The 68,597-nt window shown below is 60.6% G+C and overlaps 3 protein-coding genes and 1 non-coding gene across 7 annotated transcripts in view; all 4 read right to left on the bottom strand.

Moving 5' to 3' along the window:
• The window catches only part of DGKD (diacylglycerol kinase delta), a 65,591-nt gene extending 63,465 nt beyond the window's left edge, over nt 1-2,126 (bottom strand). Inside the window, exon 1 of the mRNA XM_056121869.1 lies at nt 1,935-2,126. Within this exon, the coding sequence (XP_055977844.1) occupies nt 1,935-2,090 (156 nt within the window). The 5' untranslated portion in view covers nt 2,091-2,126. The remainder of the gene's footprint in view (nt 1-1,934) is intronic.
• Nucleotides 2,127-8,943: 6,817 nt separating this feature from the next.
• SAG (S-antigen visual arrestin) lies at nt 8,944-34,357 on the bottom strand. The gene is made up of 15 exons (XM_056121934.1): nt 34,283-34,357; nt 30,758-30,818; nt 27,753-27,797; nt 25,980-26,173; nt 24,668-24,727; nt 23,027-23,103; nt 21,637-21,772; nt 20,178-20,262; nt 18,344-18,416; nt 16,753-16,890; nt 15,259-15,336; nt 14,125-14,148; nt 11,728-11,783; nt 9,605-9,614; nt 8,944-9,049 (listed from the first exon to the last, which is right to left on the bottom strand). Exons 1-15 carry the CDS (start codon nt 34,355-34,357, stop codon nt 8,944-8,946), a joined length of 1,218 nt encoding a protein of 405 aa, XP_055977909.1.
• A 5,702-nt stretch (nt 34,358-40,059) lies between these two features.
• Nucleotides 40,060-68,341, bottom strand: ATG16L1 (autophagy related 16 like 1). 4 transcript variants are annotated; one of them, XM_056121887.1, is made up of 20 exons: nt 68,199-68,341; nt 64,632-64,725; nt 59,764-59,869; nt 59,133-59,206; nt 58,218-58,469; nt 56,890-56,955; nt 52,684-52,770; nt 51,940-51,996; nt 51,679-51,729; nt 51,552-51,581; nt 51,085-51,187; nt 48,612-48,717; nt 45,168-45,238; nt 43,613-43,684; nt 42,156-42,276; nt 41,878-41,983; nt 41,061-41,210; nt 40,887-40,934; nt 40,463-40,564; nt 40,060-40,367 (listed from the first exon to the last, which is right to left on the bottom strand). In XM_056121887.1, the coding sequence occupies exons 1-20, from the start codon at nt 68,311-68,313 to the stop codon at nt 40,274-40,276; spliced, it is 1,905 nt and encodes a 634-aa protein (XP_055977862.1). In that variant the 5' UTR covers nt 68,314-68,341; the 3' UTR covers nt 40,060-40,273. The 4 variants fall into 4 exon arrangements, with proteins under 4 accessions (XP_055977862.1, XP_055977872.1, XP_055977886.1 ...); XM_056121897.1 differs by lacking the exon at nt 51,552-51,581 and having other exon boundaries at nt 40,061-40,367; XM_056121904.1 differs by lacking the exons at nt 51,552-51,581; nt 51,679-51,729 and having other exon boundaries at nt 40,065-40,367.
• On the bottom strand, nt 50,370-50,642 carry LOC130030976 (small Cajal body-specific RNA 6). Its single transcript, XR_008793599.1, has one exon. It is a non-coding gene; the product is annotated as a small Cajal body-specific RNA 6 (non-coding RNA).
• Nucleotides 68,342-68,597: the final 256 nt, after the last annotated feature.

Below are 68,597 nucleotides of genomic sequence, written 5' to 3'. Positions count from 1 at the left end.
AAATGATCGCCCCAGACCGCCACACAGCAAAGACGAGGTGGGGGGGTGAGGCGGGGTGAGGGGCCAGGGGCCTGGCTAGGGGCAGGGCACAGCTGGCATCCATCCCCAGCACGACCAAAACAAAACAGCCCAGACCAGAAAGCAGCTGGAGAAATCAAGGTTCCTTCCATCATCAAGCCTTCCTCGCGGAGCTGACAGAGGGGCCCCGAGGAGAAATGCAGACTCTCAGGCCCCGGGTCTGTGGGAGCCAGACAGTGCGTCTATCACACAGACTTCCTCCCCACGCCCCCACGCAGCCCCCAGAACTGGCACTGCAAACTCACAACCTGCAGCTCTGGGGCCGCTGCCCTCGGCTCCATCCCTGCAGCTGGGGGGTGCCCTCGGCTGGTGGCAGGTGGCAGGTGGGGTGCGGGGGCAGGCCTGCTGTCCCCCAGAGAGCTGTCTCCTAGAGTCTGTGCTGTGGCTGTCCCCTGCTCGAGGTGGCAGTGGTTTCCGACCGCCGCCTCACGGCCCACTCTTCCCGCCTCACTTCTCCATCACCTGCATACCCACCCAGTCCCCACAGTATTGTCTGGTGTTCGGGGGTCACAGTCGGGGGGGCCGTGAGGTGCTGGGGACAGAAGTCTCCGCTGTCTCTGTTTTGCACGCACTTACCCCAAGGGGCTGGCCTCAGGCCGGCCGCCTCAGTTGCAATACTTCACACAGGTTCATTTTTTTTTCTCTCTCTCTCTCTTTTGGCCCAGAATGACAGCCCATGCCACTCTGTGTTGCTATTATGATCCCACGTACCTCCGGGATTTCCTGAATGGCTTATCAGCTAGAAGAAGGGGGGGGCCGCGGGGTGGACCACGGCGGTCCAAGCTGTCCAGGCCGGGAGCCTCCCATTTCCCGCACCAGGAAAACCGGCCGGGCGGGCGATCTGCACGGCAGATGTGGTGCCTCTGCAGAAACCCGGGCCGCGGGGTGTATTTTTAACACCCTCCCAGCACTCCTCTCCGGCAGCTGGTGGAGCAGCTATTGTTGTTATTGTTGGGGGGCGAAGGAGGGGGGCAGCTCCTGCACAACACGCCAACACCAGCACCGCAATGCCAAGTCTCGGGCGCCTCGGTGGATCCTCCCCACGCCCCCCCAACGCAGGCCAGACCTGGGGCGGCCAGGCAACCGCGGAGACCCCCCCAGCCCCGCGCCGACCCCCTAACCCGCCTGCCCAGGGGCGCCCACCCCCGTCCACAGCACACTCCGCCCCGTGCACACCCACCCTCCGTCCCTCCGTCCAAGGCGCCCCATCCCGTGCCCTGAGCGCCCACTGCCCCTACTCTGGGGGTCCCTCTCCTGCGGGCGGGCACCCCCTGGCAAGGAAAAGCGTGGCCCTCCCAGGACCGCGTCCCCTCGCAGACGCCCCTCCCCACCTCCCCGCCGAGCGGTGACCACCCTCCCGGAACCCGCGGTCCGCGACGGCCGCCGTGGCCCCCGCCCCCGGGAAGGTGCCCGCTGCTGCGCCCGGCGCGGCCCGGTCACTCCCGCAGCCCCCGGAACAAAGGGCCGGGCCGCCCCGGGGCGCCCTGGACAGCGCAGCCGCCCGGCACGGGCCGGCCCCGGCCCCGGTCCCCGCGTTGCGGGCGCGGGCGCGGGCGCAGTGCCGCAGCGCCACGGCCGTGCCAGCTGGACCCGCACCTGGACCGACACCTGCCCGCGCGGACAAAGGGGCGGGCGCGGGCGCGGGGCCGCGGCCGGGCGGCGGGGGCAGCGCGGGCCCGCCCGGCCCGTTACCCGCGCGGCGCGCCCCGCCCCAGGCTCGGTCCGCGGGGGCCCGGCGGGTCGGGTCGGGCCGGGCCGGGCCGGGCGGGCCTGGACGCGCGGCCGGAGCGGGCCGCGGGCCTCGGCGGGCGGCGGCGGCGGGAGGGGCGCGCGGCCGGGCCGGGCGAGGGGCTCACCTTCTGGCGGATCTGGCCCGACGTGGACACCTTGCGGATGAGCTTCTGCGGGGACCCGGGCTCCGCCTCGGGCTCGCTGTCCGACGACTCCTCGGGCGGCGGCGGCGGAGGAGGCTGAGGCGGCCCCGGCGGAGGGGCGCCCGCCGCCGCCGCCATGCTGCCGGGCCCGCGCGCGCACAGCGGCCGGGCGGCCGGGGCGGGGCCTCTGCCGGGATGGGGCGGGGCCTGGGGCGCGGAGGGGCGGGGCCGCCTCGGGGGCGGAGCCTCTGGAGGGACCAGGTCGGGTTGGGGGAAGCGGAACGGGGGCGGGGCCGGGGGCGCGGAGGGGCGGGGCCGCCTCGGGGGCGGAGCCTCTGGCGGGACCAGGTCGGGTTGGGGGAAGCGGAGGGGCAAGACCGGGGGCGCGGAGGGGCGGGGCCGCCTCGGGGGCGGAGCCTCTGGCGGGACCAGGTCGGGTTGGGGGAAGTGGAGGGGCGGGGCGGGGGCGCGGAGGGGCGGGGCCGCCTCGGGGGCGGAGCCTCTGGCGGGACCTGGTCGGGTTGGGGGAAGCGGAGGGGCGGGGCCGGGGACGCGGAGGGGCGGGGCCGCCTCGGGGGCGGAGCCTCTGGCGGGACCAGGTCGGGTTGGGGGAAACGGAGGGGCGGGGCGGGGGCGCGGAGGGGCGGGGCCGCCTCGGGGGGGCGGAGCCTCTGGCGGGACCTGGTCGGGTTGGGGGAAGCGGAGGGGCGGGGCCGGGGACGCGGAGGGGCGGGGCCGCCTCGGGGGCGGAACCTCTGGCAGGACCAAGTCGGACCGGGGAAGCGGAGGGGCGGGGCCGCCTCGGGGGCGGAGCCTCTGGCAGGACCAGGTCGGGTTGGGAGAAGTGGGGGGCCGGGGACGCGGAGGGGCGGGGCCGCCTCGGGGGTGGAGCCTCTAGCAGGACCAGGTCTGGCTGGGGAAAGCAAAGGGGCGGGGCCGCCTCGGGGGCGGAGCCTCTGGCCGGGCCGGGCTGGACTCGGGGCGCGGAGGGGCGGGTCGCCTCGGGGGCGGGGCCTCGAGCGGGTCGGAACCGGGCGAGGGAGCCGGGAGGTAGGGCAAAGGGCGGGGCCTCCAGGGTGGGGTGGGGCCTAGAGAGGCAGGGCCAGGCCGTGGGACGCGGAAAAGCGGGGCCTGGAGGGATGCAGAGGGGCGTGGCCAGAGGCGGTCCCACTCCCCCTTTGTGGGCGGGGCCGAGTTGTGGGCTTCGGGGCGGGGCTTTCAGAGGCGGGGCCTCCGGATGGGGCGGGGCCGTGTCGCGGGGCGCAGAGGGCCCGGCTGTCCCCGCCCCTCCGAGCCCCCTGCCGCCGAGCTCGGGCCCCGCTCCGCCCCCAGGACGGGTGTCCCCAGTCCTCCCCACCCCTTTCTCAGCGCCTGTTTTGTTTTCTCCCTGGGAAACAATTTGCGGGGTGGTTTGTTTTTTTTTCAGTGTCTGGCAGGCTGGAAACGGGCCTTTCTTGCGCCACCTCCTTGGCCAACATCTGAAGCCGCTTTGGGCCTTTAGGAGTTGGTTGTCCATCGCCGCGTTGCAGAGCGTGGTGGCCTGAGTGCAGGCGTGCAGGGAGGGCGGGGGCTGGGCGGGGGGTGGGGAGAGCAGACAGCGTGCGGAGGGACTCCAGCTAGAAGGCTTCCTGGAGGAAGCATTTGGCGAGAAAGGCGAACAGAAGTCCCCCCCAGAGTGAAGTCCAACGGAGTCTGGCGACAAGAACGAGCAAGTGCCCAGGAGAACAGGGAGCCTGGAGGCAGGGAGATCGCAGAAGGGGAAGGCCTGGCCTGCGGGCGGGCAGGTCAAACAGGATTTGGTGAGCCCGAAGGAGGCTTCCAGGCGACCTGGAGAGGCTGTGCGGGCTGTGCGGGCTGCCCACGTCGGGGCGGCGGCCAGGTATCCGCCCTGGACCCTCGGGACAGGCTGAGGAGACAGACGTGGACTCCGGGAACCCGTCATCTGGGGATGAGGTCAGTGAGTCAGGGACATTGGTTGAGTTTGGGGTGCCCTTTGGGGCATCCCCCCACCAGCAAAAGACCACCTGGGAAGACCGCTCACTGTCCCCCCCTCCACCGCCCTCTGTGCTCTGTAGAGACCCCCCTGACTGCACTTGGCACTGGCTCCTGGACATGCAGCTTTCCCGAGAGTCTCAGGTGATCCCAGGATGGGGACATGGCTGGGCAATGGAGTCCCAGCGGGACAGCGGGCACCAGGCCCAGAGCGCCCTCGGAGAGAGCTAAGACCCCCAGTGCCCTGCCCACACCGTCACCACACTAGCCAAAGGCAGCTGATTTCCATTTCAGTTCATCAGGAACTAACATTCAATCCCTCCAACAGACACGCGTGTGGGGCGGCTTTGCAGCACAGAGAGATGGTGCAGGAAATAGAGCACTGACCTCGCATGCAGCCAACCCTGAATTCGATCTCAGCACCACAGGTGACCTCGCGAGCACCCCCTGGGGTGATCCCTGAGCACCAGCAGGTTGTGGCCCCACACGGAGAGAGTCCCATCGCTGCAGGCACGCCGAGCACAGGGCTGGACATGCCAGCCCTGGCCCAGACATGGAAGCTCTCACTCCCACCCCACAGAGCAAGCAGGGTGGCCTGGCTCTGGACGGTGGTTCCGGCTGCGGGAGAGGCAGCTGGGAACAGGAGCTGTGAGTCCCCAAGTCTCAGACTCACTCACCATGGAAGCTGAGGCCCTCATGAGGAAGGGGAGAGGTGATGGGCTGAACTGTCCCCCCAACAATCACGATGCCTCAGCCCCCAGGTCTTCAGTTGATGACTCAGTATGCGAAATGGGGTCTAGAGGGGGCAAATCCAGTATGCTGAGTGACTTTACTGGAGAAATAGGGACGGCACGTGAGGATGCAGGGCGCGGTCTCCAGACCACGGAGCAACCAGTCCACGGAGACACCATTGGCGGGACATGCAGGAAAACAACCTCTGGGCCTGAGCCTGTCTCCGTGAGGCCCCCAGGCCCAAGGAAAGGCACAGAGGAGAGGGCGGCCCACCACATGCACACACTTACACACAGGCAGGCGGCACAGACACTCAGGCACACATATACACACATGCACTCACATACCTACACATCCACACCTCCATCACACACCTACACACAGGCATGCACTGACACACTCATGCGCGTGTACTCACACATAAACCTACATATATGTCACACACCACACACCTGCATGCACACCTCATGCACACGCATGCACTCACACACCCATGCACACACTTATACACACTCCTGCACACACCACACACACTCGTGCCCACATTCAGAGCTTCACACACACTGCACATACAGTCACTCCCTCACGCACACTTGCACACACGCAGCGGGTCCCTGGGCATCGATTAAGGACAAGACTGAGCCCGTGAGTGCCCGGCCGAGGTAGGGGCTGCAGAGGACGGTCCTGCCTGCTGTCCCCGGAGCTTTCTGCAGGGAGGCGACTGCAGAAGAGTTTGGGGATTTGGGGAGGAAATCCAGGGACGGAGGAGATTTTCTTGGAAAACACAAAGAAGGGGGGATTCGCTGCTGGTGTGGGGGAGGCAGAGAGGAGAAGCCACAGGGACGTGGGTGTAAAGGGACAGAATTTGACTAAAACCTTAGTCAGGACATGTTCCACTCTCACTGTGGACAGCAAGCCTGTCTCAGTGCAAGATGGGGGGGGGGGGGCGGGTGTTGACGGGAGTGGGTCACACCTAGCGGTATTGGGAGCTGTGCTCTGTCCAGTGATTGGAGACTGTGAGGTTCCGGGGATCAAAACCGGCCTCCCACGGCAAGGCATGTGCTCCCCAGCACCCCCGTTTGTTACCATTGTAAGATATCTAAAAAGAAAAAGAGAGCAGGATGTTCTTTGTACTCTGCAACTTTCGGAAATATGAAACTATTTGAAAAGAAGTCATTTGTTTGTTTTTAAACCACTCTATTTTGGAGTTGCCCTCCCCACTCGTTTCCCAAAGAAAATAGAAAATAATAATGAAATAAAGAGGCTGGAGCGATAGTCCAGTGAGCAGAGTGTTTGCCTTGCACACAGCCAACCCGAGTTTGATCCCCGGCACCCCAGAGGGTCCCCTGAACACCACTAGGAGTGATTCCTGAGCACAGAGCCAGGAGTAACCCTGAGCACCACCAGGTATACGACTCCAAAACTAATATAGCAGGGAGAAGAAGGAGGAGGAGGAGGAGAAGAATTAAATAAAAGGGTGTGTGGGAACGGCAGCCGGCTGGCACGCTTCTGGGTCTTTCTGTCGGGAAGGGGCGGGCAGTGCCAGCTCGGATGAGCAGCCTTGACGTTGCTAGAGCACACATCCCCTACAGGCCTCCGGGTGGGTGAGTCAGCCTGAATCACCCCCCCACACCTCCAGGACACGTCAGGCGGTGATCCCAAAGCAGCGGGATCCTTCTCGGCCCCAGGAGAGAGCAGGAGAAGGGCTAGAGCACCAGGGGCTGACCATGCACCTGAGTGGCCGTACGGGTCCTCGACGAGGGCTGCAGCTCACACCATGGACAGACACTTCTTCCCTGCTGGATGCGGGCCTCCCTGCACCCTCAGACATCAGGACAACCCCAGAACTCCCCCAAACATCTCCAAACGCCCGTTTCCATCTACCCCACCCCCAAAGATGCATAACTCGGTAGCAGGGAAGTAGAACTACGAAAAGAAATAAAAAGAGTCAGTTTACAAAGCACAGCAGGGAAGCAAGTGCGAGCACACACACACACACACACACACACATACACGTACGTATGTGCATACACACACTGGTACTCACGTGGGTACCAGGACACCGGGGCTGTGATGAAGACAGGAAACCCCCACAAGTCCATGTTCTGGCCGGGACCTTACTGTAGCTTGTCAAGATGTAACCTTGAAGAAATGTCCCTGGAGTGACTCTACAAGCCTTTGCGTACACAACTGCTAATGAAATGAGTCGTAACACGGCATGGAGGGCATTTGCCTTGCATGAGGCTGACCTGGGTTTGGTCCCAGCACCCCATGTGGTCTTCCGAGCACTGCCAAGAATGATCCCCGAGCGCTGAGCCGGGAGTAAGCCCTGAGCAACACCAGGTGTGGCCCCCAAACAAACCAACCAACAAAAAATCCAATTGAAGGGCCAGAGACTGTACTAGCAGGAAGTGAGGAAGGGGTGTTTCTTAACCGCAGCTGACCCTGGTCGAATCCCTGACACTCCCTATGGTCCCCTGAGCACTTCCAGAAATGATCCCTAAGCCCCAGTAGGTGGACTCCCGCCAGAAAAAATAAAAAATGCCCTATTTAAAGAAAAGCTTTAGGAGCGGGAGAGAGAGCTCACTGGGCTGAGCACAAGCAGAGCATCTTTCTCTGTATGTGAGAGGCCAGAGCCCGTCCCTGGCACCGGATGGTCCCCGAAGCACTGCTGGGGGCATCCCCCAGGCTCCACCCCTGGTTGCACAGTCCCCTGGTTCGGCCAGGTGTCACCCCCCAAAGAACTTCAGAGCCAGGGATGACTCCCATGGCAGATGCGTGTGGAACCCGCGCACACCTCCTGCATACCAGCTGTCCCACCCCTGGGACAGCAGGGCCCGCCACCACACAGAGCACCCCCAAAGTGACCCGGGCATTCCAGGCCGCCCCCTCTGCCAGCTCTGCTGAAGGCAGCCCCTCCAGAAGAAACTAGAGCTAAGGGTAACCCAGGCTGAACCCCAAATGCACACACACACACACACACACACACACACACACACACACAAGCTCGTTTCCTCCCAACTCAGGTGCTGCGTGACTTCCTGTGAGGCTGGTAACTTGTCTGGGTGGCGTGATGGGTGCCCACTGGGTGGGGGTCCTAACACTCCTTCCGGTGCCAAGCAGAACCCACCATGTCATCCACGTCACACAAGGCTCCCACCTGAAGCCTTGCAGGTGTCCGGCCCCAAACATCAGTGACATATGGGACCACCGGGATACGGCCCAGCTCCACTCTCTGCGGGCACAACTGCCTTCCTGCCCTGAGCCCCTCCCGGGCTGTCCAGCCCCCAAACCCTCCTGAGTGTGGAAATGGGCCTCAGCTCCCGCTTCTCCCACCGAGCCCACAGGCTGTCCCGTTCGTGGCCCCCACCCCACCTCACAGGGACAGGTGCGCGGCCCCCTGCAGGGGCACCTCAGGGAGGACCCAGGCCTGGGCCCACCCAGATCCCAGCTGCGAACCCCGCCCCCCACGGTGGCCTAGAGGCAGGTGAGGCACTAGGGGAACCTGGCCCTTTCCCCGGGGGCCTGAACTGTCCCCTGGGCACCCACCGAGGAGGCCAGACCTACCCGTGCTCCTGAGACCTGCAGGCTGGGGTGTGCGGTGGCTGCAACTCCCCCATACCCCCAGGGATCACAGCCCCCCAGCCCCACATGAGTGCTCCCACCCACTCTGCCTGTGTGGCTTTCTCACATGATGCCCAACTGCACCCCGCGGAATTTGGGGGCCTCCGTGTGTGGGAGCAGCTCCTCTGTCCGGCTGACTCCCCTAACACTAACCAGTCCCCTCCTAGGAGCGGCTGAACTGCACGGAAGTCACCACACCCCTTTATTCCCACTCCCTTCAAGGGGGCCCCCAGGCTTCCCCTAGGCCTGAAGAAAGCATCCTGGGGGCCAGAGTGATAGTACAGCGAGTAGGGCGTTTGCCTTGCACGCGGCCGATGCGGGTTCGATTCCCAGCATCCCATATGGTCTCTTGAGCACCGTGAAGAATAATTCCTGAGAGCAGAACCAGGAATAACCCCTGAGCATCGTCGGGTGTGACCCCTCCCCCCCAAAAAAAGCATCCTGATTTGGGAGCTTCTCACCTCCTTTCTGAAAGTTCCCTTCCCCCACCCAAGACACTGAGACCCTGACAGCTGCCACCTCTGTCGATGACGTCACCCAGCCTCCCCAGCAACCCAGAATCACAGCGGGGGCGCAGAAAGGATGAGTTTTATTGTTGTGGAACATGACAAAGTTTCGGGGCATCGGCCCAGCTGTGGCCACCTCACTCGTCCATGGGCTCCTGGTCTTTCTTCCCGTCCTCGGGCTCCACAGAGTCTTTGAGGTTCTGGCGGCCAAACTCTTCAAACACCAGATTTTCGTCCTTAAATCTGAAAACAAAGAACATTTTGGTCTGGGCGGAGTCTTTAAGCTTGAGATGAAATCGCTTCAGGAAACGGTCCCTTGGTCTTCCCAGAACCTGGGAGCAGGCTACTGTCCGGGAGCTATTCAGGGGGACTCTGGAATAACCAGACACATGGCCTCAGGGTAACCACATGTGTGTGGCGTGCACACGTGCCTGCATGTGTGTGTGGTGTCCTCACGGGTGTGCACACTGCATACGTGGCATGAAGCATGGCTGGGAGCGTGCACAGGTCACATGGGGGGCGTGTTTCGCGCATGGCCCGCGGCGTACCTGCACGTGTGTGCACTGTGCTGTGTGCATGCATGTGAGTACACAGGGAGCACGTGTGTGTACAAGGGTGCACGAGTGTGGGGTGTCTCACGGGCTGAGGGCATGTGGGGGTGCGAGTGTGAGTGTGTGTGTGCACGAGGAAAGCAGGGTGTGAGCCAGGACTGGCGGCACGCGGAGGAACGCAGAAGGGGAGTATGAGCGAGAAGGGGGTCCCCGCACACAGGCAGCCCACCCCGCGGCAGGCACTCACCTCTCCTTCGCTGTCACGACAGGAAGCAGGGGGAGGGACACAGAGAGGCACCGTGAGCAGAAACACCCCCCAAGTTCCTGCCCTCCCCACTCCCAGACGGAAGTCACTACCCCATGGCAGTTAGACCCCCCCTTTCTTTTTTTTTTCTTTTTTTGCTTTTTGGGTCACACCCAGCAATGCACAGGAGTCACTCCTGGCTCTGTACTCAGGAATTACTCCTGGCGGTGCTCGGGGATGCTATGGGATGCTGGGGATCGAACCCACGTTGGCCGCGTGCAAGGCAAACGCCCTCCCTGCTGTGCTATCGCTCCAGCCCCCCTCCTTTCTTTTAAAGGGGCCTGTGGGGTCTCTCTCTTCAAAGCCTGTTCTCTGGAGCCTGTCTAGACCAGTGTCCCCCCGGAGGCCCCCACAGCCCCACTCCAGATCTCTCCAACCCCGCATGCGGCTGACAGGGAGTTCTGGGCGCACTGAAGCCTTGGCCTGCTCCAGGCCCCCGGCAGCTCCCTGCTGGCTGAGCACACCCGTCTCTCCTGGGGGTCTTGCAGACGTGTGTGCCTCTAGATAAACTGCCCCTAAATGGGCTGTTTTTGTTCTTTTCAGCTTCCTGTCCACCTGGAACCCACCGGGGGTGGGGGTGGGGAAGAGCCAGGCAGAGCTGAGTTAAACACATGGCCGATGGCGGGAGGCATGGCACAGCGGGGCGGGCGCTGGCTTCGCACACAGCTGAGCGGGGTTCAATCTCCAGCGCCGCACAGGGTGCCCTGAGCATCCCCAGGAGAGACGCCTCAGAGCCAGGAGGATGCCCTGAGCACCATCAGGTGTAGAACTTCACGGGGTTTGGGGAAAAATCAACATCACAATGAGAGCGGTGTCCACGTCTGGGGTGGGGGGTGTCTGTGAGGGTCTCAGAAGCAACATCTGGGCCAGAACAGCCTGCCCACCCCCTGCCACCTTCACTGAAGAGGACCTCGGAGGCTGGTGGCAGGGGGGAGCTGGCTGGGAAGGGGCTCTTGGCTGGTGGGGAGCTCCCGGGGGCAGCCAGCTGCAAACGACACATGACATCTCCTTGTCACCTGGCCCCACTGTGGAGGTGCTTCTTTCCATGTTTGGGGACCACACTGGGCAGCACTTGGGGGCTCAGGGATCACTCCCCTAAACGTTCTTGCTAAATTGAAATCCAGATCTGGCCATGCAGAGCTTTTGCTCTAGAATTATTTTCTAGGGGCTGGAGAGATAGCACAGCGGGTAGGGCGTTTGCCTTGCACGCGTTCGACCCGGGTTCGATTCCCAGCATCCCATAGGGTCCGCCAGGAGTAATTCCTGAGCCCAATGACCCAGGAGTAACCCCTGTGCATCACTGGGTGGGACCCAAAAAGAAAAAAAAGAAAAACTTCTAAGAATGATATTTCAATTAAGAACTGCATATATTAGGGGAAACGCCCTAACACCCAAACGTAGGGCGTTTGCCTTGTGTGCAGGCAGCCCGGCCGAGTCCGGCAAGCTACCGAGAGTATCCCGCCCACATTGCAGAGCCTGGCAAGCTCCCCGTGGCATATTCGATATGCCAAACACAGTAACAACAAGTCTCACGATGGAGACGTTACTGGGCCCGCTCAAGCAAATCGATGAACAAAAAGAGGACAGTGCTATAACAATGCTATATGTTAGGGGCTGAATAGTACAGCGGGTAGGGCGTTTGCCTTGCACGCGGCCAACCCGGGTTCGAGTCCCAGCATCCCATAGGGTCCCCTGAGCACCACCAGGAGCAATTCCTGAGTACAGAGCCAGGAGTAACCCCTGAGCATTGCCGGGTGTGACCCCCCCCCAAAAAAAATAAATAAAAATTAAAATAAAATTAAATCCTTTTCTAAAGAATCTAAAAGGGATGAAAGAATCCTGGTCCCGGAGCAGGCATTTGCTGTCCTCTGTCTGGTGGTGGTGGGTGAGCCCCTCTGCCCTTGCCCCCTGTCCCCTGTCCCCCAGCCCGCCTAAACCCTGGCCCCGGCCCTGGGGAGCAGCAAGTGGCTGCCTGCCCGGGGTGCCTGACCACACCCCGCTCAGAGATGTGGGCCCAGGAACACTGCTGGCCACCAACCAGAGCACAAGGGGATGGGGGGACTGACCTGAGTCCTCCGGCTGGGGGTGCATGAGGCGGAAGGGCACCTCTGTGGCCACCTCGCTAGGGAGAAGAAGCAGAAGACACATGGCGACAGACCGACACACAGCCCGGCCTGAGCAGGGCGGCCGCAGGGAGATGGACGCTGGACCAGGCTCAGAAGGGAGGTCAGGCCAGGGCCACGCCGGGTGCTGCTTGGGGAGCCCATGTCATGTGGGGCTCAAATCCAGGGCTCCCACATGCGACACAAGTGTTCCCACCCTTGGAACTAGCTCCCCAGGCCCTCAACTGGAATTTTAAAAATTCCTTGGGGTCCAGATATTTCTGTAGGTCTAGCCCAGGTGGCTGGAACTTTTCTATCAACTTCCTCCCTCACACACACACACCCTCCCCAGGGTACTGTGTGTGTGTTATCTGGTGTCACCTAGAGTTATCGGGAGATGAGACGTGAGCTCCTTGACAGATGCTCATTTTCTAAAATAATTTTTGCAAAAGTGCCTTTTTTGGTGTGTGTGTGTGTGTGTGTGTGTGTGTGTGTGTGTGTGTGTGTGTGTGCGCATGCATGCGTGAACATAGAGTCCAGGATGAAACTCAGGGTTTTGCACAGCAAGGCAAGTGCTACCCGATCAGCCCCACGCTTAGTCAGGCTTCCTTTTATTCTGAACACTCCAGCAGTGCTCAGGAGGTCTCGGGGCGCCTCCTGGCAGTTCGCAGGCAACCAGACCAGGGGTCAGGGCCAGGGTATGTGGACCCCCCTCCCCCGCCAAGCTGAAGCAGCATCTCTGAGTGACCTGGTGTATGAGTTGGTAGGCAACAAGGAAAGCAAATTATTTACAAAAGCAGGCAAGAACAGAGCAAGGGAACAGATGCCCTCAGGCCCTGAACATGGGCATGGTAACAACGAGGAAAATGTCAAAGAGGAAGCTTGAAGCAAAATGTACCAACCACTGATTGCACCAAAGGTGTGTTAGCAACCCCGGTGAGCAGCCTCCTTGAAACCTTGGAGCACCTAGAGGGAAATTGCTTCCCTAGACAGGATGCCGACTGGGTCTTGCCTATAAAAAATCGGGTTTTTTGGTTTTGTTTTTTGTGTGTTTGGGGGACCCGCCTAGCAGTGCTTGGGGCTCACTCCGGGCTGTTCCTGGGGCACCCCATGGGCACCTACCTGCTGCCCTGTCATTCCAGCACCATAAACCCCCCCTTGCAGACTGTGGTCACAGCCTGTGTGTGTGATGGAACAGGGGGCCTCCTTCATACCTCTGAGATGCCACCTTTCCTGGTCAGAGTTTTGTAACATTCAGACCGTGTGGTACTAGACATTACCCAGGGGACCCCCAAGAGGTGCTGGGTGCCTCCAGGGCTGCACCCAGGAGGCTCAGGGACCACGGTGGGTCCGGGGATCAAACAGGGGTCAGCTGCCTTGGACCCTGCACTCTCTCTGCAGGTCTGGATTGTACACTTCACTTATTTATTTGATGTGTTTAAAGATAAGGAAGATTTGCCTGGGTTGGGGGTTTGGGCCACATTTGGAGATGTCTCGGTGCTACTCCTAGCTCTGTGCTCGGGAACAGGTTACTCCCAGCACTGTGCTCAGGGAGGTGCTTCAAGGACTGCCTGGGGGTGCTGGGATGCTCCTCACCCAAAGCTGTGCAGAAAGATGGTGCAGTGGGCGGGGTACCTGCCTGGCAGGCCGTTAACCTGGGTCCAATCATTTGAACCACATGGGGCCCTGGGAACACCAGAAATGACCCCAGAGTGCAGAGCCAGGAGACAGCCCTGAGCACCACTGGGCGCAGGCCCTCCCCTCCAGAAAAGTTCCACAAAAATAAGAAAGCTAAAGTGGCAAGTGAATCGCACATTCACTGCACACAAAAAGCACTAGAACATACATGTGTGTGCGTGTGTGCACGTTGTATATGTGTGTGTGAGTGCATAAATTGTGTGCATGCGTAAGTGTGCATATGCGTGCATGTGTGCATGTACACATGTGTATGTGTGTGCATTTGTGAGTGTGCACATGTGTGTGCGTATGTATGCGTGTGTGCGCATGTGTGCACATATGTGCATACGTGTGTGCATGTGTGTATGCTTGTGTATACAGGTGCTTGTGTGTACATGTATGTGTGTGTGTGTGCATGTGTGAGTGAATGCATGTGTGTATGTGTGTGCATACATGTGTGAGTGTGTGCGTGTGTGTGTGTGTGTGCATGCCCTAGTCCAGGCAGAGGCGTCAAGGACATCCTGGACATCATCAGGAAGTCTGTCCCAAGCACCACCGAGGCAGCGGCATGGCTCCCGCGTGCCTCTGAGCTCTGCCAGGAACCCTCTGCTGGTGCCACATCAGAGCCCTGAGTTGGCCCCTGAGGTGGCCAGAACACAGCCGGGAAGGCCTGGCCGGGCTTACCTGGAGGTGAGTTCTCCCAGGAAGCTAGAAGAGAAACGCAAACAGTGGGGTGACTGCCCCAGCACTGGCACCCCAAACCCGTGCACGGTGGGTACCTGCTGCCCGGCACCCCACTCTCCAGCCCCGCCCAGGACTTTCTCTTTTTCTCAAGCACAACACGGACAGCTGGCCGAGGCTCAGGCATGAGCATGCGGGGGGCAGGGAGACAGGCCAGCGGGCGGTTTGATCTGGTCCCCATCCAGCGCCCAGCCCGGCCGGGAGAGCTTCCTGGTCAGGAGAGCAGAGCAGAGCCAGGACCCAGCCCTGAGCGCGGCCGGGTGTAGCCCAAAAACCAAACGAGGAAGTTTCCCCGGTCCGAGTAGGATCCCCACTGCAGGGAACCGGCTGTGGGGAAGCCCGTGCCCGGCTTGCTGTGCCCCGACGTGGGGTCCCGTCTGCTAAGTGGAACGCTCATGCCCGGGGCAGTGGAATCTGAACGGCCCAGGACAGTGGGTGCTGTCCCCTCGGGTCGGGTTAAAGGCACAGAAGGAAGGTCCATCACAGCTGGGGAGCTGGGAGCCGGCTGTGCTCTGGGGAGGAAGGGGACTTCCTGGTGGGGTGGGGATGCCTGAGACCACTTTCCTTCTCTCTTAGGGGCGGGGGCTCACTGCCAAGCTCAGAGGGTGTGCGGCTGCCTGGGTGAGTAGTGATGGGGGTCCCGGCCCCTCTGGGGCTGTGCTGAGCCATGCTGCACGGACCCTGAGGTGCCAGGGATGGAACCAAGGCCGGTACGCCGAGGCCTGCCTGGGTCCCATTGGACAACTCCCCTCTGGCTCCACAGGGTAGCGCTCAGCCTGGATGCCCCCCTGAAGCCCCCCTGAGGCTCCCCGTGCCATCTGCACTGCTCTGGAGAGTGGGGGACCTCCTCCTTTCCTTTTTTTGGGGGGATGGGGGTTTGGGTCTCACCCAGTGGTGCTCAGGGCTTACTCCTGGTTCTGTGCTCAGAAATCACTCTCGGCATGTTCAAGGGGCCCTATAGGGTACTGGGGATCAAACCCGCATCAGCTGCATACAAAAGCAAGTGCCCTGGCCCCTGTGCTATGGCTCTGGCCCACCTTCTCATCCCCCGACTCGCTGCCCCCGGCCGTGACTCACCCGGACACCGTGAGCTTCACCTTGATCTGATACGACACTAGGATGCCCAGGACCGTGCGGTCGATGCCCTCCTTCAGGCTGGGAGCGGGAGGAAAATGGGGTGTGTAGGGCTCAGAGCAGAAGCCGGAGCCCCCAGCACCCCCATGAGGACCCCCAGCGGCTCACCAACCAGGGCGCGCTCGGCCAAGCGGCCGAAGCTCCAGAACTTTCCACTCTGGGGGCAGGGGTGCCCTTCCTACACTGCTGCTTGTGCATCCCTGGGGGGGTCAGAGGGCAGAGTGCCTCCGGATGCTTCCTGCTCTGCCTCTCCCATCAGCCACCGGTCAAGCCCATCCAGAGTGGGCGGGGATCAAGCCCACCCAAGGGCTTTTCCCGCCCAGATTCCCTCCCAGGCCCAGGCTTCCTCCCAGCGCCCTGATGATACTGGAGCGAGAAAGAACTTTTTGGTTCCAGGCACGGCAACGGGCAGCCTGGGAGAGGGTCCTCCCTGCCTCTGTCGGGTGCCCCCAGTAACTGGCCAAACCCATCTGCCTGGAGCCAGGAGGCCAGGCTGAGGTGGTCAGAGCTTCGCAAGAAGTCACTGAGCGGCCAATGAGGAGCTTCCGGAAGGTCCAACCTGGGGACCCTTCTGGGGACAGACGGGAGCTTCCAGGCACAGAGGCCCATCACTCGGCCCATGGTGCCCGGTGCAGAGAGGGGGTGCAGGGCTGAGATGCCCCTTCTCCCTGTGTGCACTCTTCCATGGTGCCCAAACACAGGCCCCCCTTCCTGTCTCCGTCCCCCACAGTCCCCAAGGATTCACAGGCCCCTCCTGAAATCGGCGTTGCCGTCAGAGCTGAGCGTGGGGCTTTCCCGCGGGGTCACAGGGGGCGGGAGGGGGCGGGCTTCCACCCTGGTCGAAACCCCCCAAATTCTCCAGGCGCACCAGCAGGCCCGCTCTGGGGACCAGAAGCCCCCAGGGACTAGGGCACAGTCGTGGGACTCAGCTGTCCCCTGTGTCTCCTAGGTCAGCGGCCATAACTGCGCTCCCCAACCCCCACGGCCTGTAGCCCTCGGGCCCTTCCGGGTCTTTCTTATTTGGTTTGGTCTTGGGGCTGCGCTGGGTGGATCTGGGGGATGCCCCACCTGTGGCCGTGGCCCTCCCTCCGGGGAAAGAAAAGTACTAGGGACTCCTGGGGGCTCACCGGCCCCCCACATCACCTGCCCCTGGAGACTCACCCTGCCCCCACATCACCTACCCCTGAGGGCTCACTCCACCCCCCATATCACCTGCCCCTGGGGGCTCACCCTGCCCTGGCACATGACCTGCCCATGGGTGACCTGCCTGTGGGGGTTAACCCCACCCTGGCTCCCCTGGGGGTCTCACCCCACCCCCCCAGCAGGCTCTCTTCCCACAGGCAGGCGTGGACACTCCCAGAGAAGTGGGACAACCATCTGGTGGGCGGTTTCCAGGCCCCCCAGGGTGGCCCCTCCCCTCCCAGACCGAGGCCTTACATGGTGCTGGAGGCCAGATTCGTGTCTTCGTGCTTGATCTTCCCGTCCAGGGCGATGCCCCGCCGCTCGAGGTTGTTGGCCAGCAAGGGCAGCAGCGTGAGGGTGGTGGTGAGCGTGCTGTTGGGCGGCACCTTCTCTCTGCAGAGCAACCGGCCAGCGGCCACTTCACCTTGGAACCGGGAGGGCTTGGACCCACGGCCCCTTGCCCGGCACCAGGCACGGACACCAGCTCTGGGCAGCTCCTGACCCCCGGCCCGGGGCCAGCGGGGGGCTCTCAGGGATGCATGTCCCCAGCGAGCTGTGTCCATGGGCCTGCCGCACCCGTGCTCGGTCCCAAACCCAGGCTCTGGGAAAAGTCGGCCCTGACCTGCAGTACTGCCCTCTTTCCGCACCCTGGAGCTGGCCACAGCTGGCCACCGCAGGCGTGGGTGTAACCAGAATCCTGCTGTGGCCCCAGTGGCCACTTCCTAGGGTGACCCCTGCTTGCTGAGACAGGAAGCAGGTGCTGAGGAGCCAGCAGGAGGCCAGCAGGTCTGTGCCAAGGCCCTGGGGCCGCCCTGGCCAGTCCCAGCCCTTAGGGGGCCTGACCTGACCTGAGGAATTCCCCAAAGCGTGGGAACTGTGGTCTGGGGTCACGGGTCTGCCGGCTTCCCAGAGCCTCTGGTCTGACATTCACAGGCTGGGCCCAATCTTCAGAGACCCTAGAAGGGCTCCAAGTGACGGGAAAATGAGCCCGGAGACCCAGAGAACGAGAGGGGATGGGAGGAGGCGAGTCTAGGCAGTTTTTTCAGCCCAGCCCAGACCCCCCACTTCTACCAGCTCCTAAATCTGGTTCTATTTTGGGTAACAGTCATCCCAGGTGGCCTCTGGGCATTATGTAACCCGATCTTGCTGAATCCGTTTGTCCTTCCTCTAATCCGGCAACAGCCTCGGGCCAGGGCACAGTGGGGGAGGGGCTGCACCTGCAGCTGGCTGGAAGGAAGCCCAGCCCTGCCCCCACAAGGCCCGCTGGTCTCCCCCCAGTCCTCTCCCTGCCCCCCACCCCAGGAACCCCCGGGGCTCTGGCTCCCATTAAGGCACCAGCTGGGCGCCAGCCCCAGCCCTGACCCAGGGACCCTGGTGCAGCACAATGAGAGCAGGTGAGCCCGGTGGCCAGGCAGGGAAGGTTGTTTGCTTCTCTGCTCCTGGGGCAGAAACAGCATCCAGTTCCTACCACCTCATTCCAAAGACCAACAGAAAGCTCTAGAATGACAGAATGCACACACACACACACACACACACACACACACGAGATCCTTTCGTGGGGCATATCTCCAAACACACACACACACACACACGCACACACACACACCCGAGATCCTTTCGTGGGGCACATCTCCAAACACACACACACACACACACACGCACGCACGCACGCACGCACGCACACCCGAGATCCCTTCAAAGTGGGGCACATCTCCAAACCCTGGTGAGTAAGAGCCAGACAGGACCCAGCTGGTGTGGGGAGCCTCAAACAGCAGTCAAGGGGAGCGGGACGCAGGGGCGGGGCTGCCCCCCTTCCCCCAAGATGCAGAACCCAGGGATCACTCACTGTGTCTCCTCTGAGGCCACAGGCTTGACGTAATAATCACTCGAGTAGAGAACCACATTGGCCACCTGCTCCACTGGGAGGGGGGGAGGGATCTCAGCAGGGCTTTGCGTCTGTTTGGGGGGTTCCCCTCCCTGCCTCGGGGTCACATCCGTCCTCCTGTCCCCACACCCCGGGGCTTCCTGCTCCTGTTTCCAAGCCTGCCCCCAGCCTCCTCTCCTGGTATTTTCCCCCTGGAAAGGGGACCCAGGCCAGCTGGGGGCAGCATGGGGCCACCCCAGGGCCGTGACTCTGCAGTCAGAGTCGAGGGGCTCGGACCTCCGTTTGGTTGTGGCTGGGGGCTAAGGCTTGGTCTCCCCTGACCGCCACATCTCTGTGCCAGCGAGCAGAGGTGACCGCCTATCATTTACACACATAGGACGGCAGGATGTGAGAGGTGATTTTTTAATCTCTGTTGAAATCAAATTTGAGCATTAAAAAACAACAGGGGCTGGAGCAATAGCACAGCGGACAGGGCATTTGCCTTGCAAGTGGCTGACCCGGGTTTGATTCCCAGCATCCCATAGGATCCCACGAGCACCGCCAGGAGTAATTCCTGAGTGCATGAGCCAGGAGTAACCTCTGTGCAACACCGGGTGTCACCCAAAAAAAGCAAAAAAAAAAAAAAAAAAAGCAACAAGCAAAAAACCACCTTGTGGGTAGTGCCTGGCTCTGTGCCCAGCAGAGAGGGCGCGGTTAGCACCTTCAGGAAAGCCACGGGCACCTCAAAAACCAGCGGCTTTGGAGTTGGGGTTCCAAGGACCTCAGCAGAGAACCTGAGACCAGGTCTCTGGGGACGCTTTGAGTCTGACCAGGCCGTGGGACTGTTTGGGCCTGACACTGGCTCCCGGCCCTGACAGCTTAGCTGCTGCCCACAGGATAACGCGGGAGGGAACCAGCGTTCCGCATAGCTCTGATGGCCACGGCAGGGTGGACCCAGCCAGCACCACGGGGTTTCTGGCGTTGGCCTGTCTGCTCCCAGGCAGGCCTGGGGAAAAGATAATCGTCACGCCCAGGAGACCATGGCAGCCCAACTGGCCTGTTGTCACCAACAGGGGCCGCTTCATGGCACCTTCCCGCCAGCTCAGACGCGGCCAGGCGCGGCCATCTGGTCTGGGGGTGGCGTCCCCGCAGACCCCTCTGTGGGCCTCGCACCCAGGCTGGGTGCTGGCTGATAGGGACTTAGGGGCCTTACCCAGTCGGGGCCCACAGCCCACGGTCCCTGGCTGAGCCCTCCCACACTTGGGACAACGGAAACGATGTCTGGGCAGGGGAGGGAAAGTGCCCAGGTGCTCCCTGAGATCTGCCTCTGGGTCCCCCTGTCGTGGACGCCAAGGCCCTTTCCTATTGGGGTGCTGGGCCGAGGACAGCCCGAGCCAGGCCCTTCCTCGCCTGGGGTCCTGCAGACTCTGCTCACGGCGGCAGAGGCTGGGGGATGGGGGACAGGGGACCCCAGGAACATGGCCAGACCCGAGCTGACTCCAGGACTCAGTTCGGCTGGTCCCTGTGCCGTTTCTATTGTTCTGGGGTCACACTTGGCAGTGTTCAGGGGTCACTCCGGTAGGGCTCAGGGACCAGATGGGGCCGGGGAGAAACTCAGGGCTCCCTCAGCCTGCAGCCCTGTCCTCTCAGTTGGGCCCCCGTCCCGCCCCGGAGCTGAGGGTGTCCTGTCCCAGAGCTGAGGGTCCCTGCCCAGAGCTGAGGGTCCCTGTCCCAGAGCTAAGAGTCCCTGCCCCAGAGTTGAGGTGGTCCCTGCCCAGAGCTGAGGGTCCCTGCCCAGAGCTGAGAGGTGTCCTACCAAAGGCTTTAATCTTCTTCACTGTCTTCTCCGTGTTGTTGGTCACGGTCACCTTCACAGGAATAGGCTCCCCGTGGAAATAGATCTGAAAGGGTCAGCGGAAAGGTCAGCAGAGGGGACAGCCCACGGCCACCCCATCATTCCCAGAGCAGTTAAAGCGGGCCCACCCTTGGAGCACCCACGTCCGTAGGAGAAAGGGCAGGAAGGCTCTGCGGCACGAGCGCTGGCCCCAGCCTCAGGGCCCCACTGACTCTGCCAGGGTGTCTCTAGCAGAAGCACAGCTTTGGGGTGGCAGAAAGAGAAGAGTGGACGGAAATACGTGGGGTGTCCCCCTCTTCTGCCATGGTCCCCCAGGCTCAGAGCCTGGACAGCAGGCTACCCTCCCCCATTCAACAGGTGTCCACTCACACAGGTCATGGGCTTCCATCTACATGGGTACACGATGCAAGCTGGGAGCTCCTGTCTGCACACCTACACGCACACAGCCCATGGGTACCAACACTTGTGCATGCTTGTTGGGGTTCGCAGGGCTTCCGAAAACCCCAGCAGGAGCCCCGGACAGGTGACATCTGCGGGGACACGGCCACCCCACTGCTCCATGAACCGTGAAGTCAACCCCACTAGTGTCACACTATATTCGAGACAGGATGGATTGACCCTCCTGCCTCCCATCAGTCCGAGTGACCCCAGCCAGTGACTCAGTGGCCAGTGAGATCCACCAATCACAGTCTCTCGGGCAGCGAGCTCCACCAATCACAGACGCTCAGGCAGGGAGCTCCACCAATCACAGTCTCTCGGGCAGCGAGCTCCACCAATCACAGATGCTCGGGCAGCAAGCGCCACTAATCACAATCTCTCGGGCAGCGAGCTCCACCAATCACGGATGCTCAGGCAGCAAACCCCACCAATCACGGATGCTCAGGCAGCAAGCTCCACCAATCACAATCTCTCGGGCAGGGAGCTCCACCAATCAGTCTCTGGGGCAGCGAGCCCCACCAACCACAGATGCTCGGGCAGCGAGCCCCACCAATCACAGACGCTCGGGCAGCGAGCTCCACCAATCACAATCTCTCGGGCAGGGAGCTCCACCAATCACAGTCTCTGGGGCAGCGAGCCCCACCAATCACAGACGCTCGGGCAGCGAGCCCCACCAATCACAGACGCTTGGGCAGCGAGCTCCACCAATCACAATCTCTCGGGCAGGGAGCTCCACCAATCACAGTCTCTGGGGCAGCGAGCCCCACCAATCACAGACGCTCGGGCAGCGAGCTCCACCAATCACAGATGCTCGGGCAGCGAGCTCCACCAATCACAATCTCTCGGGCAGGGAGTTCCACCAATCACAGACGCTTGGGCAGCGAGCGCCACCAATCACAATCTCTCGGGCAGCGAGCTCCACCAATCACAGACGCTCGGGCAGCGAGCTCCGCCAATCACAGTCGCCCGCGGCTGGGGTTACCTCCTTGCCGAGGGAGACGGAGAGCTGCAGCGGCTTGTCGGACATGAAGAACTGCCAGGCGGCCTCGGCGCAGGGCTGCGGCCCCATCTGCAGCGGCGCGTGCTGCACCTTGCGGACCAGCAGGCGCACGGAGCTCCTGCGGGGCACACGCGCCCCTGAGCGGGCCCGGCCTAAGCCGGGGGACCCCCACCCCATGTGGGGGCGCCCGAGTCCTCCGGGGGCGTCCAGGGCTGCGGGTGTCGGGCACCCCGGGGAACCCCGACTGTCAGAGTCTGGAGGAACAGCCCCGGGGAGGTGGGGTGCAGTGGGGTGGGTGGGCGGGCGGTGCCAGGGGGCCCCACCCACAGGACCGTGGGGCCCAGGAACTCCCCCGGTGACCTTGGGCCCCCAAGCACAGCCCATAAAAAAATACAAATAAAATGGGAAACTTCATGTTATTTATATCTTATTTTTAAAAAATATAGGTCATGGGGGCTGGAGCAATAGCACAGCGGGTAGGGCGTTTGCCTTGCACGCAGCTGACCCGGGTTCGATTCCCAGCATCCCATATGGTCCCCCGAGCACCGCCAGGAGTAATTCCTGAGTGCATGAGCCAGGAATAACCCCTGTGCATCCCCGGGTGTGACCCAAAAAGAAAAAAAAAATTGGTGATGGGGGGATTTGGGGTCATAGCCAGCAGAGTTCATGGGCTCTTCCTGGCTCAGTGCTCAGGGGTGACCCCTGGCCGTGCTGGCGTTGGCACCAGGGTTAGTGGGTGCAGAGCTAGTGCCTCAACCCTTGTGCTATCTCTCCAGACTCTGGAAAGAAATTCTAGGGCTGGAGCAATCGCATGGCCGGAAGGGCGTTTGCCTTGCACACGGCTGACCAAGGTTTGATCCCCGGCACTCCATAGGGTCCCCAGAGCCGCACCAGGGGTGATCCCTGAGCACCGAGTCAGGAGTAAGCTCTGAGCACAGCTAGGTGTGACCCCCAAAACAAACAAAAATCTACTCTGGGGGAGAAGGGCCACACCCAGTGATGCTCAGGGGTTACTCCTGATTCTGTGCTCAGGGGTCACTCCAGGTGGGGCTCAGATGACCCTCTGGGGTTCCGGGAACTGAACCCGGGCCGGCTGCATACAAGGCAAGCGCCCCCTTGCTGCCCTATTGCCCCAAGTCCACATAAGAGGAATTCTGAAAGGAGAAACGGGGGGCTGGGGAGGGCTCGCCCTTCATTTCTTCTGTCCTTCCACCCCATAAGTCACTGCCTCCAAGCACACAGGCTCTGCCCATGGTGCCATGGCCCGGCTGCTTCCCCCTGGGCCCCTGGGAAGGGCCGGCACCCTGAGCCGGAAGGAAGGGCGAACTCTCCCCGACAACTGCACCGGGACCCCATTCCCACGGCCACTCACTTCTTGGGGATTTTGTCTTGATCGTCAGCGTCACCGTCTGTGGCGAATGCCTTGACCTCGAAGTCCACCCCACAGCACTGCCGAGCAGAGGACACGGGCGTCACCCCCGCCCACCCCTGCACCGAGGTGGCTCTCACGGCACCCTCCTCCTCGGCCCTCCGAACACTGGGGCACCGCCTGGAGTCCCCCAGCAAAGATGCGATGGCATCAGCCCAGGGACGGAGCCGACTCCACAGGCCGCCTGCCCCACCCCCATTCAAAGCTCCTTCTAAGAGACGACCCTGGGGTAGGCAGGGAACCCCAAAACACCCAAGCAGGGGCCCCGAGGCCCCACCGTAGCCACACGAGGCTGAGTTGGGTGGGGGTGCATGTTGGGAGTGACCCCAACTTTTGAAAGGAAGCTGGAAATCAATTTTTGGAGGCTGTCGGGGGTCTCCTAGTAGAACTCGGGCAGCCCAGAGGCCACCTCTGTTGACACAGGCAAAGCCACAGAGCAGGCGGGCCCCAGGGCCAACCGAGGGTGCGGGGATGGAAGGCAGGGCCTCTCGGCCCTTTGAGGATTCCCGGGCCCAGGGTAACACTGGCAGCAAAGGCTCCCACTGCACAGTGACCAGGAGTCAGCCCAAGTGACAGTGAACAAACGCCCTGGCCTGGTCCCCATCACTGCCTCTCGCTCCAGCATGGGGTGGACGTGGCGGGACAGGAAGCCGGTGATTGGGAAGATTCTACCTACTCTGGGTCACAGACATACTCGCTCACGCGCTCCAGTCGGCTCAGCCCACTGCCCCCAGTGCGCTCCTGGCCTCCTGACCCCGTGTCCCCCCGCCCCGCCTCCTCCACACCTCCTCCTGGACTCCAGCCCCCCTCCCAGAACAGACAAGCCCGCAGCACTCAGCTTGGCCGGAAGTGTCCCCCACTCTGTTTCTGTCCTCCCCAACCCAGCGCCCCCCGCCCCGTGCATGCAACCAACCCGGCTTCGATGCCCGCATCCCCTGTGGTCCCCGGAGCCCCACCAGGAGTCATTCCTGAGCGGGAGTAACCCTGAGCACCCCGGGAGTGACCCCAAAACAAAAACCAAAAACGGAAGAAGTGAAGTGTACCAGGATCCCAGCAACGGGACATGCGGGGGCCCTGCTGACAAGGGCTGTCCCCCTAGGCCCCCTTCCTCGGTGCCTCTGACATCACAAGCGCTAGCGGGCAGGACCCCCCAGGTCCAAACCCTGCCCCAGCCCTGTCAGTGGCCGCTGTGAGCTGACACCCCAGCCCCTGCTCCCTGCCTCGGCAGCCTTTGGGCCCCTCCTTCCTGATGCTTGGGGGGGCCCCCTGCTCCTGTTTCTTCCTCTCTGCACTCGGTCCCTCTGCTTCTGTGTCCCAACCCCACCCTTGCCAAGTGACCCCCAAAACTCAGGTTAGACCCGTTGTTCGGACCCCTGCCAGCAGCTGCCCAAGCCGGCGCTCAGGGGACACTCGGGCTCAGAGACAGCCACAAGAGCGCTTGGCACACCTCGGAGTCACCCTCTCCAGCAGAGGCGACCTTCAGCCGGCTGCCCCTGCAGGCAGGGCCCCCACTTTCCCAGGGGCGTTGGGCGTTGCTCCTGTCTGGGATCCTGCTCGCCTCATTGAAGGGACAGACAGACGCACCTTCCCCACGTCCTGCGGCGCTGGCTGCAGCATCACGGAGCAGGGCAGGTAGTCGGGGAACTGCGGGAAGGACAAGCAGGGGGCCGTGAGGAGCCTGCATCGGGGGTCGGGACCCTGGGAAACGCAGGAGGTGCCCCCAAAGCTCCCCCCACCATTTCCTCTGAGGCCCGGACAGAGCTTCGGGGAAGCAGAGGCCTTGGGGAAAACAGTTCTGCTCAGGACCATGAGCACTGTCACGGAGCACTTTCTAGAAAGGACCAAGCAGTGTGGTTGGTCACTGCCTCTGCTCCCCTGGCGGGGGCTTGGAGGGTACATCCCAGCCTGGCCCTGTTCCCACTGCAGGCTCAGAATTTGTGCTTTGGGGACACTGAACTGAGAGCCCCGTTAGTCCCAGAGGGCCACATATGAGCTGACATGGCGCCTCCGACTGTTAAATTGCTCCAGAATCCTGGGGCCAAAAACAGGCGCTCGGGGTCATTTTCCAAATGATTGGGGGGGAAAGGCTGTGGGCCAAAGAGGCCGGACAGGGCGGAGGCTCCTGTCTTGCAGGTGTGGGTTCAGCCACATGGACCCCCCCCCCGGTACTGTGGGGAGCGCCCCAACCCTCCTGCCAGTCCCCGAAGCAAAATGAAAATAACGGGCCTTCACAACACCCAAAAGGAGAGAGAGAACAGAGGGGAATGCCCTGCCACAGAGGCAGGGTGGGATGGGGGGATGGGGGGTGGGAGGGATACTGGGATCCGTGGTGGTGGGAAATGGGCACTGGTGGAGGGATGGGTGTTTGATCATTGTATAATCGAAACCCAAGCACAAAAATTTGTAAGTCTACAACTGTACCTCATGGTGTTTCGCTAATAAAAATATGAAAAAAAAAAGAAAGAAAGAAAATAACGGGCCTGAGTAACAGTACAGCGGGCACTGGCCTTGCACACGGCCAACTCAGGTTCAATGCCCGGCACCCCATAGGGCCCCCTGCCCCCAACGGGAAATGATCCCTGAGCACAGAGCTAGGAGTAAGTCCTGAGGACCGCCGGGCATGACCCAAAACCCAATAATAACTGTAACAGTGGAAAACAATGGAGTCAGGAGCTAGTGGTCACCACCCCGTCCCTCCCCGGGTCTGCTCCCCTCTCCCTGCAGCCTGGGACCCGGCAAACGCCTCCTCCCAAACCCCCAACCCCCAGGGCCCCCGCTGCGGGGTGCCTTGGTGCCGTGGTCAGGCGTCTCGGCCTGCTGGAGGGTGGAATCTCTAGACTCATGGATGAGCCGCCAAGGAGGGCAGAGGATGCCCGGTCGCCCCCTGGGCACCCACCGTGAGCACGAAGGGGTACGTGTGTTCCCCCAGCTTGCGAATCAGGCTCTCCTGCAGCTTGGTGGGCGCGCCGGCGGCCCCCATGGGTGGGAACACCTGCACCCGCGAGAAGTACAGGTCGCGGCGGAAGGTCAGGCCGATGACGTCGATGTCCTCCTGGCCGTAGCGGAAGGCGCAGGTCAGGGACACGTACACTGTGGGCACAGGCGGGCGGGGTCAGGAACGCAGGAGAGCCGGGCCCCGCGTGGTCACCCAGGGGACCCGGCCACGGTCCCTCTGCGTTCGTTAGAGACCAGGTGACAAAGCAGGTGACAAAGCGGGGGGCCAGGCCAGTCAGCCCAGGGGACCCCGACTTGGCTTCTGTGGGGGCACTGGAGCACCTGCCAGGTCTGCGCCGAGGGAGGGACCCCAGGCACCCACAGTGAGGGAGGGACCCCAGGCACCCGTGCTGAGGAAGGGACCCCACAGTCCCCACACTAAGGGAGGGACCCCAGGCACCCACAGTGAGGGAGGGACCCCAGGTACCCACGCTGAGGAAGGGACCCCATAGTCCCCACACTAAGGGAGGGACCCCAGGCACCCACAGCCCCATGTGGAACCCGGGATGTGAGCACAGGCAAAGCTGCTCGTTGGACACCAAAGACTCCCAGACCCCACAGCTGCCAGAGACCCTCAGGGCCGCCGTGATCCAGGGCAGACACAGTGAATCAGGGGTTTCACACCCTCACACCCCGCCCGGATCCGCCCCTCTGGGAGCTTTGCTGGAGCTCTTGGACCTGAGACCCCAGCCCAGGGCTGGCCTCAGTCGGCGCCCAGAGACTGCGATCCCTGAGACGGAGCCCCTGAGACTCAGATACCCTGAGATGGATCCCCTGAGACCTGGGACCATGATGGCCGCAAAGGGAAAGTGGACGCCCTGCTCCTCTACACTCACGTTCACATATCTTCCCTCTCTCTCTCTCTCTCTCTCTCTCTCACACACACACACACACACACACACACACTCTCACAGATACTCAGTCTCATTCACACTTTCACACTCACTCATACTCTCATCCACACGCACACGCTCACTTTCATACACATTCACACACTCACCCACTCTTACACACACACACACACACACTCTCACAAACTCACCCTCACACACTCATACACCCAACTTTCCTGCACGCTGTTCCCCACACACACTTTCTCGTACACTCACACTCTCTCACTTTAACATACTCACAAGTTACATTCTCGTCTACTCTTTCACACGCAGTCACACACACTCACACACGCTCACAAACTCACTCCCTCACACATGCATTCACACACTTGGATCTACACACATTTGATCACACACTTAAATGTATATGCACACATTCTCTTATAAACACACACTTTCTCACACATCCACACTCACACATCCACACGCACATACATACTTGCACACACACGCATTTTCTGGGTTTTCGTTTGCTTGGATTTTGGTTTTGGGGACACACCCGGCAGTGCTCAGGGCACAGGGATTACTCCTGCCTCTGTGCTCAGGGATCACTCTTGGCCAGCTCGGGCTGCCGAGGATCAAACCCAGGTTGGCCGTGTGCAAGGCAAGAGCGCTACCCGCTATACTATCGCTCCGGCCTCATCACACATTTGGAAAACACACTGAGACTCACACACTGACACATACTCTCACGCCCACGCACACTCTCACACAACACTCACGCATGCGCACAGCCTCCCACTCGCACACCCTCGGACACACACCTTTGCACGCTGGCTTACCTTTCTTGCCCTTCACCAGCTCGGGGTCCACCAGTACGACACCATCTGCGGCAGAGAGAACAGGAGAGGGGGAAGGGAGACCAGAGTCTCACGGAAGCGGACACACGCGGGCACATGCCCAGGGTCGCAGGGACAGGAGGAGAAGGTTCCGGAAAGCAGCGGCACCCAAATTTCCCCCACCCAGACATGCCCGCTGCTAAGGTCCTGGAGCAGAAATGTCCCCGCCATGTCTGCCCACAGAAATTGCTTCTGCCAAGAAAACAAGCCCCTTGGGGCTGGAGCGATAGCACAGCGGGCAGGGCGTTTGCCTTGCACGCGGCCGACCTGGGTTCGATTCCCAGCATCCCATATGTTCCCCCGAGCACCACCAGGAGTAATCCCTGAGCTCAGAGCCAGGAGTGACCCCTGTGCATTGCCGGGTGTGACCCAAAAAGCAAAAAAAAAAAAAACAAGCAAAAAAAGAGAAAACAAGCCCCTTGTCCACATGCTGGGAACATCTCCTCACCCGCTCTCAGCTCTCTAACGAGGCATGGAGACTGCGCTCATTCTGATTTTGGTGGTGGTGTGTGTGTGTGTGTGTGTGTGTGTGTGTGTGTGGTGGTGTAGGGGTGGGTTGGGCTGCCTCGCTCAGGGCTGACTCCTGGATCTGTGCTTGGGGATCACCCCTGGCAGGACTCAGGGACCCCTGCAGTGCTGGGGTAGAACTGGGGTGGGCCACATCAAGGCAAGCACCTTCTCTCCCGTACGGCCTTGGGGTCTCTCCAGCCCCCCGATTCCGGCTTCTTCAGCCGCCCTCTGCTGGGCCTGCGGGCTGCTGCCACATTCCTCCATCCTGTCCCCAGACACAGCGTCTCTCCCCGGCCTAGACGGGATGTGGCTTCTGAGGCCACGTGACTTCCAGGAAGCTGGGCTGAGGGCCGTGTCCTCAGGGCCAGAAACGCCAGCTCTCGGCTCTCCGTGCTCTTCCCTTTTGGGGCATAACTTTGGCGCTGAGATAATTTTAGAGTCACAGGAAGTTGACGGACAGTAAAGGAAGGTCCCGTGAGGACGAGGCCTGTTCCTTCCAGCCGGTCCACCACCTTGGACCACGGTCAGCCAGGAGCAAACCGGAAGCAGTTCAGGCTTCCGTGGAGGGCTCAGGCCCCTTCCTTGCCCTGGAGATCCAGGTGACCCTGACAATCGGATCAGACCATTCCCGCCCCATGAAGGTCTCCCTCTGGTGACCCCCGTATGTCACCCCGATTCCTCCCATCCTCCCTGGGAATGAGGAGGAGACACAGCCCAGGGCCTCTGGGGACTGGCTTAGCCCACTGGGCACAGGCCCTCGGGACTGGCAGCTCCTCTTCTTCCTCCTCGTTGCTCTGAGGCTCCCCAGGACATGCCCAGTGTGGGGGACCCTTCCCTGACAGGGAGTTTTGGTGTGTCCCCATTTGGTGCATTGACCAATGAGCCTCTGGAAGAACCTGGCCCCCGTTTTAAGCAAACGTTTCTCTTTTCCTTCTCAAGCATTCGCTTCTGCGCTGGGCTCGATGCCTGGCGACGTAGCAGCTGCCGCACACGGTACATGGCTTTAGTTTTTGTTCTGGGGCCGCACCTGGCAGTTCCGGGGCTCAAACCCGGGCCTCCTGCACACAGCAAGTGCTCAGTATCTGCTATCTGCTGCAGTATCTCTGCATGGCCTGGCTGGTTTTCTGATTCAGTTCAATTTTCCTGGGCTGGTGGAGAGATAGTACAGCAGGGAAGGTTCTTGCTTTATGCGAGGCCAATGTGGGTGCCACCCCGGCACCCCATATGGCCCTCTGAGCCCCGCCAGGAGTGATCCCTGAGCACAGACAGAGCCAGGGCTAAGCCCCGGGCACTGCCAGGCTTGTCCCTAAAAACAAAATTATATATATATAATAAAGTAAAGTAAAGTAAAGGCCCTCCCGTTGATCATCGATTTGCTCGAGCAGGCCCAGTAACGTCTCCATTGGAGACTTTGTTGTTACTGTGTCTGGCATATCGAATACGCCACGGGGAGCTTGCCAGGCTCTGCCGTGTGGGCGAGATACTCTTGGTAGCTTGCCGGGCTCTCCGAGAGGGGCGGAGGAATCGAACTCGGGTCGGCCATGTTGGCTGCGTGCAAGGCAAACGCCCTACCCGCTGTGCTATCGCTCCAGCCCTTATATATATAATATATATATATACATATATATGGAGGGATAGCACAGCGGGTAGGGCATTTGCCTTGCATGAGGCCGACACGGCCGACCCGAGTTCGATTCCTCCGCCCCTCTCGGAGAGCCCGGCAAGCTACCAAGAGTATCTCGCCCACACGGCAGAGCCTGGCAAGCTCCCCGTGGCGTATTTCATATGCCAAAAACAGTAATAATAAGTCTCACAATGGAGACGTTACTGGTGCCCGCTCGAGCAAATCGATGAACAACGGGAGGACAGTGCTACATATATATGTATATACATATAATATTTTTCCCCTTGCAGCACCAGGGAGGATCAAACCCAGGGTCTCACCCAGGTGGGGTAGGTATTTGGGTTTGTGGAAACTTGCCGACCATCTGTGGAGGCTGTGCTCCCGGGCGCCCCCTTGCGGCGGGCTGGCCCACCGTTCCACATCCTCTCCAGGGTCCCTGAGCCTGTCACAGTTATCCGGCCAGGTGGGCAGCTGAACCTGACCCTGCATCAAGGTCTGGTGGCATCGGTGCCAGCCAAGTGGGTCAAGACCCTTCGTGCCTTCTGTTTTCTAACTGGATCCTCTCCCCCTGCTCAACAGCTCCTTGTGTGGTGCTGGGGATCACACCCAGGACCTTTCACGTCACACGCAAGGAACAACGTGGCCTCGCGCTGAGCAACACTCCCCCCGCGCTCCTGCTGGACTGTGGGAGAAATTAGTTTATTCTCGCTGCGTGCACCCACCTACACGCACCCACCCACCTACACACACACACACACACACACACACACACACACACACACCCCATACACACGTCCCTCCAGACCCCACTTACCCACGGGCTCGACCTTGTCCACGTGGTCTATGTAGTCCCTCTTCCCCAGGTAGATGGTCACCTGCGGGGGACACCAGGCGTGGCAGCGCCAGGACTCAGCGAGCAGCGGGTCTTGCTCTGGCCCCTCCCTCTACAGCCCAGCTTCTGCCTCCACCCCCCCAGGTCCCGTCATCTGCTGACCACTCGGATCCACCTGCCGCCCCCGCCCGGGTCCCTCACCCTGCACTGGGGGTCCCCGAGAATGCAGGGTCTGGCCTGTCCCTAGGGGAACTGCAGGCTAAACAGGAGGCAGGAGTGTTGGGGTGAGTCCCGGAGGGGCTTCCAGGTGAGCCTCTGCACAGGAGCGGGCGCCCACACTTTGAGAAGAGGGAATGGGGGGGCAGCTGGGCGGCCGAGGTGTCCCCCCCAAGTTTACTGGTCCCCCCACCCCAGTCCGCTGTTTCCAGCAGTTTCCCGGCAGCGTTCACCGCCCCCTTGTGGCGGGTCGTGGAACCGCACCCCGCCTGGCCCCTTCTTCCCGCGCTTCTTTCTGCATTCTCATTTCTCTCCCTCCTGCACCAGAATCTCTGCTGCTGGCGTCGGGTCCCCTCCCGTGTCTACCCACCACAGTCGCGTCCTGGCGGGCCCCTGTGCCTTCCGGGGGGAAGGGCACACAGCTGGCAGGAGGAGGGCACTGACCCATGAGGGTGCTTTGCTTTGTCTGGGGGCCACACCCAGCAGTGCTTAGTGCCGTGGTCAGAGCCGGGGCTGTCCATGGTGCTGTCTGGGGGACAACTGGGGCTCACGAGAGCTCAAACCCAGGGCTCCTGCCCTCAAAGCATACGCTCCGCCCTCTGAGACATCTCCCCGGCTCCCAGGGGCTGCTTTCTGGGTACAAAAATCCAGGATATACAAAACCCAGCGCCAAGAGCAAGCCGCTGGTCTTGCTCCTCCGCAATTCAAGACTTAGTCCTCTGGGTACGGTTTAGAGAGTGAAAGATTGAGGGGACCCCCACTTGTTCCCCCAAAGGATCAGAGTATGTGATAAAAATGAAGGTATTGGGGCTGGAGAGATAGCACAGTAGGTAGGGCGTTTGCCTTGCACGCGGCTGACCCGGGTTCGATTCCCAGCATCCCATATGGTCCCCTGAGCACTGCCAGGGATAACTCCTGAGTGCAGAGCCAGGAGTAACCCCTGTGCATCGCCGGGTGTGACCCAAAAAGCAAAAAAAAAAAAAAGGAGGTATTGCTGGGGCTGTATCTCAGTGGCCCTGGGTTTGATCCCTGAGTCCACGAAAATCACAAACAATCATGTTTCTCAGTGCAGAGAGGCGAGGGCAGCCAACATCTGCAGGAAACCTGCTTCTCTCTAGCGGCCTGAGAAGAATCAGAGTTTCCGCGGGGTCTCGAACAGGCTTTGGATCTCGATTCTAAACCCACATCCTCCAGTGTGCTGTCGCAAGTTTCAGGATGTGCGTGGACTGGTGAAATACCGCCGGGCCCCGGGGACTGCTGGAAGGCATGGGGCAAGCAGAACCCAAGGCTCAGACAAAGAAGGAAAACGGTCTGCATTTCTGCAGAGAGAGATGACTGCTTTTCCTGCTAGGTTGGGTTCTGTGAAACTGAGGACAGAAAAGAAATCCCACCTACGCCTCCTTATTTCCCTAACGGGGTTGAACAGATGTTGAACGGGTGGTTGGTGGGGGTGCAGAGCCCCTGGGGGCAGCCTAGAAACACCTCCAGAGGCTGGAGTGGGCTGAAGCTCACGGTCACATCTAACGTGGCCCCAAGGGAGTCAACGGGTTCAGCTCTGACAAGGACACAGGTCTTTTTTGTTTGTTTGTTTTTCTTGCTTTTTGGGTCACACCAGCGATGCACAGGGGTTCCTTCTGGCCCTGTAGTCAGACATTACTCCTGGTGGTGCTTGGGGGACCATACGGGATGCTGGGGATCGAACCTCGGTCAGATGCGTGCAAGGCAAACATCCTACCCGCTGTGCTATCGCTGTGGCCCCAAGGACAAAGGTCTTAAGGAGCCTGGGGGCCAGCAGGCTAGCACACAGTGGACAGGAAATGACGGGGAGTGACGGGGCTGCCCAGTGGCCTGAAAGACCCTGTGAGGTCTGAGCACTCAGCAGCTGGGCTTGGGGCTCAGAGGGTGGAGTTGGGTGGATCCAAGGTTTGGCTGACCCCAGGCAGGGAGTGAGTGACAGACAAGGGCCCGAGTCGGGGACAGGGGCTGAGAGGACATGCTGGGTTTCAGCTGGCTGGCAGAAGGCAAGTGGGGCGGGTGAGGGAATGGGAGGCCGAGAGTTGGGGGTCAGGGAAAGTGAAGGCTCAGGGGGCTGGAGTCTGGAAGAGATGCGAGGGGTGTGGCTGTGTGTCCCTCCCTCCGGGAGACCTGCCAGTGTCCCCAGCAGATACCCAGGAGTGGGAGAGTCACAGCCAAGTCAAATCTGGTAGGCCTCAGCCCTGGCCCAGCCCAGTGGAGTCCCCTGGGTGGGGGTAGGCTGAGCCCAGCACCCCACATGCCCACACCTGCCTCCGCTTGTGTTTATACACCTTGGCCCCATGACGGGTCTCAGCGATGCCACAGCTGAACCGAACCTGACAGCCCCGAGATGCCACCGTGGTGTGGGATCACCCAGTGACACTGCTGGAGCTTGCGGCCACATATGCAGCCACGCAGTAGCTCCAAAGCCCCCAGCACCGACAGCCCAGTAGGAACACAGAAAACGAAACGGAAACCCTGAGTAGAAGCCCACTAAGATCAGTGTGTGGAAACAAAAGCACCGAGATCCAACTCACACCTAACAGCTCAGCAAACCCTCAAGCAAGGGCTTCAGGAACACCAGTCTGAGAGACACGTTACAACAAGCAACAGAAAGTCGATGATTTTGTTCCTGCTAAGGGGGTCGGCTGGGGGTGGGTGGGTAACTTGGGATATTGGTGGAGGGAGGGTCTCGCTGGTGATGGAATTAGGGTGGGGATATTGAAGACCTGAAACTGTTAGACTATGACCATTGTTAATCGTGGAGTTGAAATTAAGTTTCCGTCCAATAGAAAATAAAAAAAAAAAAAGAACAGGACAGAGAGACACTCAGCGTTTCCTGCCTCCTTGTTCCTGATGCCTGAGGAACAGCTTGGTTTTCTCTTTGTCCTTTTTCCCCCCCAATTTTGGGGTTTGGAGCAGCACTGGGCTGTGCTCAGGGCTTACCCCTGACTGCTTGGGGGGTTCCTGTGTGGTGCTGGGGATGGAACCGGGGTCAGGTGTGAATGAGCTCCAACGCCATCACTTCCTGTGTGATTGCTTCAGGCCCAGATCTGTGACTTTGGGTTTTGGTCTGGGGTTATACCTGGCAGTGCTCGGAGCTTACTCCTGGCTCTGTGCTTAAGGATCATTCCTGGCAGGGATTGGGGGACCCTGTGGGGTTCTGGGTATAGAACCCTGCCAACTGCATGCAAGGCAAGTACCTTACCCACGGTCCTATGTGACGGCCCCAAATCTGTGTCTAACCAATGCCTCCCCCCAGCCCGTGCCACTTACTGACTTGTCCCGGGAGACCTTCTTGAAGATGACACAGTCGGGTGCAGCCTTGCCGGGCTTCGTGCTGGCTGCCATGGCCCTGGCCAGTGTCTGGTCCTGCGGTGTGCTAGTGAACGGATCCTAGTATAAAGTCAAGAACATTCTGGGATAAACCCACTCCCAAAGTGCTCTGCGCTTCCTCCAGCATCTCTCGACATCTGTTTTTGGTAAAAAAGAGTCTTAGCCTATTGGGGATTTGATTCTCACCTGATAGGCACACCCAGTGGGTTCAAGGCCCTATTTCTGGCTGTGCTCAAAGATCCATCGTGGTGGCCTGGAGGGACCCTCTGGGATGCTGGGGAGGAAACCCTGGTCGGCTACAGGCAAGGTAAGTGTTCTACCCACTGTTCTATCACTCTGGCCTGACTTTTTTTTTTTCCAAATGGGTTTCCTTCTTCTTTTGTTTTTGGGGGTTGGGGCCATACCCAGTAATGCGTAATCCTGTGCATGGTGGGGGCTCCCTCCCAGCCGTGCTCAGGGACCCATGCAGTGCAGGGTGGACCTTGGGTCTCCTGGAGGCAAACTTTCCGCTGCTCCAGCCCTCGGAGGTGCAGCTTGGGCGTTCCTGAGAAATCCCAAACACTGAAGCACCCCTGGAAGCTTTACTTCCTGGCTGACCTGGGCTGTGGCCCCCCTACCCCTGGGTGCAGCTGACAGAGTCAAATCCCCACAAAGATACTGAACTAAGAAAGCGGCCGGACACCACCCAAGACCACTTCACGGCAAATTCCCCAAGAGTCTGTCCGCCCCCGAGGGGCTTGCAGCCGTCAGGGAGCTTCCAGCTCACAGAGGACAGAGTTGGGTCGAGTGACCACAGGCAGGTGGCCGGGGGCTGCCCCGGTTCGGAGACTCACAATACCTTGGACCAGCAGCGTGGGGTGAGCGGTCTGTCCCTGCTCCGGGTCGCTAAGTGTCCTGGGCTGGGGGGTGCCTTGACACCCAGCCCCATTTAAGGAGCCGGGCGGAAATTGGATTAAAGTGGAGGCGGTTTCAGCAGTTCTGGGCATTAGGCAAGGGCGCCCAGCCCACCGCAAGCTCCTTTGCACCCTAACCCGCTTTGGGCTCCGGAAATAGATGGATTAGCCACAGGGATTTCCCCCGGGGTCACGCAGAGGTCGAGGAAGCAGTTACCTCAGGAGGAACCTGGTGACAAGTGAGAGTTGGGGTCCCTGTCCCCACAACCCCAGAGCCCATCCCTCTCACCTTGGCCACACCTCCGGCTGTGTTTTTCGGCCTGTGCTCAGGGCTCACTCCTGGTGGGCTCGGGGACATATGGGGTGCTGGGAATCGAACCCGGATCATCTGCATACAAGGCAAACGCCCTCCCTGTTGTGCTATGGCTCCGGTAGGCCCCTGCCTGCACTTTGTGCCTGTGACAAACCTCTCCCCCCCCCAGCGTGCCCTGAGCAGACCCCACTCAGGAGGCATCGCTTGGGGGGCTCCCCAGCCTGAGGGCAGAGACCCCCGGGTGCGTGGCTGCTACAGTCCTAGCCACATGGATGGATGCAGTGGCCACTGCACAGTGACTGACACAGTGAACACGGGAGACTTGAACTGACATCTGGGAACGAAGCAAGTGTCAGTGGGAAGCTACAGGGACTTTGTGGGGGCAGGGGCAGGGTCCCACTGGCCTCACTGGCCCTGGAGTTCTGGCCATGCTGGCTCCCTCTGACCCACTCCTCAGCGCCCCCACTCCCGCCCTTCAGACCTGCCCCAGGGCCTTTGCACCCTCTTCTCACAGCCCCCCACATGCTGACCCACTGGGTGCCCTGTCAGTCCTGCACCCACGGAACACAGCCCCCCCACCCTATCCCCATGTCTCTCACCCGTTGCCTACCCCAGGTCAGGTGGACTTCCTCTGCCCCCAGGGGCCCACCACGGGCGGGGCTGGCCTGTCTCAGCAGCTAGGACAGAGACTCCAGCTGACGGCTAATGCAGCGGGCATGTGGCTGCCAACCTCTAAGGGGCAAAGCCGCTCCGAGGCGGGAGGCAGAGAGCAAATGGTGGACAAAGGAATGAGACGCGGGTGGACACTGTCTGGACGTTCTCCGGGTGTTTGGGGCCTTTTCGCTCTTGGGAAGTGTCGCAGCCTTTGTGCTCTGAGCTGCCTCGAGCGGGCACCTGGGGCCAGGTCCCGGGCATAGGAGATGCTGACACCCCGGAGACCATTCATTGAAGGTCTCCCCTCCTCACCCCTAGGTGTCCCCCTGGAAGCTGCCCAGAGCTGACCCTCACCCGTGCTCAGCCCCCGCAGCCGCACAGCGCCCCCTGCTGGCCTCAGGAGAGATGCCAGAGAACCTAGGCCGGCATTGGGAGCGAGACTCTGCCCAGGCACCCAAGTGCTTAGAGGCAGGTGACGTGCAGCGAGCTAACTGCGCTGTCCACCAGTGACTGTAACCCCTGCTCTGGGGTGAGCTGTCCCTTATTTTGGACCAAGGGGCGAGCGAGGCACCACGAGCTCTGTGGGTGCACTGCTCAGTTAGGCGGACGCCTGGACATCCAGGCCGTGACCCTGGAGGCAGAGGTTACGGGACTGACCTGCCAAGACCGGTTCCTGGATGGTTGGTGATAACACGCATGTCTGGAGCCCACGCATGGACATTCACACACGTTTGTGTGTGCTGGCTCCGCAGTTGTCCCACGTGCAAGGCCTGCCTGGCCCTGAGTGGCTCCCAGAAGCCTGGCGGGTGCAAACGTGGTTTCTGCTGAACTTGACATTTTTTTTTCTTGTCTGCAGTGAAATGTTCTCTCCCTCCCTCAGTGGGGACATGAAAAAAACAAGTTATCCAATTAAAACAGGGACATTCTCTCATAAATAAAAAACTACAGGCCGGACAGACACCTACAGGCTGGACAGACACCGATGGGCCAGAACGAAACCTACAGGCGGGCACCTTGAGGTCAGTCTTTGCATTTTCACAGCCTGAGAAACCCATTCCTTCGGCATATGGTGTTTTGTTTTGGCAGAGTGAGCTGAAAATGACTAGCTAGTGCGATTGGAAAAAGAAAGACGGGGGTGGGGGAGTGGTTATCAACCCAGCACCAAGAGCATCCTTTAGAAAAAAATCAGAATTAGCTCATTCTAGTAGAACCCTAAAACTAAACCCATGGCACTGAATGCGTCACTTAATTTTCTTTTTCCCCATCTTCATTTTCTTGTATTTGACGTTTCCATCACATCCTGCAATGCTTAGAGGCTAATCCTGGCTCTGTGCTCAGGGATCACTCTGCATGCTCAGGGGACATGTGATACCAAGGATCAGGGTCTTCTGCAAATCAGTACCTTAACTCCTGTATTAATCTCCAGCCCCGAAAAAAATGGTTTCGTCAGATAAATGTTCAATTATTTGAAAGCGGAAAAGGGGATCGAGAAAGACTACAGGCAAGCAGCCAACCTGGATCTGACCCCTGGTATCACATATGGTCATCCTGAACTGCCAGGACCCCTGCTATCACGTATGGCCGAGCAGAGCTGCCAGGGGGGACCCCTGACCACCACTGGCAACCCCTCGGCGATCCCTGAGCACCACTGGGTGTATCCCCCTCACCAGAAACAAAACCAAACCCCCAAATCCAAAATGAAGTAAAATTAGTTGAAGATTCATTTTCTCAGGACCCAGGGATAGCTCAGTGGTACAGCACAGGCCGTGCCACCTCACGTGTGCAGTGGCATCCAACAGGGACTGTCCTGGGACCCCCAGACCACTAGCAGTGGATGATGACCTCTGGCCACTGTAACCCAGTATGTCTGCTGGGCACCACACCGAAAGGAAACAGGAACCCTGAGCTGTCTTTGGACTATTTGTTTCAGGGACCTCAGCCAAGGGGGCTCAGCGCTCACTCCTGGCAGCACTCAGGGAACCAAGGCTTGAACCCAGGCTGGCCATGTGCAATCCCTATACTCGCTCCAGTCCATTGAAACGGTGGGCTGCTGGTTTTGTTACCTTTTTTGTGGCACTGGAAAGCGGACCCAGGGCTCATCCCTACGAGTCCTGTGTTCTCTAAGCCACAGCTCTGGGCCATCCAACGCTGTTGCAGTTACTCCGTGCCAAGCACGCACGGCCATCAGGGCAGCTCCTAGGACTGCTGACTCCCTCACAGAAGAGCTCGCTGATGGGGGTTCCTGGGGTGGACAGCCCTTATGCCCTCTGGCCTGGTTCCTGAGCGCCCTTGGCTCTCCTCACTTTGATGCATTTCCCTGGAGAAAGGAAGCCCCATGCCTGGCTCGACCTGGCCGCTCACTTGGTCAGAGTGTATCTTCAGAAGCCTCCACCCTGCCCGATGGGGACCCACAGGACAAGGGCAACCAGGACCCAAGGCCACAACGCCAGCAGGAGCAGACTATCCTAAAATAAAAGCACAGACCCATGACCCCACACCCGGGGCTGTCCCTGCCCCTGCCCTGATAGTCACCAAGGTGTTTGCAGGCTGCAGGGGGCTGCTGGCCGAGTCGCTCTTGGCCAGTCAAACACATGTCAATAGCCAGATGGAGGAGTCAGGCCCTCTCTCTCCAGCCCGATCTGGTGAACACAGCCCCTCAGAATCAAGCATGTTGGGGCTTTCAGCGCGAGTGAAGCTGACTGGATCCTGCCTCAGACAAATCCAGAGACAAGGCTGAAGCCAACAGATGGGGTGTTGGCACAGAAAGGGGCTCAGCCCACGTGGGTTAACGCATGATGGAGATCGGTTTGGCAACTCCAGACGCTTCGGAGGAAGGCACACTTGGTCACTAACAGTCTCCAGGAGGCAGTTTTGGACGCCGACCTTCTGTCCTGGGGTCGTGTGGGTCATGGTGGTTCCCGTCCACCGCTAGCCTGCAGTCAGTCCCGGGACTGGCCTGTGGGGCTTCTTGGCGCTGTGACCCAGAGGCCCTGTGAGCCCCAGGCTCCCTTTGGTTCTCCAGCCACGGCCATGCACATGTGAGGGCATGTGTCCTGCATGCAGCGTGGGTTTGAGTGTGGGGTCAGAGAACTGCCGCCTCTTCTCGCGTCTAGCTGGGCCCCACGGCGGGCCAGGCTGGTGAAGGTCTGACGAGAGGAAGTGATACAAGGTTCCTCTGCCCTGGCCTCCTTCTGTGGACACGCGCATCAGGACAGGGAAGGCAGAGGCAGGGCCGGGCCCCTGAGGCTGCAGTCTCGGAAGGAAGAACCGGGCGGGCCAGAGGCCCCGACGGAAACCAGCTGTGTGGGCAGAGGCTGGCACCGGGCCTGGGTGGGTCTCCCGCACACGGACCCCCTTCTCTCCCCCGACCACCAGCCCAGGCCTGGAAACCGGGTCCCTCCAAGCTTGTGCCTCTGTCCGCCTCTCTCTCCCAACGAATCCCAAGACAAATCTCAACAAAGCCCCACACACACCACCGCGAGACCTGGAGTTTGTTGGAAAGTATACGACAGATCTGTTTTATTTACAATCAAGTTCAGTTGGGCAACATAATTAAATAAATAAGAGATGCGCCCTGGCCTGTGAATCTCCATCCCCTTCAACTCAGTTCTCTGCGCGTCTCCAGAAGACGCGGGCGGGGACAGGGGGCAGGCGGGCGGCGCCCCTGGTCTGAGGAAAGGCGCAGCGTCTGCCCTCACCCGCGCTGCAGCGCGCGCACAGCCACGGGAGTCCAGAGGACAAGATAAAAACGATAAAGTGCAAATCAAGAAGGGAGACAAGTCCTGGCGTCCCGAGGCGACACGTAAGTGGCAGACAAGGGTTCCGGGCCCAGCACCGAGGGGACGGCCCGGCTCCAACGAGCGACACATTCAGGGCCACAGTCCTTGGCAGGGGCGGGGCAGCTCGGAGCCGGACCAGAGTCCCCAGAGTCCCGGGGCGCGGGGATTTTGGCACTGGCGTCCAGGGAGGGAGCGGGGAGCCGGGCGGCCCCGCTGAGGTACGGAAGACAGAGCCAGTAGTGTATCCGCCGATGGCAGGGGCGCCGCGCGGACGCCCCGCGGCCCCAGAGCGTCAGTAGTCCGACCACAGCACGGCCTTGCTGCCCTTGTCCACGCTGACCACGTGGGCGCCGGAGGGGGCCCAGGCCACGGCGTTGATGGACGAGCTGCAGAGGGGGAGGGACGGGGGGGAGACAGCGCTCAGGGACAGCCCGCGGACGCGGTGGGCTGACAGGCGAGCGGCAGGCGGTGGCCCGGTTACCTGTGGTGCTTGGCGAGAACCTTCTCCACCTTCCCCGAGAGCACGCTCCACACGTACAGGGCGCCCTCGGCCGAGCCTGCCGCCACGTAGCTGCCGTCGGGGCTGAGGGCACAGGGGTGGCGTCAACGCTCCCCGCCTGGACACCCCCTCGCGGCCCCATGCCAGGGCGTCACCCCGTCACTGGTCTCTACGGCCCTATGCCGGCCACACCGCACAGGTGGGGAGCAGGATGCCATGGTGGGGGGAGGGGACAATGCCCGAGGAGCCCCTCCAGCTCAATCACTGCTCAGGGACCCCGTTCCCCTTCGTGTCACCCCAAATGGAGCTGGGAAGGGAGGCGCAGTTCCAACCCTCTGCTCAGCACACTCACTGCGGGGGAGGGGCTTGGGGGGCCGGAAGGGGTGGGGGGGACACAGCGACTCACCTGAACACCACTCGTGTCCAATCTGAGCCGCACTTGAACCCGGGAGCACTGAAACGGGCAAGGAGCCCCATTACCCTGGCGAAAACCCCGCCCCGCGGGGAGCACGGGGCCGGGTCACGGGGCTAGGGGCGCGGGGAGCACTGGGGGCGCAAGGGACAAAGGGCGCGCGGCCACCTGAAGGTCTGGCGCACGGCGTTGACGCGCAGGTCGATGATCTTCAGCAGGTCGTCCCGGGAACAGCTGAGCAGCTCCGTCCGCTCGGGGTTCAGGTCCAGGGCCGTGACCCTTCCCAGCAGCTCCATCTCCCGGACGATACTCTCCGACCTGGGGGGCGGGGGGAAGGGGCCGTACTGCCACCTGACGGACCGGCTTCCTGGCACGCCCCCTGCCCTCTCACCCCCTCCCCCGGGTGGGGGCTGCAGGACCCTCCAGGAGCGAGGGCTGGCACGGAGAAGGCACACACCGAGGGCGCAGATACGGCCCCCAAACTAAACACTCTGCAAGCCTGCTGGGCCGCGTGTGCCTGGAGCCCAGACCACCCGCTCTGCGCCTCCTGTCTCCTGCTCCCCCCCTCCCCCGGCCAACGCTCTCATCACCACCACCACCCCCCCACTGCTCTCCCTCCTGCCCCTCCGACCCGCGCCAACTCTCATCTCCGGCCCTCCAACATCACACAGAGCCGACTGAAATGTGACCCCAGCTCACCCTGGACACTGCCTGGCACACGGCCAACGGGGGTTCAATCCCCGGCACCCCACATGGTCCTCGAGCCCCACCGGGAGTAACTCCCGAGTGCAGATCCAGGAGTAAGCCCTGAGCCTCATCAGGTGGGGCGCCCCCACCCCCAAAGATCGGCTTGTCAGGATGAACGGCCAGGCCCTCCTCCAGAGATCTGAATGATGTGGCCACACGCCCCCCCCCACCCTCACGGTACCCCGTGTGTCCTGACCGGTGCCGGTCTCCCGCCAGGAACCTCGGGTTCCACACACACCTGATGTCCCAGAAACGGATCTTCTTGTCGAAATGCCCACTCATGACGCACTGCTCGGTGCACACAATGTCGTTGCAGCTGGAGCCGGCAAACACCGTCTTGATGCCTGAGGGAAGGAGCCTCGAGTGAGGCCACGGGCAGAGGCCCCTTGGCCCTGCCTGGCCAGCACCCCCGCCCCCACCGGGAACCGAACCCTGCCGCCGGGCACAGCTCCAAAGAGCAGCCGCGCCCCTCCCTCCCGGCCGCGTCCCGAGGGCTGAGACACTGAATTTCCTCACAGACTTTGCTGCGGAGGTCCCAGAGCTTGAGGGTGCGGTCGTGGCTTCCGGACACGATGCGCGCGTTGTCCAGCAGGAACTTGGCCGAGAGCACTTTGCCGCTGTGCCCGGTGAGCGTGTGCTGGGGGAGAGGGCCCGGGTGAGCGGCGGCTGCCACAGTGGCCGCCCTGGGTGTGGCCCAGCGTGAGGGCATCGGGAAGAGGCCGGGGCGGCCCCCCCAAAGGACAGGATGCGGCACCGCGAGCCCAGACCTCTGGCGCCACCTTTGAAATGGGCTCTGCGTGGGCTGTCGGTCTGGGTCTGCCCAGGGAAGCCCTGGGTCCACCCTGCCTCCGGCCAGTCCGATGCCCCATTTTCAGCAGAGGAGACAGTGGGGGGGTCACAGCAGGAGCCCCGGGATTCTGGACACCAACAGCAAGAGCTCCTGGGGTCTCCACAGCCCCTCCCACACCGACACACCTGCCAAGGAACCAGGACAGCCGCCCCCCCCCAGACCCACAGCACTGCAGGGCCCAGAGGCGGGAGGGACACAGGGAGGGGAGCTGGGGACCGGGCAAGCTGCTCGATCACGCCTGCTGTCACCCAAGACAGGGAGCCCGCAGCAGAGCCACTGCCTCCCCAAGGACTCGGCCATGGTCACCTGTCCCCTGGCCTCCAAGAGAAATTCACCCATTTAGGCCACGCGGATTCCTTGTCGCTGCCAGCAGGGGTGGGGGGCTCAGGGACGCTCGTGCCCCCAGCTCTGCCCGCAGGTATTAAAACGCGGGAGCACAGCAAGGAGGGGTCTGCCTTGCACACGGCCGATGCGGGTTCCATCCCCAGCATCCCACGTGGTGCTCCGAGCCCACCAGGAGTGGTCCGAGCACAGAGCCAGGGGTAAGCCCCGAGCACCACCTAGTGGGACCCAAAAACTTTGAAAACACTCATGTACTTCTCTGGCTGTGACCAGAGCACAGAGTCTGGTCCCCCAGCAGCTCACAGGTGACACACACAGCTGGGATTAAGATACAGATTAGCGCCTAACACGCATCCCTGTCAGCTCCACCAAGGAAACAGCCTCGGCAGGAAGTGCACCCCTTGTTTCTCAAGATCCTTCGAGCACTTTCCCTGCTTCACCAGTCACACTGGGCCCTGCTGCAGGAGCAGGCTGGCAGTGGCGCACCCTCCCTAGGGCTCATCTCTCAGAATGTCACCTGCGTTGTGGGGCCAGCCACCAGGGGCGCCTCAACCGACCATGCTATCGTGGGGGCCAGAGAGGACAGGGGTGCGGGCACATGGGGGAGGCGGACCCCATTGGATTCCAGGCACCACGGGCCTGACCCTAGAGGCCTCTGAGCACTGTTGGGGTGTTCCGGGGATCCCTGGCACCACAGGACCACCCACAACAACCCCCTCGGGCCTGGCACTGAGACAGCACAAGCAAACGGCCTGGCTCAGGAGGTACCGCGCGGGCTCACCCGTAGCCGATAGTCATCCACAGTCCAGATCCGGCTCGCGAAGTCGTTGGAAGCGGCTAAGAGGTACGAGCCCTGGGGACACGGAGGGAGACACAGCGTCAGGCGGAGGTCGACTTTAGGGACAAAGCACGACTCCCCGGCCGGAGGTGGTTTCGGGGACAGGGTCCACAGACTGTGGTGTGTCCGATCTGTCTCCCGGACAGAGTGGGACTAGCCCAAACGAGTCTGCGGGAGTGTCCCCGATCATCTGGGGGAGCCCCCAAGTAAGTTCCGGTGCCTTCTAGGGCATGCCGGACACGATACCATCAGGAACATGCCATTGACCCCACCCCAAAACCCATCCCTCAGGCCCCCCCCAAAAACCCGGCTCCTGAAAACACCTGTCACCCCCCCCCCCCCGCAGTGGCCCAGCCCCCACAGCCTCTCTCGTGCACAGGGACCCTGGAATTTTGGGTCCCGCCTCCCCACTGTCTTCCACACACACAGCCGGAACCTCAGACGGTTCCATAGGTACCTGTCTCCTTGGACACCATCAAGTCACCCACTGATTGTCCCCACGCCCCCTGTAGCCAAGAACTGGCCCAGGGTTAGAGCGAGAGTCCAGCACAGAGGACGCCCACCCTGTGCACAACCAAAAAGTCTCGATCCCCCACGAACACAGTCTCCCAGTCCCTGCTATGAGTGATCCCTGAGCACAGAGCCAGGAATAAGTCCTGAGCACAGCCCAGTGAGTCTCAAACCTCCAACAAAACCTCGAAGAACTTCTGCCGCAGGCCGGTTCTCGCCTTCAAGCCCACCTTCCCTCGAGCACATCGCATCCTGCTCCACGCTGCCTGGGTCTTCGCTGGCCTAGTTCTACCCCGGGGAAGCCCGTGCTGACCCTCGCACACTCTTCCTTTCTCCTCTGACATCGTCCTGAGCAAGTTTCATTCAGTATAACCTACCCTGCTTCGCTAAACAAACGACCCCCTCCCCCACATTTCTGCCAGTGGTTGGAGATCAAGCAGTGATGGGAGATACTGCTGGGCCTGCAACCAAGCCCAGGCCTCTCCCTTGCACCCCACCAGGGCCCCGAGTCCCATCAGGAGTGATCGATACCTGCGCGCAGAGCTAAGAGAGAACTCCTCCGGGTCTGGCCCCCAAGGGCCCGCCCAGACTCTCGGCCATCCTTCCCGGGCACTTTCCCCGCCCCTCACCTAGCTGTCCACTCTCCCTCTCCCTATGGCCATCATAATCTCAGCACTACAGCGGACAGTGAATGTTTCTGAGTCACCCATTGAAAAGCAGATCTACGAGGATCAGGACACGGGCGTGCACACATTCCACACACGGTTCCCCAACAAAGCCCAACGGCCCCCCCACGAGTCTGATGCGGTCACCCAAACCCAGGGTTTCCCAATGGACAGGCCAGTTGACCCGAGCGCCCCCCATATCCTCCCTGCACTCGATCACACCTAGAATAGGGGCCCGGGAGGCGGGGAAGTGACCTCCAGCCTCAGGGCGCGGGTGTCCCCGGAAGGGCCCCGTGGCCGTTCCCATGAGGGCGGATACTCACGGCACTGTCGAACTCGATGCTGGTGATGCCCGCGTTGCTGCCGGAGAGGGAGCCCTTCAATTCGCACTTCTCTGGAGAAACAGAGCGAGGGCGGACAGCTTAGTTGAGGCCCCCAAACCACCACTGTCGGGGGGCGGGGAGGAAAGGGCAGGGCTCCGTAAGGGGGACAGTCACCACAGATCCACACGGACGGAGAAGCGAGCTAACCTGCGACCCCCTAGAGGAGACCAAGAGTCTATGGGAAAAGAAAGATTTGAGGAGCTGGAGCAATAGCACAGCGGGTAGGGCGTTTGCCTTGCACGCAGCCGACCCGGGTTCGATTCCCAGCATCCCATGTGGTCCCCCGAGCACCGCCAGGAGTAATTCCTGAGTGCAGAGCCAGGAGGAACCCCTGAGCATTGCCAGGCGTGACCCAAAAAGAAAAAAATAAAAATAAAGAAGAAAGACTTGACAAGCAAAGACGCCAGGGACAGAGCAGCACTTCTGGTGGGCACTGCTACACCGCTCTCGCCAGGAAATGCAGTGCTGCGGCTAAGTACATGCTCTCAGGGCCAGAGCTGCCAGTGTGGCCCCTGCACTACTGGGCGCGGCCCCAGCCAACCACGTGAGTCTGTTTGCTTTAGTCACTTCTCACGGCTGTTTCTGCGCAGCCAGTGTGGTGCTCCTGGGATCTGTCCTCACGCTTCCTTTGACTCTGGGATGCTAAATAATGCCCGCCCCTGGGCCAGCAGGGCGAGGGGCAGTGGCCTGAGGCTCTGACTTGGGACGGCTCTGGCCACTCGCTTTAGGGACAGGGGCAGAAACTTGGGACGACTGAACTGCCCCAATGGAGGATGTGACCTCCAGATCACAAGAAAGGACAGTTTAAGGACGCTTTATAAAGATGAGCTGAAACAAGGAGGGGAACCGTCCAAAACGGGACTCACAAAGGGGGAGCGCAGATTTGGAAACCATCAATGACAGACCTCCCGATTCAGCACTTCGAAGCAGTAAGAAGAAGAGTGGGTTCAGGGCTAGGACATTTTTGTGCCCCGATTATTATTCTCTGGAGTGGGAGCGGCACACCCAGCAGTGCTCTGGGCTACTCTGAGCTGTATTGTGTTCGGGGCTGCTTCTGTCAGGGCTCAGGGGAACCCTGTGGGACCGGGGATGGAGCCGGCACCAGCTCCAGGCGAGGCGAGCACCTTAACCCCCCTGCCACCTGCAGGTCAGTAATTATTAACCAGGGCAAGGACAATGAACACTCCCCCCCCCCCCCCCCCCCCCCCCGTATTTAGAACACATAGGAGTCAAAAAGCCAACCCACACCTTCTTTAGTGCACAGTTTTTTGCATTTTGGGTCACACCCAGTGATGCACAGGGGTTTCTCCTGGCGATGCTCGGGAGACCACATGGGATGCTGGGAATCGAACCCAGGTCAGCCTTGTGCATGGCAAATGCCCTCCCTGCTGTGCTATCACTCCAGCCTCAGAGCACTTTTATACACCAGACTGTCAGCGCAAATTCTAAGAATCCTCTCTGGCTGATGCCCGAGGCAGCAGTCTATGTGGGGCACTTGCCACGGTGCCAGTGTGTAAGAAATGATCAAAAAAAGAAAAACAAAACAAAACAAAAAAAAAGAAACGATCAATCGATACTACTCTACACAGGAGACCCATTTCAAAGGACCAAAGGCCTTTCAGTGTCCTTTTTTCTAGAAGTAGCAGGGGAGGCTATGTCCAGAGCATCTATAAAATTAGCTCTGACTTTTCGGGGCCCGAGAAATAGTACAGTGTGTCGGGTGCTTGTCTCGCTTGGTTCGATCCTGACATCCCGTATGGTCCCCTGAGCACCAACAGGAGCAATTCCTGAGCGCAGAGCCAGGAGCAACCCCTGAGCATGGCCGGGCGTGAGCCAACACTAAACAACAACAACAACAAAATAGCTCCGGCCTTCAACAAGCAAAAACAGACATTTCTACTGAATAGAAAGGATCATTCTTTTGAAATTTTAAAGCAGTAAAAAACAGGCCCCATATTAATACTTCGTGAACAGTCTCCTAGGCTAGGCGTCCTCAAAGATGCACTAGCCAAAGGGGAAGGAACTGCAGTGCATTCCAGTTAGGCTATGGCTATTTGAAGAGCCAAACATTCAACTTGCTTTTGCAGACTGCAGAAACTACCCAATACAGATTGCGTCAATAAGGCATGTCCTCTCCGGCAGTGAAAAGATACCACTGAATAAAATTTGCTTTTAAAAGTAAATTTTAAAAAGCACCTTTGCTTTTCTTATAGATGTCTTATAGATCTCTCCTGAGCTAGGAGAGAAACAGGCTACCTGTACACTTAACCACGCCTCGAGTGTCAAAACTGGCCTGTGGGCTACAGCAATAGTGGGTTTTTCCTTGCATGCGGCTGACTCAGGATCGGCCCTTGAGCACCGAGCCAGGAAGAACTCCTGAGCACTGCTGGGTGTGCCCCCAAACCAGAGGAAGAGAAAAATTATAGACCTGAGCCGGTGCCACTCTCAAATTCTAAAAGATACTTTCATTTCCTCTGATTTCCTGTAATTTTTCAATTGCGGGAGGAGGGTGTGTGTGCGTGGGGGGGGGGGGAGGTTGGGTGAGAGCTGGGGCCACACCCAGCAGCCCCAGGGGCTGACCCAGGATCCGGTGCAGCTCTGGGGAGGGAACCTGCGTCATCAGTGAGCATCAGTGAGCGCAAACCTTAATCCGGATACTTCCTCTCCTCTATTTTACTACTCAAGGTCATTTCTGACATAAGACGAGAGAAACCAAGTCTTGTTTGATTTTTCCTCTGGCATAATTATGACGACAGCTCCCAGTCATGCCCAGGGCACCAAACATATGGGGGGGGGGGGCGCCCACATGTAAAGGCCGCTCCAGCCCTCTGCCCTCCTCCTGCCCCGGGCCTGGGCCCAAGTCTTGATGTGAGCGCCCTGCCAGACAGGTCCCACTTTTTCAGACTACATCCTGGACATCACCGCATTCACGCCTTTCCTAGGCCACTGGCATTGTGGAATGCCTCGACCACGGTTCTATGCAGAGTTCCCCAGAGCCTCGAGTCGCAAAGTCTTTAGTGCTATTTCTAAATTCTTTTTTTTTGCTTTTTTGGGTCACACCTAGCAATGCATAGGGGTTCCTCCTGGCTCTGCACTCAGGAATGACTCCTGGCGGTGCTCGGGGGACCATATGGGACGCTGGGAATCGAACCCGGGTCAGACACGTGCAAGGCAAACGCCCTCCCCGCTGTGCTATCGCTCCAGCCCCACTCTTCAGTGTTTGAGGCAACACAAACACCTTGATGCCACGGTGCGATTCTCACAGCCACTGCCCAGATGTGAGAGCGAAGAGCGCCGGGGGGCTCTCAGGGGCAAGTCTCAACACAGCACGCTGCTTGGACAAGGGGAACCGGAAGCAAGCTCGCTCCACTCCGCAAGTCTCACCTCCGATCACCTCCCAGAGCTTCACCCTGCGGTCCATGCCCCCGGTGGCCAGGAGCCGGGACCCCGGGCTGAACTGCACTGCGTTGACCTCGCCGTCGTGAGCATCCTGCAAGGCAAGCACCTGCTCTGAGTCCCGGTGGCCTGTGTGATGGCCTCCTTGGGGGGGGCGGGGGGGGGGGGGGGGAAGGGGGGCGCTAGCCTTGCTCCCAGCTAGTTTCAATCCCACAGCGAGGCTCCTTTTTCCTTTATTTGGTTCTTGGGTCACACTCAACAGTGCTCAGGGCTTATTCCGCGCTCAGGGACTACACTGAGACTGGCTGTGCGCAGTTCTTTTTTCACTCAAATACACTGCTGTCATCTTCCAAACATTCAAATTCTGTGTGTATGCATCGCCTCAAGTTCATCTTTGCCTTAATTCATCCCCTCCGCCCCACTACTGCATTCCAACTCCACTTTATTTCTCCCAGCTCAGCTCGTCCGTGATCTCAAGTACTTAAAATCAAGCCCTGTGAACTCCCTCTCCAGGTTGGGGTGAATCTGAGTGACGTCAGGCGCAGTTTCTCCCAACCAGGGGGTTTTCCTGGCTTTCCGCAGTCTCCCACGCTGCCTGTGTAGGAATGCGTTGGACCAGGGCTCAAGGCAGTTCCTTCTGTAAGCGTGATGAGCTAATGGATACTGGCAGGTGGCCTCTGCCAAAAGTCTGAATTTCTGAAAACGTCAGTTAGCTTATCTAGGAAGAAAGGCTTCCGGGGCCTGACACGGCCTGGCGGCAGAGTGCATGCCTCGTAGCTGTGAGCCCTAGGACTGTGAGCATGGCCAGCCCTTCGGTGTAAGTGGCAAGTGTCGCCTGGGGAGAGTCCTTCACAAGGTCAGCCCTAAGCCCAGCCTCCACAGACACACAGGACCTGAAAGGACACCGCTCGACGTCAGGAGAGACACAGCATCTCGCCTGAGAGCAGAAGTGGGAATGCAGGCTATTTGTTCTCTGCAAAGTCTGGGACTTTTATGTTTGGGGTTTGCTTTCGATGGCACCAGTATTTGTTCTGTTTTGTTTGAGGGGGGGTGGGGGGGGGTCAAGGGCGACGTGGTCAACTGAAGCAGCTGGGCCACCAGACCTGGGTATTCTCTACCTGTGCTGTTTGAACTTTAAGAGACAACAAAGTGTGTGTGTGTGTGTGTGTGTGTGTGTGTGTGTGTGTGTGTGTGTGTGTGTGTGTGTTGCTTAGAAGCCGGCCTCACATGCTGGGGGGGAAAAGGCAGCTGAGAGGGACCACCAAGTGTAAATGCGTGCTGAAAGTTATGGACCGAACATGATGGCCACTTACTACCTGTATAACCCACCCACAAGGAAAGAGAGAGTCAAAGGGAATGTGCCTCCCACAGAGGCCAGGGGGAGGGGGGGGATGGGGTGGGGGTGGCAGGAGGGATACTGGGAACACTGGTGGTAGAGAATGGGCAGTGGTGGAGGGACGGGTACTCGATCATTGTATGACTGAAAGGTAAGCACGAACGTGTGTAAGTCTGTAACTGTACCTCACGGTGATTCATTAAAAATTAATAATAATAAAAAAAAGTGTGTGTAGGGCCAACTGTGGAAAACCTGTACCACCAGCGGCCGTCTGCAAGGCGACTTCCGGGAAGACAGGCTGTGAGGTTGGTTGGCAGGAAGCGCCACCATGGCCCCCAGGCCCTGGCCAGTGGGCAGCCGGCCCTCCGCCTCTGGCCAGTCCCTCCCTCTTCCCAGGCCGCGGGGCTCGGAGGCTCAGATTGAAAACTTGAGATCAGGCACCGTCACGACGGCTGCGCTCACTGGGCTCCTGGTCACTGCTGGACGTTGTCCAGGCTGTTGGACATGGCCGGCTGGGCCCCGGGCACTCGCAGGAGCGCGCACCGACAGAGTCCCCTGCTGTCAGCTCCCCGACTGCCCCTCACGCACGACTTGGATGCGCGGGGAGAGCACGGGCAGCTGGGAGCCGAGGGCAGCGCGCCGTGACCGGGTGCGATCAGACCTTTTACCAATCATCATCGACCTCCGTGAGCGGCCCGGGCCCTTGGGAATCACGGGGCGGGGGGCACGGACGCGAGGGGCCTTCACGGGTCACGGCCCACGGGCACAGCGGGCCTGAGCCTCGCCCTCCACCCTCCACGCCTCCCCTCCTCTGCCGCCGCACCCCCTCCTCCCCACCCGACCGCGGGGGCCAAGTGCTCCCCGGCGCAATCCCTGCTCCCTTCCCCCACCGGGGGCCTCGGCGCCCCCAAGGTACAGGGACCCGGTGCTGAACTCAGCCCAGTCCTGTCTCACGGGCCCCACGGTCAGAGGTCACGCAGCAGCAGGTGGAGTTCGCCAGGTCAAAGGTCGCCCCGCCGTCCTCCCCAAACAGACTCTGCTCCGCCACCGCCCAGGGGAGCCGCGGGGCGCAGACGGGGCGAGAAAGGAGCCCCTGGACGTCGGGCGGTCCCCGGCGGTACTTACGAAGACACACACCGCGGTGGTCGGCACCCTCACTTCTTTCCCGGAGCCAGGGGGAGGCTCCACGCTGTCCTGGGGGGCGGGGAGGGAAGAGACGGAGCGCCTCCTGGAGAGCAACGAGAGAGGGGGTCAGCGCCCAGGACGCCCGAAGGCCTCGGGCGACCGTGGCCCCGCGCGGCTTGCAGACCCTGCCAGCGGAAGCTGCGCCTCGGACGGAGGCAGCTGGAGGGAGGGAGAGCCCGTCCCTGCCCGCTCCCGCGCGCGCCTTGGTAAGACCCCGGCACGGCAGCTGCCCCCGGCCGGCCAGAGAGCGGCCAGGCGCTGCCTCACACCGAGGCCCTCGGGACGCGGGGGCACCCTTAGTAAAACTAGTCTGGGGTGCTTTCTGGGCTCTGTTCTAGTCCTCCTCAGCGAGGCGCGCAGTCCGGGCAGAGTGGAACAGAGGCCAAGAGCGAGGAGGGCGTGGTTACGTGATCAGGCACACGGCCGCCGACGCATTCCTAGGAACATGCAAAGCGTCCTGGTTAGCGGGGGAGCGGGGCGCCGGGCGTTAATCGAGGACCCCGGTGGCATGCTGGGCCGAGAGAGGAGGTTCACCTGGCAGCACCGGAAGAAGAATCATGTCCCGAAAGGGGAGACTCGGACAGACTAAAGGGGGAGGCCAGAGACCAGCAGGCAGCGACACGGAGAGAGGAAGGTGAGGGAGAAAGAGGCTGAATGAAAAGCTGAAACCCAGGCGTCCGTATACTCTGCATCCGGGAAAGGCCGGGGAACATTTACACAACGGGGATCAATCACGACCACGGTCTCGGTTCATTGGCACACGTATGAACAAGGAAAGGCGCGTGTCTAACCTACCCAAAGATATTAGTGATAGAGTCCAGAAGGCCTCCAGCGGGCTGCGAGAGTCGCTTACTAGAGGGGGGAGGACAGGTTCAGACCTTAGAGACATTTCGCCCAAACAGCCCATACAACAGTCCACAAAAAGGTACCAGTGGGTGCGCACTGCCCCCAGAGTCCCCAAGCCCCTGCCCAGAAACCCGCTGGCCCACAGTCCGAAAAACAGGGGGGAGGCAGGAGCGAGACCCCGGCCGCCCCGTGTCCAGAGACCAGGCACCCGAGCAGGACAGCCGTCTCCTACTCCTTCCACTCGCGGTTCCTGCTCGCCTGAGAAAATTTTATGCGGCCGTGGACATGCAGGGACATAACTCTACATCTGGGGGCAAACGGATCATTCACAGATAATGAGCCGTTTCCACAGCAATTCCTCAGGATCTCCCCCTCACTGGGTGCCTGTTTAGGAAGCCAGGCCTCCGACCACGGAAGGTGTCCCCGGGGCAGTGACCCGCCCGCGCCCACCTTCTCAGTCGTGCCCCCGCGAACCAGCCAAGCCCTCCTGCCCACGTCGCAATCACCCAGCGGACAGAGGAAGCCACTAGGCGCTTCCTGCTCCCACCACCCAGGCAAGCTGCGACGGTGGAGGCCACGCAGGAGCCCTCATCCCTGCGGGTGCCGGAGGGGCTGGCGGGGCCCGGGTGGGTGGCACTGTCGCGGCCACAAGTGGCCCAAGCACCCCCTCCCCAGCCCAGCCCGCTGACTCACGTGGCCGTTCTGTTGATGGCGCGCACGGGCGACGTGTCCTCGGCGTGGTCGGAGGTCTCGTCCACGATGACCTCGATGTCATCATCCCTGGGAAGGAAGCCGAGAGGCCGAGCCTTGACTCTAGGCCGAGGCGCGGGCAGCGTTGTCGGCTCCACGCCTAACCCAGCGCGCTCACCGAGGCGGGAACGGGCTGGACTCTGGGGGAGCATAAGGGACTGCCGGGCTCTGGGCAACGACGTGGCAGAGGGGACCCAGCGCCCGCCAACCCTGAGGCCACCAGAACTCAACTTCCAGAGCAAGCTTCCCACCGCCACGCGGGGTGACCCCAGAGCAGAGCCTGGGGCCCCCAAGCAACCATCTCTGAAGGCCAGAAGCTGGCCTCGTGGTGGCGAGCGTGGCGTGGGGTAGCCGATGGTGGCTCCAGAGTGAAACTCGCAGCGACAGGCCAGTGGCACCGCTAGAAAAAATTTAAGAAGGAACGGACTCATCCTTCAGTGTTCTTCTTCTGTTCACTCACTTTTTTTTGGGGGGGGGGGGGCAGCGTGGAGGGTGGCACGACCTAGAATGGCACTCAGGGGGTCACAGCGAGCCCGACCCACTCCCGGAGCCCTCTCCCCGCCTCCACTCTCTTCCGACATTTCCCACTCGCTGTGCAGTGAAAAGACCGCTTCTCTGGGTCCGCAACCTGGAACCAAGTACCACTATTCTTCGGCCAGCGTGGCCACACACAGGGGTCCCCAGACAGCCCCCATCCCCGGGACAGGCAGTGTAGGAACAGAGGCAGGTGACAACGGGCACGGACAGCCGGCTTTAGATGCTGCTTCACTAGCACAACCAGGAAAGCACATCGAGGTACAACTAATTTTTTTTTTTTTTTTTGCTTTTTGGGTCACACCCAGAGATGCTCAGGGGTTTCTCCTGGCTCTGCACTCAGGAATCACTCCTGGCGGTGCTCGGGGGACCATGTGGGATGCTGGGAATTGAACCCGGGTCAGCCGCATGCAAGGCAAACGCTCTACCCGCTGTGCTATTGCTCCAGCCCCAGTACAACTAATTTCTGATTCTGGGTCTCTCGTGCTGATGGTCACACACGCGGCGCTTCTGACACCCGGGGCGCCCGGCACATCTCACGGGACAGGCCCTTCTGACGTTTAGCCCGCTGACACAAATTCACCTAGTTCTCCTACGGCCCATTTCTCTGGGTCAAGGGAAGGCAGGGAATTATTTTGGTTTTAACGACCTTATTAAATGACCCCCCTCCAAGAAATAAAATAATAAGGGGGGGGGCTGGAGTGACAGAATAGTGGGGAAGCTGCTTTTTGTTGCAGGTGGCCAATCCGGGTTGGATCCCTGGCACCACATACAGTGGCAAGTCCTCCAGGAGTGATCCCTGAGCACAGAGCCAGAAGTGAGCCATGCGTACAGCTGGGTGTGCCCACCCCCGCCCCCCAATAAAATAAAATAAGGGACCTGAGTGCGGAGCCAGGAAGTAACTCCTGAGCATCACTGGGTGTGAAAAGCAAAAAAAGTTAAAAAAAAAAAAAGCCTCATGAGGGTGAAGGTGCTTGCCCTGGTACAGCTACTCCATTCGGCCCCCTGCACAGAGGCCGCAACCGAGCACCAACACCCCCCTACTCATCATTATTACAAATTCTTAAGTGCAATCGCCCAATATTTGAACCCAAAAGAACTTGAAAAGCATGAGCTTTCCATGGTTGATTATCTGGACCATGCAAACACGGAGAACAACTTGTTACCGAGTTTTCCTTGCGCACTGATTCTAGGATTCTGTGCAAACAGTCTCGGCAAGAAACGGGCTCCAGGGGGCCTGCGAAAGGCCTGGGCTCTTCCTCGGTACCAGCGCGGGGGTCACCAATAGCCAAGTAAGGGCAGTAATGTACATGCTGAGAAGATTTTAGTCACCGCTGTAACTTGCAGAACTGCCAGAGTCCCGGCCAGTTCTAGCAAACTCCAGATTTGGCAACTCATCACCTCCAGGGTGACTGTTCACGCAGGGAAGCCTCAAAAAGGGGAGGAGGCAGGGCCCAGATAGGGCCCAGGAAGCAGGTGTGTGATGAGACCAGAGCAATCTATGCAGGGACGGATGGACACCTGTACCCCACCCTCACTCAGCTGTCGGCCTGGCCCCGTGAGCCTGCATTGCTGAGCAACCGAATCCCACTTCCGGGATGCTGGTTTGGTCTGCAGCTCTAAGAGGACACAGCCAAGCTGCCCCGGCCACATCCGAGCGTGCACGGGGACAGTCTCCGCGGAGGGCAGAGGCCAGGGCTGGGTGGCAGCTCGGCCGCCGAGCACAAGCCCAACGTCGCCAAACAAAGGCTTGCTCTGGGCACCTTGCCTGGCAGCTAACTCCTAACTGAATGCGAATGGCTTCCCTCCACGTCGAAACATCTTCGCTCAGAGACCACACCCTGAGTCAGAGCTAGTACAGGCACTAAGCACCTGCCTTCAAATTTGAGGGCCCCAATTCAGTGCCCAGCAATGCACGATCCCCACTGTCCCCCCAGAGAGCACTGCTGGGAGCAGACCCCACCCCACTCCACCCCCCAAGAGCCAATCTTACAATCTGAGGTACATTGTTAGAACTCTAGAAAGACTTCAGCGGGAAAAAAAATCCCAGAGTACGGGGGAGATTGTCTGCCATAGAGGCAGGGTGAGGGGTGGGCTGGGGGGGTACTGGGGACCTTGGTGGAAGATGTGCACTGGTGGAGGGTTGGGTGATCATTGTGTGTCTGAAACTCAAACAGAAAAGGTTGTAACTATCTCACGGTGATTTAAAAAAATAATAAAAAGAATAATAAAATTAACATTCTGAATAAAAGTAATGTGGAGTTTACGCGCAATACAATCAGCTTAATCAATGGCTCAATAAATAGCAGTACCCCTACATTTTAAGAAAGAAAATAGAGAAGAAAGAAAGAAAGAAAGAAAGAAAGAAAGAAAGACAGACAGACAGACAGACAGACCAGCCCTGAACAAGAGCAAAGGGAAACTGGTTTTACAACAGCTATCGCCCGGGCATGGTCAACCCAGGGTCGATCCCCATTACGGCTCAGGGTTCCCTGCACACCAGGATTCAGAGCTGATTCCTGAACACCTCTGGGGCACACCTCCACCCCCGAAACCGTCACTTTCGTCTCAGCAAAGCTACTCGAGCCCTTCAAATTAACAAAAGCTCCAAACAGATTCAATTCTCTTTGATGCTAGCTTTCACTTTCAGTTCCAGGGTTTGCCCAGAGAAGAAAGCAGGCAGTAAGGGTGAGCGCTCAAAGCCCTGTGGAGCAGGAGTGGGAACCAGAGCGACTTCAAGGAAGATAACGAGTCTTTCTATCAGAACGCGCAGCGTCTGACAGATGGCTCACTTGGACAGACTTTCGCTGAGGCCACTGTTGGATTCTTGGCACCACGTGGTACCCTGAGCCCCGGGCGAAACACCCAAGGCCTGAGGAATCCCTGAACACCCCAAGTGTGGACCCAAACCAACAAAAAGACCTTCACCTTTCTTTCTACAATCTGAGAAGCTCTGTTATAAAAATAACATCTTGGGGCTGGAGAGAGGGGCAGGGAGCGAGCTTGCCTTGCATGCGGCTGCCCCAGGTTCGATTCCTACACGCAGAGCCAGGAGTACGTCCTGAGCACCACTGGGTGCGGTACCCAAACTAAAACAAAACAATTAAAAAAAAAAAAGAACTATTTAAGGGTTGGGAAAATGGTTCAATGGACTGGAATTCAGGCTTTGCCCATACGGGAGTCCCAAGTTGATCCCTACACATCACTGGGCGTTACTCAATCACCGCCACCTCACGAAAAAAGGGGCTAGTCCAGGAGGCAAGGCACTTGTCTCGCACCGTCGGCTGCAGCTCAACCAAGCCCTGGCAACGCAGGGTCCCCCTGGCTCTACCACGGTGTTTCCTGAGCACCGCCAGGAACAGCCCCCGAGCACCACTGGTGTGAGGTCAAAACTTAAGGGGAAAGATAGTCTAATAGGCCAGAGACAGAGCACTGGGGTTAAGCACCCCCAGTCTGACCCCGGGCACCACAAACAGCCCCCCCAAGCACCACCAGGAGTGCGTCCTGAGCAGTCGAGCACCACACCAATCCCTCCGCGCCCCACTGGAAACCAACGCACCCACCTACACTGAGACCCAGTTCACAGGGCAGGTTCTCGGGCGCACGGCCACTTACTGTTCCACCGGCAGCGGTTCCTTGGCGGCTTCGGCGAGCTCCTTCTGCAGCCGGGCTTGCCGTCTCCTGGAGGGGTGGCAGGTTGGGGAGGGACAAGTGAGCACCGCAGGCAGGAACAGCCCACACGCCCTTCCCCTGTGGCACGAGGAAGCCTGCACACAGCCAGGGCTGGGGACAGGACGCGGGCTGCAGCCGAGACTGGTCCCGGGAAAGAAGGTTCTCCAGCTCGCTTCCAGGGGGACCCCCAGAGAGCCCAGGTCCCCCTCACCGGTGGCTTCGCCAGGACTGCGAAGGTCACCAGGTGGCCCCCAGCCCCGAGGCTGCCCAAACAGCACAAGCCCAGCCGTAAGGGGCTCCAGACCAGAACGGAACAAGCCAGAAGACAGCACAGCACAGAGAATGGAACAAACCGCCATCGCTTCATCACCCAGGAAGCAGAACTAGCACTGTGCTCACACCGGCTGTGCTCAGGGTTGACTCCTGGCTCAGGAATCACTCCTGGGGGAGGCTTGGGGGACCCTATGGGGTGCCAGGGATCCAAGCTGGGTCAGCTGCATACAAGGCACGCGCCCACACTATTGGCTCCCTGGCCCCAGAACCAATCCTGCTTGCCTTTCCCTTCAAACTCGTATTCTGCAATCGAATACTCTATTTCCAACGATCAGTTTCTTGTGATCCTTATGTCACTATGCTGAGAAATTAGGGGTAGTGCTGGGGGCCCAAACCAGCTTATGTCCCATGCCCTCATGCCCTCAGCCCTTTCAATGTGCTCTTCAGCTCAGGGTCCCTCCCTGTAACCAGCCGGGGGTGGGGGGGGGTGCGGAGCTACCTGCAGTCACTGGGAACCAGGGCAGGGCGACCCCACAATCAACCGCCGGGAGTCAGCAGGCCACTCCCAGTGTTGTCCCGAGGAGCATGCGGGGCCAGGGTTCAAACTCGGGTCTCAGTCCACATACAGCATGTGCCCCAAGCACTGAAGGACCTCCCCCCCGCCCCTATGCCACTCTCCACATTGACCATACCAGGAGGCCAGGGGGACCATGTGGAGCATCAAAGCGTGGACTGTCTCCTGCAATGTCTCCCCGACCCCAAACACTGATGGGAACCATGGCAATAACCCTAGCACAGTCGTGAGCACTGCCAGGAGGGACCTGCACACAGTGGGGCGAGCCCCAGGCCTCAGGAGTGGCAGCATTGCTTGGCTGGGCAAGTTCTTCCGACCGCCACTATTTCCAAGTCCGGTCGTGGCTGTGCCCCCACCGGCCCAGAGCCAGGCTCCAGACCGCTGGCCATGCCAGCCACCACCCCCCGGGGCCCAGCTCTCCCACCTGGAATCCTTCTCGTTCTCCGCGTTCAGGCGATTGGCCTCCTGGGCTTTCTCGGCCATCCAGCGGGTGACCAGCTCCTGGTTCTCCTCGGAGGTCTTCCTGAGCTTCTCCTCCAGGGCGGTGAAGGTGATCTGCAGGGCGTCGTACTCGTCCTTCAGGGTCTGGTTGGCGCGCTCCAGGTCCTGCAGCTTGCCGCGCAGCTCCAGGCACTCGCTCTCCAGGTCCGAGATGGTCTGCAGACACTCGGCGATTCTGCAAGCACCCCGCAGGCCATCAGCGCCAGGGGCGCTCACCCACCAGACGAGGGACCGGGCCGAGACGCTCGGTCCTTCCTCCTCTGAGCAGCCCTGGCGCAGCACCGTCCTGCATGCTGGCAGGCCCGCGGGCAGGCCGTGAGAACCAAGGCGGCAGACGGTGGGCTGCAGCCATTCAAAGCTGGGAGCCAGAGGCCAAAGGACACTGGTGTGTGGACAGGCCAACCCACCAGACGTGAGTTTCACGGCCAGGCTGAGCCCAGGAAAGGATGTGAAGGGGCAGCTGAAGCCGTGACGTGGCATGGGGGGAGAAGGACACCCGCAAGTCCTGGGCTGGCCACCGGCTCCATCCCTCGCCACCCATCCCGGCCCTGCAGTGACCCTCCAACCCCCAGGCCCAGGCTTGGGAGCTGTGTTACGCCATGTGCAGGCGTGACTGTGAACGATCCTGCTCACAGACCCCCAGGGAGACAGCGGGTCCCACGCGCGGTGGCCGCGGGGAGGCCTGTGAACACCTCGAGGCCTCGCAGGGGTCAAGGTTACTTCCGAGGGGGTGCTGGGAAGCTGGCGGACCGAGGGCCAGCCCGGACCCCAGGCTTCCTCCCACCCCTGCGTGCGGGAACCCAGAGAAACACGGAGCCGCGCCCTGCGCTCGACTCACTTGGCCTCGTTCGCCTGCAACTCCCGGTCCTTCTGCTGCATCAGGTTGTTCAGATCGATCACCAGCTGCGCCAGCTGCGGGCAGGGCAGACACACGCGTCAGGGGGAGACGAAGGCCCCACCTGGACACTGGGTTGTAGAGGGGACTTCGGGTTGGCTGGCAGAGGGGCTGCTGGCGCCTGGGGGCTGCTGTGAGTGCCCAGGCAGAGCAGAGGGCGTCCAGTCAGCATTTCTCGGTCTCTGCACTGTCTTCCCTCTGCGGCCCCCGCATCTGCACAATTTTCTCCAGAGGGCTCCTCAGAAAACCCTGGGAAACACGGTCTAGTGGGGTCCCCCCCTCCCCACTGCCTTTGCACACTCCCCAGCTGATGGAACAATCAAACCAGCGGAAGTGGGAGACGGCTTTTTGGGAAAAACACAGCTAGACTCCGCTTCGTGGCAACGAGCTGCTGGAAGCCACGGCCCCATGCCCAGAAGCCCAGGAAGGAGCGGGCTGTGGTGAGTTCTGTGCGCGCGCGCGCGTGTGTGTGTGTGTGTGTTTGTACGCGCTGTGGGGTCTTTCCACACTGGGAAGTCCGGCCTCCCTTTGGGGTGCTGCTGTTCCCCCCGCCCCCGGGAGGCTGACCCGTTACCTCCCCGCGCTTCTTGTGCAGCTCGGTGAGCTCCTCCTGGTGCTTGATCCGCAGCTGGGCCATTTCCTGCAGCTGACTGTCACTCCGTGCTCCATCGTGTCCAGGACTGGACCCCCGACCAGGCGAGAGACAAAGAGGGAACAGAGGATCAGACCCCAACTCTCTCTGGCTCCGACGGCGGGGCGGGAACTACAGAATTTCACACAGGGCCGTGGCAACGAGCCCTGTGTGCAACTTAAGATCTGTCTGGCCACGGGGTGAGGGCGGACACTGCAAACCAGCAGCAGAGAGCAGAGCCCCGGGATACGTGAAGAACGAGGTCCCCCCAACCCATGGCAGTGGAGCGCCCACTCCGCACTGGCACTGGCCTTCGGGGGGTGGGGAGGGGCCGAGGAGCCCCAAGCTCTGTGCTCAGGCAGCCGCAAGCAGCACCGGTGGCTCATAAAGTCAGGAGCACTGAGCTGGGAGCCACATGGGGGCTTGGAGGGAGGGAGGGGTTCGGCATGCGGACCCAGGCACAGGGAGAGATCAAGGGGTACACAGGGAGTGCAGGGTACAGCGGGATAAGGGGAGGGCCGGCAGGAGCTGGGAAGTAGTGCGGCACCTCGGAAGTCCGGGGCTTCTAGCCATGACTGGGAGGGATGGGGAACACTCTGGCTGCTGGGCAGAGACCAGTCAGCAGGACGCTGTTGGCATGGCTTTGACCGCGGGGAACAGCGGGGCGGGGCATGGTGACACTTCCTACACCCCCTTGGAGACAGCACAGCCTCCCATGCAGAAAAGGGGGTGTCGGTGCGTTCCGAGCTAGGTGCGGGGCAACTGAGGGCTGGCTCGGGGAAGGACGACAGGAGCCACGCCACCTCCTGGGCCAGCTGCTGGCGGACTGTCTCTGCCACGTGTGTGGGGTCACAGCTGGGGGTTAGGGTTCAGAGGGTCCTTGCAGATGTGCACGAAGAGGATCATCAGAGCGAGCACTGGAAGCCACTTCCCCGGGAAAGCACAGAGCTCAGGGTGGGGCTCGGGCGGCCAGGTGGGGATGGCCAAGGTCCAGCCCAGCTCCAAGCTCTGCTGGGCGTGGCCCGATCAAAGACAAGGCTGGGGGGGTGGGTGGGGAGAAGAGTGGAGAACTAGGACACCAGTCTCTGAAGGAGGGGTGCCCCTCCCGCCGTAATTATGAGCAAGAAGACAGGGCACGGCAGCCACTGGCCCCCAGAATGGTTCCAGTCCGGAATTACTGTGATTACATGTTCAAAGCTCGAACTAACACCTCATCTTCCCCGGCAACCTGCAGTTACCCTAATCTCGGGCTACAAAGGAGAAGTCAAGCTGCGTGAGGGAGAAGCATGGAGCCGAATGGAGAAGCGGCCCCTTCTTCCAGGGAGCTGCCCTGGCCGAGAAGCCTCACGACCCGAGCATGCCCGCCACTCCCTGCCCTGCCGGCGCCTCGGGACCTTCCCGCTGCGAGAATCGGGTCCCTCTGCTGACACCAGGCGGACAAGGGCTGCGGCTGGTGCAGAGCTGAGTGTCCCGGGCTCAAAGCACGAGTGTCCGCAGCGTCAGAGATGGGCGACCGTTGGGACTGGAGCGTTAGTACAGCAGGCAGGGCGGTTGCCTCGCACATGGCCGACCCGAGCGCAATTCCCAGCATCCCATATGGTCCCCTGAGCAACGCCAGGAGCGATTCCTGAGTGCATGAGGCAGGAGTAAGCCCTGTGCATCACCAGGTGTGACCCAAAAGGGGAAAAAAAAAAAAAGATGGACAACCGCTGACCTAGTATGTCTCGAGCAGGGGAGAACCTCCAGGACTTACTCCTGGCTCTGTGTTCGGAGGATCAGAGATAGTGCTGGGGCCAAGCGCCAGGCAAGTGCACCTTAACCTCTGTGCCACCTCCCAATTTCCTGGGCCCCACCCCAACTCTGGAATAGGTCTGGGTGACCCAAGGCGATGACTCCTCACATTCCCCCAGTGGGGAGGGTCAGAAAGGAAGGGAGCGACCCCTGCTCAAATTTCCCTTTTGTCGTGGGGATGGGGGTCATTCCTGGCCGGGGTCATTCCTGGCCAGGGTCATCAGCCACTTAAGCCACATCCTCGACACTGAGGAGTCTCACTGTAGCCATTAAACAAAGGATCAATACCTGGGAGGGCTGGAGGGAGAGTGTATATAGCAGGCACGGCGCTGGCCGGGCACAGTGCCACTCCGTAGGGTCCCCTCCGCCTCGCCGGCCCTGGAGGAAGCCCCAACCACAGCCCAAGAAACCAGGAAACAACAGCAAAATCCCAAGACGGCGCGACTGGAACAGGGACGTGGCTTTCCACATGACACCCAGCACGGGCCTGTCAACGACTAAAAACCACAAAGGTAAATGAGGGCGCGGAACATTTTTGCAGCTCAACATTAAAAAGGGGGCTAACAGCGAGTAGGGCGTTGGCCTTGCACGCAGCCAACCCGGGTTCAATTCCCAGCATCCCATATGGTTCCCTGAGCACCACCAGGAGTAACTCCTGAGTGCAGAGCCAGGAGGAAGCCCTGTGCACCGCATCGCTGGGTGTGACCGCCCCCCCCGCCCAAAAACACCACCCAAATAAAAAGAGTGCTAAGGGCAGGAAAGACAGCACAAAGGGCTGGCGCGCAAAGGGCTGGAGCTCGGGGTTCGACCCACGTGGGCCACTGAGCACTGAGGGGAGTGCACCCCAAGCTCCGGATAGGGAGCAGCCCTGAGCACTGCCAAGTATGACCCCCCCCCAAACGGAAAACAAGATTGCTAGGGGGTCAGGGAGAGCATTCAAAGGGCTGGAGTATGGAGGCCTGGCAGGCCCGAGGCAAGAATTCCATCCCCACAGCGCCCAGGAACTTGGGGTCAGAAAAGAACTCTACTGTCTGGTGTGAGCACCAGACAGCCAAGAGCAATGCCACAGTGAAGGACCCCAGCGTCCCTGCAGCATGACCCGAGGGAACGCCCATCCCCCCACAGTGGGGTCACAGTGGGCCAAGATTAGGAGGACAGAAGGAATCAACCGACATCGCGGAACACCTCACCCACCCCGCTAGAAGCAACCCCCCCCACCAGAGTTGGTCTCCGCCCTGCACTTACACCCTTCTCCCCGATGCCCCATGTGGCCGGGTGAAGCGCCAGAAGGACGAATGGCCTCAGAGGGCAGCCAAGTAAACCTAAACTTGGGCCAGCTGCACACCAGGGATGGAGCCACGGGTCGTAGAGGCAGACAGAGAGGGGAAAACGGAGCCAAGGTGATGGGTGGAAAGGAGGCGGCGAAGGCTGGGTTCGGGACTCTCGCGCCGGAAGGGAAGCCTCAGTCCCAACACCTCCCCAGGGCCCGGAAGGTAGACAGTGATGTGCAGGACCACGCCAAGCGAAAGCACGGCTAGCGGATGAAGGATGCAGAAGCCGGACAGGAGGAACACGCCCTGGGTCAAGGGACGAGGCTGAGTGGAAGGTGAGGTGGGAGTCGGGCCAGGCCTGTGTTCATCCCCGCCCCCCGCCCCCCAGCGGAAATGCGCCCGCCCGCCCGCCTCAGCTGGATCAGCTCTAGAGGAAGTAAAGGAAGCTACATCTAGATTTTTTTTTTAATAATTAAAGACCCTAATTACCTTCAAACTTATTTTTACTGCCGAAAGGTCACATGCAAAAAAAGTACAGAACATCAGAGCAACAACAGGGGATATTCGCATACAAACCGATTTTCATTCGAGCCAAATTTAAAGGGCAAACAATCCAAGCAGAAGGCAAAAAGGGCTAAGAATCCAGAATGATTCCGCCTAAGTTGCTTTGGTGAAGTCGGGCTTTTAGACTGTGTTTCTGGACCATGACCCTCAAGAAGAGAAACAGTTTACACAAATGACCAAGTAAACACACCACCTCAGCCTCATCGATTCACGCCTAACAATTAACAATGCACTGTAGCACTGTCCTCCCCGTTGTTCATGGATTTGCTCCAGTGGGCCCAGGAACACGGTGAGACTTGTTACTGTGATTGGCATATCGAATACGTCACGGGGAGCTTGCCAGGCTTTGCCGTGCGGGCGAGATACTCTCAGTAGCTTGCCGGGTTCTCCGAGAGGGGCGGAGGAATCGAACCCGGGTCGGCCGCATGCAAGGCAAACACCCTACCCGCCGTGCTATGGCTCCAGCCCACCCCAAGGAAGTAAATAACAATAATAGACAATACACCGCATCAAATGCGAGCTTTCCCCTGAGCTTAGTTTTTTTGTGGTGCTGCAGGCTGAAACTAGGGCTTGAAACCAGACCTCGTGCATGCAAAGCGCATGCCCGACACTGAGCGCCGGCCCCACACCTCGCCCCAGACCTTGCTCAGAGAAGAAAACCCGTTGCTGCCAACCAGCTAGTTTGATTTCATGATCTATGAAAAGTCTTGAAACAAAAACAGACCCATTTCTGGGTGAAAAGCAAATCCTGTACTAGGGAGATCTGTGCAAAGACGCCCAAGGAACGCTTTCTTGTCCCGACATTGCAAAAGAGTGAGCCCTGGTCAGCAGGAAGAGGACCCGGCGTGTGCTGGGCCGGGCCGGACCCCACCTGGCAGCAGGCATTCGGGGACCCCTTCCCGGCCAGCATGTGCTTCCCCACTCTGACAGCAGCTAGCTGGCTTCCTCAATTCTGACCGGAAAGGAGAGGACCCCCAAAACGGGGTAGAGACCATACTGTTTGCTTTAAGGAAATGGAGGCAGCCCCAAGGCCCAGACTTTGACCCCTGGGACCACAAAACCCAAGGCCTGGTCTCTGGCCCCCTCTAACCGCACCCCCAGGTCTGTATAGCCAGGGACCCTCCGGGAGAGGCCGCCACCCAGAAAATGTTCAACCGAGGGGCGACGACGGCCGTCTCAGGATACCTCGTCTCGTGTCTGTTCGGCAGGTCATGCTTGTCGGCTTGGAGCTTATGGGCCAACACCGAATGAAGATCGGACTTTTCCAGCAACTTGTTATCTGCCAAAAAAACAGAGAGAGGAAATCACGCCGGCCCGCGCGCACGTCATTCCTACTTGGGGCTTTATATGCGTTTGGATCCAAACCCCAGGAAACACTGGGCAGTTTCCCGCTCCGTCACTGATAGCAGGAACCCCGGTCACACACTCACACACCCCGGCCGAGCCGGCAGCCACCCCAGACCCCCATGAGAACATGTGCCCTCCCCACCTCAGGCCCTCACCACTGTTTCCTGCTCCCCACTGCCCTTGTCGACCGCGGGAGTAAAAGGAACATAAACACACCGGAAAAGTCAAAAGCTACGCAGCACCTCCAACGGGCGAGAGCTTTACCTCCTTACTAAACTGGGAGAACTTGGGGCCGGAGCGACGGTACAGTTCACAGGGCGTTTGCCTTAGTACGCGGCTGACCGGGGTGGGGGGTTCGATCCCCAGCACCACAAAGGGCGCCCCAAGTAACCAATTTTTAGACTGGCACGACCCAGAAGTTTCTGCCCTTGGGGTTAAGAGGAAAGGAAAGCAGAGCAGAGCTGTCGGGAAGGCGGCGTTGACACAGGAAAGCAGGGGCAGAAAGGCGGACCTGCCCCGACTAGCCACAGGAAAGCACTGGAACAAGATTCCCAAAGTAGATAGTAGGCGCTGCAGGGTACAGGGGGAAAGTACTGGCCATGCATGTACACGCGCCAGCCCCCAGTTCGATCCCGGGCACTGCATATGGTCCCCTGGGCCCCGCCAGGAGTGATCCCTGAGCACAGAGCCGGGAGAAAGAAAGCGCTGAGTGCCATGGGCGTGACCCCAAAAGCAAAAATAAACAAATCAAAGCAGGCCGTGACACAAGCATTTATTAGGTCAGAGATAACCCGGAGGTTCCTGGCTTAGGCAAACCGATGCAAGCAGCGAGTAGGAGCAGAGAGCCCAGAGAAGCAAGAACCTTCTGGAACGGATAAACGAGAGCGGTGCAGGATTCCAGGTCAGGACCGGAAAGGACAGTCAGAAACACAGGCACAGGCGGGACAGAGGCGGTGGCTTGTGACCCTGGTTCAAATCCCCTACGGGGCTAGAGAGCTGCTGGGCGTTCCCCAAAGAACAAACAAAACTGAAACCTATGGGGCCAGAGAGACAGGTGGGTATGGTGCCAGCCCCGGTTCAATCCCTGGCATCCCATCTCGGTCCCCTGAGCCCACCAGGAGTGACCCCTGAGTGCAGAGTCAGGCGTAAGTCCTGAGCATTGCCAGGTGTGGCCAAAAAAAGAAAAAATCCCCACCCACCCCCAAACTCCCAGTACCACAGCCTGAGCACAACCAGGTGTGCACCCCCGCAGGAACCAGTAAGGGAGGAAGGGTGGCGGGTGGCTGAGTGGTGTGCAGCTGAGTCAGAAGGTCCGGTCGCCTGCGATGGGGCGTCCGCAACCCGCAGTCTGCCCTGAGAGCCATTCTAGAACAAGCTCCGGGCGGGAGTTTCTGCCGGTGCCGGCTCTGCTGGAAAGCTTCTCCTAGAGTCTGAAAATGGGAACCCCAGGCGCACTGCGGTCGGCCACGCATCTGCTCGGTGGAACGGGGAAGTGGGTCCAATGGCAATGGTCACCACGCACACAGCCGACCGGGACTGCGTCAGGGGCTCTGATAACGAGCTGCAAAACGTGACCCAGAGGGGCTCTCCCAAAGAAGGTAGCCGAGGAGACCCTGGCGCCCAAGCCGGGGCAGGCACGATACAGGCGACTCGGGGTTGGTGGAGGATCAAAAGTCAGTGGCTCTGAAGGGTGGAGGGCGTTCGGCCACCCCAACAAAAAGGATCTCTCCCAGTGCCAATTCCTGGCCAGAGGGGGTCGCCCCCGCCCTGGGGGAAGAGTGCCTTCGTCCCATTCCCTGTGCTGGCACAGTGCTGGCTCTCTGCGCCACTTCTCTCCCGACTTCCCATCCTCCGGTCCCTTCAAATGTCCCTTTTCAAAGCGTAGGGACACAGGCCGGGGCAGTGACGGGCCTCCTGTTGACAAGTGATCACCACACCCAGGGCTTTCAAAGACACCACGGGCCGCGCAGCCTGGCTTCGGGAAACGAGCCGGGCAAGCTTCGCCCCGTTTTATAGAGCAGCAAACCAGACTCGGGAAGGCCAAGGGGAGGCGCTGGGCCACACAGGTCTTTAAAGGAGCTCTCGCCAAGCCCCCAACGTGCAGACTTCTGTCGCCTCGGAGGGAGTCCCTTCCCAAGGCGAGGGTGCCCTGCACCTCTGGTGAGCTCGGCCAGCCTCCCGGCAGACACAGAAGAAGCCAGTGCTTCTGGAAGTGAAGGAGCTGTGGGTACGGGCCTGGGGGCAGCCGGTGATGGACGCCACGCAGGGTGGCACGCTGGTGGAGCCTGTCCCCGGCTGCCACCCAGGATGAGACCCGGCTCTTGCGGAAAAGGGGCAGCACAGAACTTCCGGGAAAATGAAAAAAATCCCATGTGCCAAGCAGTTTCCACGACATTCAAGCCTGACTCACGCCAGCACTAACACCGACTGGGCTGTCACTTGGCTGATCCTGGGTGGAGAGCCGTGAAAGTCCCCAACAACCCTAAGGGGACGGGGGGGGGGGGGGGGGGGGGGGGGGTCCACCTCACCACGTCAACTCATGGGTTTCATCCCTGGGAGGGGCCCTTCAGGTGGCATCTGTGTGTGTGTGTGTGTGTGTGTGTGAAGCCACCCTGGGAAACCACGGGGACTAACCGGGGTGTCCTCCCCACCTTTTTTCTTTTTTTGAAAAGCTTCCCCAGAAGATGCTAAGGGGAAGTCAAGTCTGGAACCTTCTTGGAGCACAGCCAGCACACCATCACCCCGTGGTCTCTTTTTCCTTTTTGCTATTTTTTGGGGGGGGGGTCACACCCGGCGATGCACAGGGGTCCCTCCTGGCTCCTGCACTCAGGAATGACTCCTGGCGGTGCTCGGGGGGGGGGACCCTACGGGGTGCTGGGAATCGAACCCGGGGTCGGCCACGTGCAAAGCAAGACGCCCTCCCTGTTGTGCTATTGCTCCAGCTCCAAACCCCAGCTGTCAAAACCTGACACCGCACAGGGCCGACCCGCAGGTTCGATCCCCGGCGGTCCTCCCCCACCCCAAGGTCCATTCCACCCCCACCCCCACCCCCACCCCCACCCAGCAGGGCCAGGTGTGCCCCCGGCCCCCCGCCCCAGCCAAAAAAAACAGCCGGGAGCCAGAGGTCACGCTTCCCCTTAAAGGCGGTCGGGTGGGATTGGGACGTGGGGGAGGGGCGGCCAGGTCGCCCCCCGCCCCCCACCGCCAGAAGGGACCCCCCCCACCGGGCTCCGCTCGAAAAGAAAAACGGGGGAAAAAGGAATAGAAAGAAAAGACCGAAGAGCTGCAGGGCCGGCCGGGCGTGGCGCCCATATGGTCCCGGGAGCCCCGAGGCGCGGCGCCCGCGCGACGCCCCCCCGGCCCGCGCCCCGAGCCCGCGTGAGGGTCCCGGGCGCCCCCGCTCACACTGCAGGATGATCTCCTCGAACGCCTGCCGCTGCAGCCGGTCCCGGCGCCGCAGCTCCTCGGCGATGTGGCGCTTCCAGCGCGGGAAGTCGGCGGCGCGGAGGCCCGACGACATGTCGCCCGCGGCCGCCGGTCCGGGCCGGGCCGGGGTGGCGTGGGGCGGGGGTGGGGTGGGGGCCGCCGAGCGCCCCGAGCTCAGCACGCGCGGGCCGACCCCGAGGCCATCCGGGACGGGCTTCCGACTCCCGCCGGAAGCGGGCCGGCGCGGGACCGGAAGGCCCGCCTCCTCGGCCGCCGCCGCCGCCGCCGCGCGCAAGCGCAGCAGGCGCAGCAGGCGCAGCAAGCGCCGAGCCCGCCCTGGCCACGCCCACGCCCCGCCTCCCGGCGGGCGGAAGCGCC

The sequence above is a fragment of the Sorex fumeus genome, unplaced genomic scaffold, assembly GCF_029834395.1.
Source record: "Sorex fumeus unplaced genomic scaffold, SorFum_2.1 ptg000005l, whole genome shotgun sequence".
Taxonomy (NCBI): Eukaryota; Metazoa; Chordata; class Mammalia; order Eulipotyphla; family Soricidae; genus Sorex; species Sorex fumeus.
This window is presented reverse-complemented; position numbering and strand designations above follow the sequence as displayed.

What these genes read in the sequence shown, in the direction of transcription:
- SAG (XM_056121934.1), bottom strand. Translation starts at nt 34,357, where the DNA reads ATGGCAGCCAGCACGAAGCCCGGCAAGGCTGCACCCGACTGTGTCATC. An exon ending in CGCCGCAGGACGTGGGGAAG is followed by an intron (nt 23,104 to 24,667) that starts GTGCGTCTGTCT and finishes TCTGCTCGGCAG; the next exon opens with TGCTGTGGGGTGGACTTCGA. An exon ending in CCGTCTCCCTCGGCAAGGAG is followed by an intron (nt 20,263 to 21,636) that starts GTAACCCCAGCC and finishes TGACCCTTTCAG; the next exon opens with ATCTATTTCCACGGGGAGCC.
- ATG16L1 (XM_056121887.1), bottom strand. Translation starts at nt 68,313, where the DNA reads ATGTCGTCGGGCCTCCGCGCCGCCGACTTCCCGCGCTGGAAGCGCCAC. An exon ending in TCTTCTTCCGGTGCTGCCAG is followed by an intron (nt 51,582 to 51,678) that starts GTGAACCTCCTC and finishes GCATGTTCCTAG; the next exon opens with GAATGCGTCGGCGGCCGTGT. An exon ending in GCGGCCGTGTGCCTGATCAC is followed by an intron (nt 51,188 to 51,551) that starts GTAACCACGCCC and finishes GTTGCTCTCCAG; the next exon opens with GAGGCGCTCCGTCTCTTCCC.